The sequence below is a fragment of the Marmota marmota genome, unplaced genomic scaffold, assembly GCF_001458135.2.
Source record: "Marmota marmota marmota unplaced genomic scaffold, marMar, whole genome shotgun sequence".
Classification (NCBI taxonomy): domain Eukaryota; kingdom Metazoa; phylum Chordata; class Mammalia; order Rodentia; family Sciuridae; genus Marmota; species Marmota marmota.
Genome location: NW_026000305.1, coordinates 6,613,286 through 6,685,374, shown reverse-complemented (window position 1 = coordinate 6,685,374; position 72,089 = coordinate 6,613,286). Strand labels below are relative to the sequence as shown.

At 33.4% G+C, this 72,089-nt stretch overlaps 1 protein-coding gene across 2 annotated transcripts; it reads left to right on the top strand.

Moving 5' to 3' along the window:
* Window positions 1-41,602: 41,602 nt before the first annotated feature.
* Tbx22 (T-box transcription factor 22) lies at window positions 41,603-51,577 on the top strand. Of its 2 annotated transcripts, none has more exons than XM_048797282.1 (9): window positions 41,603-41,977; window positions 42,568-42,609; window positions 42,682-42,811; window positions 43,624-43,725; window positions 45,145-45,319; window positions 46,261-46,425; window positions 46,794-46,858; window positions 47,209-47,294; window positions 50,497-51,577. In XM_048797282.1, exons 1-9 carry the CDS (start codon window positions 41,803-41,805, stop codon window positions 51,108-51,110), a joined length of 1,554 nt encoding a protein of 517 aa, XP_048653239.1. In that variant the 5' UTR covers window positions 41,603-41,802; the 3' UTR covers window positions 51,111-51,577. The 2 variants fall into 2 exon arrangements, with proteins under 2 accessions (XP_048653239.1, XP_015357589.1); XM_015502103.2 differs by having other exon boundaries at window positions 42,568-42,623; window positions 42,687-42,811.
* The last annotated feature ends 20,512 nt before the right edge of the window (window positions 51,578-72,089 follow it).

The window sequence follows — 72,089 nt, the reverse complement described above, 5'->3', positions numbered from 1 at the left end:
ATTTTTTTTAAAGACCATGATATGCAATCAGGCAGGAAAAAAGAAGAAATCCTAATTGGAACAAAAAAAGCATAATTGTATTCATTTTCAGATAACATGATCTTTCTTATGTGTATAAATTCCAATGACTACACTTAACAAATATTTAATTAATATTTAACAAATACATGCAACAAAGTTTCAGGATACAAAACAACCACAAACAAATCAGTGTTATTTCTGTGAACCAAAACTGATCTATCAAAAAAAAATCAAGGAAATAATCCATCTATATGACAACATAAAGAATACTTGGGAAAATTGTTATTAATGAGGTGAATTACCTTCATAATAATCAAATAAATATAAAACCTATAGATGTTGAGAAACATTGAGATATTCAATGAAATCAAATGTCAATTTTTATACATTAATTAAAATTTATTAGAAGTTTATTCATTATAAGTAATTCATGGGCTGGGGTTATGGCACAGCAGGAGAGTGCTTGCCTCACATGTGTGAGACCCTGGGTTCGATCCTCAGCACCATATAAAAATAAATAAGTAAAATAAAGGTATTGGGTCCAACTATTTAAAAGAAATAAGTAATTCATATTGAAATTTCAGCTTTTTTTTCTTGACAGACAAGCTTATTTTAAACATACAGATGGTTCCTATCTTATGATGGTTCATCTATGATTTTTTGACTCTACAATTATGCAAAAGTGATAAACATTCAGTAGAAACCATATTTTAAAATTTGAAATACCATCTTTTCCAAAATTAACAATATGTAGCATGCAATGCTGAACAGCAGCTCTGAGTCACAGCTCCCAGTCAGTCATATGATCAGAAGGGTGAATAACCCATACTATACAGAGCATTGTGCAGCTAAGATATGATGTTCAGTAAGTTAGGTGTCATATACACATTTTCAATTTACAATGAGTTTATTAGGATGTAAACATGCCATAAATCGAAGCACTACTCTATATAAAATGTCATAAATGCTAGGTTCACAAAAACAACAAGGAAAAATAGAATAAATTAGGAGAGGCCCTTGACCATATATTATGGATGACTATGTAACTACAGTAATCAAGGAGTTCTGGTGGAGTGATAAATACATAGATCAATGGAACAGAATATAACCATCCAGAAATAAACTACAAAGATACACCTATTTGAATCTAACAAAAGTACAAAAGCAAGTCAATGGAGAGATGATAACCCTCTCAACAATTGACACTGGAGCGATTGGACATCCATAGTGAAGAGAAAAAAATAAATTTACACCTATACTTTACACTGTATAGAAATCAACACAAAATCAATGGTAGAATTAATTGTAAAATGTAAAACTACCAAGCTTTTAGAATAAAATAGGAAAAAAAATGTTTCAAACAAAGGCTAGGAAATAAGTTGTTAGGTTTGATACTAAAATTATTATCAATAAAAGGAATAATTGTTTAGACTGCAACAAAATTTAATTTTTTAAATATTTATTTTTTAGTTGTAGGTGGACATAATATCTTTGTTTCATTTTTATGTGGTGCTGAGGTTTGAACCCAGTGCCTCATGTGTGCTAGGCGAGCGCTCTACCACTGAGCCACAACCCGAGTCCCAAAATTTAAAATTTTGTACTCTGCAAACCTATACAAAGCAAATTGAAAATATAAGCTATAAACTATGAGAAATATTTGCAAGTTCAGAAAGGGTATACTATCTAATATATACAATAAAGATTATTACTCATCTGGCTGCTTATTTTACCACTAAAGAAATGCAAAATAAAACCATAAAATTTAAAACTTGAAATCTGTCATAATGGCTAAAATAAAAACTATTGACAACAACAAATGTGGGTGAGGATTCAGAATAACTGGAAAATTGACACACTGCTAGTGAGAATGTAAGATGGAATAGCCACTCTTTGGACAGTTTAACAGTTTTTAAGAACACTAAATATGGAATTAGCAAAAACAAAAACCCTCAGCAATTAGACTTAGATAGTTCAGAAAAATCAAACATTATTCTCATTCAAAAACTTATATATGAAAGACAGTAGACTCATTGTTTTAATTGTGGCAAAATATACATAACATAAAATTTTCCATTTAAAAAATACTTATGTTTCAATTTCTTGACACACATTACATCGACAACATTTTGCAAAAATCATCACCATTTTGAATTTTGAAATAATTAAATTGAAAATCTGTACCCATTAATCCAAAATTTCCTATTGCCCTCTCCTCTTAGTCCTTAGTAATTGCTATTCTACATTTTTTCTTTGTGAATTTAACTACTTTAAGTTCCTCGTTAAGTATGGTACTATATGTCAGAATTTCCTTCCTCTTTAATATACCAGTGTATGAGTGTGTGTGTGTGTGTGTGTGTGTGTATCTCACATTTTGCTTCTCCATGCATTTTGTGATTAACATCTTGGTTACTAATTCCTTTGTTTATTGTGACTAAAGCTGCTATGAACTTCGCCTTGGTGTACAAATATGTTTGAGACCCTGTTTTCTTTGTTTTGTGTATGTATCAAGAAGTAGATTATCTGGATAATATGCGATTTTGTTAAATTTTTTTGTGGAACTTTTATACAGTTTTCAATAGCAACTGTACCAATTCACTATCACACAAACAGTATAGAGGGCTCTAATTCCTCTATATCCTCACCAACATTGCTATGTTTTAATATTAGGTATCCCTAAGGTTGAGTGACTCTGAGCATCTTTTCCTGTACTTACTGGACATGTATATATCTTCTTTAGACAAGTGTCTATTAAAGTCCTAATCACATTTTTAAAATGAGAGCTTTTTTTTTTCATTTTTGTTGAGATGTAAGAGTTCTTTATATGATAGGTATTGAAATATGTCAGACAGTAAGATATGCAAATATTTCTATTCTGTGTGTTATCTTTTCACTAATTTTTTATTACCACCCTGAACGTGCCTGATATCATCTTTTCACTATTTTGATAGCATTGTTTGGTGAACTTTTTTAAATTTCGATATAATTTTTAAATATTTTTCTATGTTGCCTTGCATTTGGAGCCATACACACTATAATCATTGTCAAGTCCAATGTCGTGAAAATTTCCCCCCTATGTTTTTTATGTAAGAATAAGAATTAGTTCTTTTGTGATGTTTTAATTCACTTTAGTTAATTTTTGTAAGAAATCCACTTCATTATTTCCAATGTCCACATATAGTTTTTCCAATACAATTTGATTTAAATTTTCTTTTCCCCAAGAGAATGATATTGGAATCCTGGTCAAAAATTATTTGATCCTATATGATATGTGGATTTATGGTGACCACTTTGTTCCATTCCATTGCTCTATTTCTCTGTCTTTATATCAGTACCAAATATTTTTGACTATTGTAACTGTTATAGTTTGAATCTGGAGTGTCTCTCCAAGTCTCATGTGTTAAAGGTTTGATTAACAGACTGTTGTGCTTTTGGAAGAAGATAGAACTTTTAAGAGGTGGGGCCTAGTTGGAGGAAGTTAAGTCAAGATATGCCCTTGAAGGGAATTTGGGGACTTTTATGCCTTCTTTTTCTCCCCCCCCCCAACCCTGCCACCCTTCCTCTTCCCTCTCATCTCTTCTTCCCTCTTGTCTCGTCTTCTCTCTCCTCTTCCTCTCTCCCTCCCCCCACTTTTTCTTACCATCTGCCATGAAGTGAGAGAAGTTTCTTCCACTACATGTTTTCTGCTATGATATGTTACCCTGCCACAGGCCTGAGTGATGTGGTCAAAGGACCATGTCCTGAAACTTCTGAAACCATGAGCCAAAATAAATATTTCCTCCTTATGTTGATTTTCTCAGACGTGTTTTTATTTTCTACAGCAACAGAAAGCTGACTAACAAAGAAGCCTTATATAGTAAGTTTCAAAATCAGAACATCTGAAACTTTCATTTTTTTTTCTTTTTCAAGGTTGATTTTTTTTATATATAAAAAAAAACAGGGATTGAATCCGGGCGTGTTTAACCATTGAGCCACATTCATAGTGTTATTTATTTATTTATTTATAGACAGGGTGACAGGGACAGTTGCTGAGCCTAGCTTTGAAATTGTGATCCTCCTACCTAAGCCTCTCCAACTTCTGGGATTACAGTCATGTGACACCACACCTAGCTTGGTGAAGCAGCTTCTACTGCAACATTATTGAGTGCTTTTGTTATAACAGGGTCTTAGATTTTGTTAAACACTTTCACTAATTAAATGTCTTTACTAAATCAACTGAGATTATCATTTAGGTTTTTCCTCTTTGTTCTGATAATGTAGCATATTTTACTAATTTATTTTCATATATTAAAACATCTTTGCATTCTAGAAATAAATCGCTCCTTCTCATAATGTACATTACTTACAATGTGCTGTTGAATTGTGTTTGGTAGTGTTTTTTTAATATTTATTTTTTTGTTATAGGTGGATTCAATATCTTTTTTTCATTTTTTTGTGGTGCTGAGGATTGAACCCAGTGCCTCTTGCATGCTAGCCCCTGTTTGGTAATGGTTTTTGTTTTTATTTTTATTTGCATCCGTATTCAATAGGGATTTGTCTGTATATTTGTGTGTGTGTGTGTGTGTTGCTGAAGATTGAACCCAAGGCCTTGTGCACACAAGGCAAGCACTCTAACAACTGAGCCATATATCCAGCCTGTATCTGTATTTTTTTATACCTATGCTGTCTTTATCTCTCTTTGGTATCAAGATTATCCTGGCCTCCTCATACAATGAATTATTAAGACTTTTGAATGGTTGGGAGAATCTGAATAGTATTGGTGTTAATACTTTTTAAAATATTTAGTAGAATTCACTAGTGAAGTCGTGTGATCCTGTGTCTATCTGTCTTTGGAGTTTTTTGCTTACCAATCTCTTTTCTATATTCAAGTTTCTATTATTTATGTTTCTATCTTGGTGAGTTGTTTCTAGGAATTATTATATTTCATGCAGTTTATCTAATTTTCAGTGTACTATTGTTCACTGTTTCCTACTTCTATAAAATAACTTTTGTTTCTGTATTTATTACATTATAATAATGTCTGCTCTTTTGTTGTGAACTTTCATTACATGAAACTCCTATTATTTTTTTCTTTTTCAGACAATCTAGCTGATTGCTGATCTTTTCAAAGAACCATCCTATGATTCCCTATATTTTCTCTGTCATATTTCTTCTATTTTGTTCATCTCTGATGTAACATTTGTTATTTGCTTGTATGTTTGTTTGTTTGTTTTGTGGTGCTGGAATTGAACCCAGGGCATTATGTGTGCAATGAAAGCACTCTACCACTAAGCTATATCCTCAGCACCTTTATTATTTATTTTTGTCTGTAAACTTTTGGTTTAGTTTATTCTTCTTTTCTTTTTTCCTTAGCTATAAATTTAGATTATTGATTTAAGATCTTAATTCTTTCATAATGTCAGCATATACAGTTATAATTTTCCTTCTTACCACCAGTTTTGTAGCATCATGTAAGCTCTTCTATGTTGTGGTTTTATTTTCATTATTTTCAAGATGTTTTGCAATTTATCTTATGATTTATTATTTAATACATTGGTTACTTAAGAGTGTGTTATTAAATTTCCACATATTTGTGGATATTCCAGTTTTCCTTTTGTTGTGGAGTTCTACTTTCATTTCATTGGGACTGGAAATTTTATTTTATCCTATTAATTTTAATAATTTACCTCACTAATACTTGTTTTGTGGAATATCATCTTATCTATTACAGATGCTGTTGCAGGTGGACTTGAGAAAATTTTATTTCTGCTATTGTTGGTTGAGTTTTCTCTGTCTTTTTAATCTATTTGGTCTACTATATTTTTCAAATCCTCTATCTTACTATCAATCTTCTGAATGAACTTTTATCCATAATTTAAATCAATGTATTAAAGTTTCTCTGTATTATTTTTGAGCTGTTTCTCAAATCAATTCTGTAAACATTTGTTTCCAATATTTTGGAATTCTGATGATTCATCATTAATTTATAATTGTTTCATGTTGGTGAATAGACTATTTTTTCACAATATTGTAATTTTTGTCTATTGCAAAGTGTTTTTACTTAAATTCTATTGAGTCTTCTATTGGTATGGCCACATTTGCTGTCTTTTGATATTATTTACATTGAATATCTTTTTTTGATTTAATTTTAACCCTGCATTTCCTTTGATCTAAAGACAGTCTTTTGAAAACGACATGTAGTTAGATGCTGTTTATTATTCATTCAACCAATACATATCTATTGATAGTACATTTCAATCCACTTATAATTAACATAATTAAAGACAGGGAATGAGTTACAATTTCCATCTTGTTATATGCTTTATAGATGTTTTGTCCCTTATTTCCTTCCAACTATCTTATTCCCTATTTAGGTTTTCTTTCATTTGTTTGTTTCTTTCTGTGTAAATGATGACACATTTTGATATTATTTACTTTTCCTTTTGTGTATATTCTATAAATATTGTGTTTGTCTTTACCATAGGGATTATGTACTACATCTTAAAGTTGTGGAAACCTATTTTACATTGATACCAATTAAACTTAAATTGCATAAAAATCTTATTTACAGTTCTGTCTTTCCACTTTTTTATTGATATCACAAATTACATCTTTCTATATTTTACTTCTTTTTACATAGATCTGCAATTATTTTTATCTTTTTGTCTTTTGAATTCTACAGTATAATAAGTATAATAAGTGGTGTTGCAAACCAAAGTTATAATACTATTCTTTATATTTGTCCATGTATATACCATTAACAATTATATTTGTATATGAGATACAGTCTTTTCCTTTCATTTCCACTTGAAGAACTCCTGTTAGTATTTGTCTTAGGTAGATCTACTGATAATAAATAACTTGTCAGCTTTTGTGTATCAGATAATGTATTAATTTCACCCTCATTTTTGAAGGACAGTATTACCACATATCACCCCTCCCCACCTTTTCAGGAGGCATGGGTGTCTTTATCAAATGATACCATAATCTCAGACTTTGCCTGATATTCAGGGTGGGGATAGCAACATTCCCCGCCATTTTCCATATCTTCAGACTTAGAGGAGGAAGGCTTAGCTTCTCTTCTAATTATAACCAGGAAAGCTGGGCTGGTCCTGGGTAGGTTAGTGCTGGAGGAGGCAGTGGAATTCACCCTAGCCTTCCAGTCAAAGCTCCATTTCCAACCTGAGGGGAGTAGCTGAGGGAGTCTTGGTCAAAGCCTACAGTACATAGCTCTGCTCTTTTTGCACTATTAACTGCCCTGAGCTATTCATGATCTCTGTTCCTACATCATTATTTTACTCTCCAAAATCAGCTCACACTCAGCTGTACCAAGACTTTGGTGGGTATTAAGATAGAGGGTCTGCAACTGAGCAGCTTTCAGGATCCTTTGCTTAAAGTCTACTTTTGATCATTTTTTCTTCCATTTTAAAGGTATCATCCTACTTCCTTATGATTTTTAAGGTTCCTGATGAAAAATATTACTGTGTTCTTGTACTTCTGTTATTTGTTTTCAATAGTCACATTTTGAAATTATTTTTTTACATGCCTTGCGATTTTTTTTGATGAAATGAACATTGGGTAAACAGGTACATCATAATGTTTGAAGACTGGATTATTGTGAATGAAAATCTTCTCTAATAAGCCTGTCATGAGACTCAAAGTTTCCTGGGACATGTTCTCTATATGCATCATCTCAGGCTCCGTGCATGTGTTTTTTCCCAATATCTCTCTTATACAAATGCTTTTAAATATCATAGTTTCCCTAATTGTTACACTTGCTTTTTCATGGCTCCTCAAAAATTCTACTGCATCCCACTTCTCATACTTCCTTATGCTAAGCAACTGCATTTCTACAATCTCCCTGAAGTATTAAAATGTCATAACAATTGCCACTGACTTCTTCAGCTTCAAATCCAAGATTCAACCAATACTAATCTTCTTATCTAAGCTCCAAGACAGTATATAAGAGTCAGTCACTCAGGCACCCCACAGACAAAATGGAGGATCACAAATAAATTGAACTTGCTTTCTTTTATCTGATGTGGGTAAACTGGAAATTGTGCTATAAAATACCCACTATTCCCCACCAGGAAGAGGTGGGATATGAATGAACAAAAATGACCGAGAATTTTCCTATAATTTTAAGTTTGTCTTTTTCTTGATTGGAAGTTTCTTGGCCATGCCAGATCCTTGACTTGTTTCCAGAGCACTCACAAACTTATTTTAGTCAGTCTCGTTTTTAATACTTGATATATCTATGGAAAACAAGAGACTAGAACTTTCCGTTCTGTCATCTTACTATTGTAACTCTATATAAGCTTTATTATTTATACACACAAAAATGAAAATGGTCCAAATGTCCTTCAACAAGTCAACTAAAGTATGGTACATCATACCATGGGATATTACTCAGCAATAAAATGGAAGGAAAAATTGTATCACATGGACAAATAACCAATGAGCTATGGTGAGTTAAAAATATAGCCAGTCCCACAAGTTGACATAGTTTATTGTTCCATATATTAATTCGAGTTGTAGGAATTAGATGTAGTTACACAAATGCAACAGGGAAAAATCCACGTAGGGATTGAACCACTCTGTACCTGACCGTAGTGGGGATCACCTACACACATGATAAAATTGCATATAACAAAGTACACATATAACAATAACCACATTTAAAAAGGAGTGAAATTAAAAAGGTTGATAGATTGTCTCAGTGTCAGCAACCTTGGTTGGTAATATACTATAGTTTGGAAAGATTTGGTCATTAATGGAAACAGAATTTTTCTGTATTAATCCTAATGAATGCAGGTAAGTTTGCAGTTATCTGAAAATTAAATTTTCATTTAAATATCTATACAAATGTCACTTCTTCAGATAAGCCTTCACTATTTCTCAGTACTTTGTTATGTTGTATTTAGCTTCTATCATTTATTGCTCTTACATTGTAGTCTTTATTCATGTGTCTGTTTATTTAAAATTCAGTGAACTCTTTGAAGACAGAACACTTTATTTTTAAATTAATGATCTTATCAATGCTTAGAATGATGCATTTTTATAATAAAGGCTTAATAAGTATTTGTTGTAATGATTAAAAAGTTGATGAATTAATGGTAGAATGGAATTAAGCCCTCAATAGTATTCTAATTTCCTTACTTTAAAAGAGAAGAAACTGTGGTCCAAAGATAGTAAATCCTTTGGCCTTGTCACCAATCTAAAATACAAAATAGCAGCAGAAAACCAAATCTTACTGACAGCTGATTCATTATTCTTGTGAGAACATTGGAATTGCCTTCTTGAGAGGTCTGAAGGAAGTTTTGCATTAAATAAAATGTTAACACTGAGCTTGTTCAAATAGAATAAAGTCCTAATGGTAACATTGAAAACCAAAATTCTTACTATTCCCATAAATCTCGTATTGTGAGACAGAAAGGATTATCTCACTGTGAAATACATAAAGATCCTAATACATTTGGAATCATGGTGCAAAGCTTGTGAAATTTTGATACATTCATTGTAAGTGAGTTGCAAATATTGGATATTTATAAAGTATTTAAGGTGTTTAGTTGAGAGAAAATAATATGAGTACTGTATTTTGATCCAGTATATTTGTGATTTCTATTTCCAAAAGAATCCATTTGTTTAATTGTTTAAAGTCACTATTTTTGAATTCCTGTACTATTTTTACAAAATTGAATCCATAAATTTCATTACATCTAAAAACTTACTCAAAAAAAGAAACATCTTAATTTCAAAATAAATGTGTATTTTACACCCTTAGATGTCCATTAAGTAAGTCATTCTTCCTTTGGAGTCTTAGGGAATAATAACCAATATGAAAAGTGCTGAGAGTAGAAAAATGAATAGAACTTCAATCTGATATTCAAGAAGGTAGTAGCATATTGCATCATTTAAAAAATATTGAATGAATACATAAATTAATCTAATTTATTTAAATTTTCATCTTACTCATTAATTATTTTTTATTTCCATTTTATAGTTGCTTAATGCTTCAATTTTATTATACAAGCAACAACCAACTAATCTCTATAATACACATCACCTATCCATTAGAACATTGTTACTCAAAATGTGGTCTGTAAACCAGATAACCAGGTTATCTGGGTAGGATTACCAATGATTACTGGTCCATAAGGTAATATAGAAACTGAGAAAAAATTTCTGGAAACTTGTAGCAATTTTACATTAATGAAAGATCTAAATGTGAGATCCTTATTCTAAGTGATTTTTGTTGTATTTTTAAAAGTGCCATCCCAAAATTAAATCCACATTTTAAATATAAATAAGTAATTAAACTGTTTGCACACTGCCCTAGCATTAATAATAGTGCAGGTTTATATGTTCAAATTATGAATTCTGTGCCTGATGAAACTTTGCTTAGTAATATAACATTTAGTTTATTTTCTGAGTAAAGACATAGTTACCTCAGTACCAAATGTTCTGAGAAAGCAACTAGTTTGGAGGACTACTTGAATTACCTTGTGACTCCTGAATATATGTCTACTAAATTGAGGAAGAACTATATCTGTCATTTTCCATACTATATCCCCATTCTTAGCTCAGTGGTTGGTATAGAACATATTTCCAATAAATGATCACAAAACAACCCTGACACTGACATTTGACCTGAGCTTTGAAATAAATGAATGAGTAAATTATAAAAAAGGTTGTAGAAAGAGAATTTTAGAACATTACATCTAAAAGTAATGTTATAAATATCAGAAATACTGATAAATAGTGATTTAGTTAGTTAATAAATGACACTGTAATTATGTAATAGAAATAAACACTTTATTATTTGTATGCAATAATCCACCAAGACTCAGCATTGTTGTTAAGAAACAGAGGGGAAACAGATCCTATCATTAAGGAGACAGAGGGTTCAGTTATATAATAATATATGAAGTAATGCATAACTCTCCTTATAATTTATTATTGTAAACTATAAATATTATAGGTATTTTAAGAAAGAAAGGTGGCAATGTAATTAACATTTACTAAGTTTCTATAGGAGCGGGTATAATAAATTGCATTTAGAAGAAAATCTAATTTTTACTATGATTTATAAGACTCTGCCTAGTCTGAATTTGATGACTATTCCAGTGTCATATAATTCTCTGTCTCTCTACCTCATTCACTCTACTGCAGCCACAGTGATTGTCCAGATATTCTTGCAACAAACCAAATACACCTTACCTCACAGTTTCAATACTTAGATTTCCTCTGCTCTAGAAATACCCTTATTTTAAAATTCTCTTTCCACAACCTTTCTTATAATTTACTCCTTCATTTATTTCAAAGCTCAGGTCAAATGTCAGTGTCAGAGTTGTTTTGTGATCATCCTATCTTAAATAATATTACCTTCAGAAATTCTCCACTCTTCAGTTTCATGGTCTTCATAACACTTATAGTGAAATTTGTACAATTTATTTATTCATTTATTGCTTGTCGTGTGCCTTCTCCATTCAAAAATCAGTTTTATGAATGCAGGCACTTTGAATGAATGAAAGAGTCTAATTTAATCATCAAAAAAGTCCTATAACCTACATGTTATTTGCATTGTGAATCAGAGTAAATAGGTTGTCCAAGTCACTCAAATAAAATGTCGTGGAGGTAAGAATAAAACTTAAATCTATGTGACTCAAAATTCATTGTTCACTGAACCATTCTAAGGGAAATAGAGACAGAGAAAGGGAGAGGCTGCATTAACAAACATAGCCTTGTATAAATTATAGAATTTACACTAGCAAAGAGAAAGCATTTACTCAAACACAAAGTTGGAAGAAAGAATTAATCTAACAAATAGTTTTATAAAGGATGATGTGGAATAATCATATTTCAAGAAGGTTAAAATATAAGCTTTCCTGTGTGTCAAATGTATGTAATGGCAGAAAATGTTGGTGAAGGAATCTGAAGTCAGCTCATAGAGAACTATCACAAAATGAAGAATGTTAATTTAATAATATTGTGGGGAAAGATTGATTTTTTCCCATCTGGTAAGTAAGGTCAGTTTTTTAAACTTTTATTGAAGTATACTTGACATACCATGAAATTCACTCATTTTAAAGATATAAGTCAATACATTTATTTGCAGAAATGTACATTCATTACCACAATCTAGTATATTTTAGTATATTTCCATCAACTCATGCCCATTTATACTGAATCCCCATTTCTACACTAAAGATGAAGCAATTAGTTCTTTGTTTTTAGGCATACATGACAGTAGAGTATATTTCTAATTTTTTTAGTTGTAGATGGACAAAATACTTTTACTTTATTTATTTATTTTTATGTGGTGATAAGGATATAATCCAGTGCCTCACACATGCTAGGCAAGTGATATACCACTGAGCTACAACCCCAGCCCCAGTACAATGTATTTTGACATATATACATGAAATATAACATATTCTAATTAGGATTCCATCCTTGAAGTTGTACATGATTTGGAGGTTCACTGGTAATGTATTCATATATGAACTTAGGAAAGCTATGCCAATTCATTCTACAGACTTTCTTTTTCCCATTCCTATCCCTTCCTTTTGTTCCCCTTTGTCTAATCCAATGAACTTCTATTCTTCCCTTTTTCACATTATTATGTTAGAATCCACATATCAGAGAGAATATTTGGCCTTTGGTTTTGTGGGAATTGTTTATTTCACCAAACATGATAGTCTCCAGTTTCATCCATTTGCCAGCAAATGTCATACTTTCATTCTTTTTTATGGCAGAGTAATATTCCACATTTTCTTTATCCATTCATCGGTTGAAGGACACCTAGGTTAGTTTCATAGCTTAGTTATTGTGAATGGAGCTGCTATAAACATTGATAAAGCTGTGTCACTCGTGTGCTAATTTTAAGACCTTTAGATATAAACCAAAGAGTGGGATTAGTGGGTCAAGTGGTGTTTCCATTTCAAGTTTTCCAAGGAATCTCCATATTGCTTTCCAGAGTGGTTGCACCAGTTTCAGTTCCCACCAGCAGTATATGAATGTACATTTTTCCCACATTCTTACCAACATTTATTATTACTTCTATTCATCATTCTAACTGGAGTGAGATGAAATGTATTTCTCAAATTACTAGAGATGTTGAAAATTTTTTCATATATTTGTTGACCATTTGTATTTCTTCTGTGAAGTGTCTGTTCATTTTCTTTGCACATTTACTGATTGGGTGATTTGGGGGGTTTTTTGGTATTAAGTTTTTTGAGTTCTTTATATATCTTGGAGATTAGTATTCTATCTGAAGTACAGGTGAAAAAAAAAAGCTTTTCTACCATTCTGTAGGCTCTCTGTTCACATTCTTGATTCTTTCCTTTGCTGTGAAGAAGCTTTTTAGTTTGATAAAATCTGATTTATTAATTTTTTATTTTACTTGTTGTGCTTTAGGAATCTTATTCAAGAAATCAGTTTCTAAGCATATAAGATGGAGAGCTGGGCCTAATTTTTCTTCTTTTAGGCTCAGAGTATTTGATATAATGCCTATGTCTTTGATCTACTTTGAGTTGAATATTATGCAGGGTGAGAGACAGAGATTCAATTTCATTCTACTACTTGTGGATTTCCAGTTTTCCCAGCACCATATCTGGAAGAGGCTATCTTTTTTCGAATGAATGTTTATGATGACTAGTATGAGACAACTGTATTTATGTAGGTATGCCTCTGTGCCTTCTATTCTGTTTCATTGATCTTCATGTCTGTTTTTGTGCCAGCATCACACTGGGGTTATTTTTTAAATATACTTTTATAGTATAACTTAATTTCTGAAAATGTGATACCTCCTCCATCACTTTTCTCACTAAGGATTTCTTTGGCTATTCTGCGTCTCTTATTTGTCCAAATGAATTTCATGACTGCTTTTCTAATTATCTTAAGAATGTCATTGAAATTTTAATCAGAAATGCATTAAATCTGTATAGCACTTTTGGTAGTATGGCCATTTTGATAATATTAATTCTGCATATCCAAGAACATGGGAGATCTTTCCATCTTCTAAAGTCTTCTTTAATTTCATTCTTTTGTGTTCTGTAGTTTTCATTGTAGATGTCATTTACTCTTTTGATAGATTGATTCCCAAATATTTTATTTTTGTGAGGTGATTGTGAATGGGATAGTTTTCCTGATTTCTCTTTCAGCTGATTCATCAATGAAGTATGGGAACACAATTGATTTATGGGTGTTAATTTTGTTTCCTGCTACTTTGCTGGATTTGTGTATGAGTTCAAGAAGCTTTCTGGGTCTTCTAAATATAGAATCATGTCTTCAGCAAATAGAGAAAGTTCAAGTATCTCTTTTCCTATTTGTATCCCTTTAATTTCTTTCTTTTGTCTAATTTTTCTGACTAGGGTTTCAAGGACTATGTTGAATACAAGTGGTGGAAGATGGCATCCTTGTCTTCTTCCAGTTTTTAGAGGGAATGCTTTCAGTTTTTCTCCATTTAGGATGATATTGACCTTGAATTTAACATATGTATCTTTTACAATGTTGAGATATGTTTATACTATGCCTAAGTTTTCTAGTGTTTTGAGCATGAATGGATTCTAAGATTTGTCAAATTATTTCTCTGCATCAATTAAGATAATCATGTGATTCTAAGGATATTGATGAGATGAATTAGTACTCTTCTACAGGGATTATTCTGACAACACTGTGTAGAATAGATTAATTCAAGAAACAAATAGACATTAAGTAGTAAAGCTAGTTTAACTTGATAAATAATATACCCATGAGTTGATGAGGCCAAGGTGACAGTATTGGAAATGAATAGAAAGTGTGAAATTTAACCAAAATTGATAAAATTTTAACTATGCTTATAGAAATGCTTGTTTTGGTTGTTTATCCCCTCCAAAATTCATGTTGAAACTGAATCTCCATTGTAGAATTATTAAGAGATATCACATTTTAGGTGATCATTAGGTAAAGAATGTTCCTTCCTCTGGAATAGGTCTAAAGCCTTTATAAAAGAAGTTTTAGGATATATTATTTCTGTCATTCTCTCTCTTCTACTATCTGAGTACATAATGTTAATTCCATTCAGAGAATGGAGTAACAAGGTATCATTTTGTAAATAAAGACCGGACCCTTACACAGACACTGAGCATGTTGCTAACTTGCTCTTGAACTCAGCCTTCAGAATTGTGAAAAAAAAATGGTTCTTAAAAATTATTCATCCTTTAGGGTTTTTTCTTCTTTTTTAAATTGTTGTTGTCATTAGGTTTTGATTCTGAGGTTCTAATGCAAGTCTTCACATATTCTAAGCACACACTCTATCACTGTACTACACGCCCATGCCCATTGGTATTTTGCTATATCAGAACAAATTGACCAAGACAAGGAATAAACTTGGCAAGTAGGAAAACAATTATCAAATTGTTTATGCAATGGATAATGAATTTATGCAATGGAAAAGATGCTAGAATAACCAACATGATTCTAAAAATTAAAACTAAATTTGGACAAATTGTAGTATCTACTTTCAAAGCTCACTATAAAACTAGAGTCATTAAGATGGCATGTAATGGTATCAAGATAGAAAATAAAATAAATTCTAGAAATAGATTTACATATAATAGTTCAATTGATTTTCAAAATTACAAATTAATTCAGTAGAAACACCAGAGACTTTTCAAGATATTCGAACAATTTACTATCTATATGTAAAAACATTACATTAACCCTAAATTCCATCTCATTCCACAAGGAAAAGTTGATTCAAGATAGATAATCAACTTAAACATAAAACTAAAACTAGAGCTGTATTTACTAAATGAAAACACAACCCATAAGCACCAAATGTAAATGAAAATGTGATAAATAGTAATTCATCAAAACCAAAAATCTGATGATCAAATTATTCTATTTACAAAATGAAAACACAAACCATGGATTTAAAAAAGATATTTGCTATGCAAATATCAAACAGAAGACACATAGTCAGAATGTATACCTAACTTCTATCATTTGGCAATGTTACAAAAAGCAAACCAATTAAACTGGGTCAAATATTTCAATGGATACTTCAGAAAAGAAAATAGGAATGGCTGATTAACACAATGAAAGATTCTCAACATCAGAAGTCATAAAAAAGGAAATAAAACCACAGTGGAATTCAATTTCATATATTCCAGAATGGTCAAAATTAAAAAGTCTGGCTGCACAAAATCTTGGTGAGCATGTGGCAAAATCCCAACACTGATACATTGCTCATGAAAAACATTGAAAAACAGTTTGGCAGTTTCATTTATATGCTTCTTTGCCCAACAATTTACTTCAGGTAAATGAAAATGTAAGCTTACACCAGATAATTTTACTCACAGTAGCTGAAAACTGTAAACAACCAAGAGCTTCTTAAAAAAAATGAATGGACAAATAAATTGTGATATATCCATAAAATGGAATGTTACTCAGCAGTAAAAAGCACTGAACTGCCAACATGTACAATATTAAAAAAAATGTTTTAGACACAGGCATGATGGCATACGCCTATAATTCCAGCAACTTGGGAGTCTGAGGCAGGAGGACTGTGAGTTCAAAGCCAGCCTCAACAATTTAGCAAGCCCTGAGCAACTTATTGAGTCCCTGTCTCAAAAAAAAAAAAAGATGAAAAGGCCTAGGGATGTTGCTCAGTGGTTAATTGCCCCTAGGTTCAATCCCTGGTACCAAAAAAACTTTTAATATAAAACTGTTGTCATTAAAACAGTATGGTCATCAAAGTAGAAAAATAGATCAGTGGAACAAAATACAGTCCAGAAATACAGTAACATATAATCAGTCACCTGATTTTCACAACCACATACTAAGTGTAAAGGCTAAGTCACACACTTAGACAATAATAAAAATGTGAATACATTTCAGAAGCATTTTTAGTCAAAGAAGTTGGACACAAAAGATGAAATACTGTACAATTCAATCCATAAGAAATGCTAGTACAAGCTAAACTAATCTTAGTGAAAAACAAATAAAACAATAATTTATTCTATGGGGCTGATTTGTATGATCCACAGGAACATGTAATGAAATGACAAAATTGTTCTATATATTAGTTGGAATGGCTATTACAAAGGTGTAAGTACTTTTCAAAACTCATTAAATTCTACACTTAAAATATTAACAAATTAAAGGCTGAGGTTGTGGCTCAATGGTAGAACACTTGCCTAGTACATGTGAGGCACTGAGTTTGATCCTCAGCACCATATATAAATAAATAAATAAAATAAAAAAAATTAAAAAAGAATGATTTAGAACTGTTAACAAATTAAAACATATAATTTATTTTACATAAATTAAAATTTCAAAAATATTCAGAACTATGATGAATATAAAAAATAAGGGTGTACAATCTCTAACACATAAGAAAACAGTGTAAAATTGAACAATTAAATCAGTATGAGATAACACAAATAGACAAAACACTTGAACTAAACACAAAGTCCAGATATAAAATAAATATAAATAGATATATGTATGGCAACAGTGCTAATAAAAATGGGTTTTATAATACATGGTTTGGGGCAAATGGGTAGAGATTTGGAACATAAGTAAAGGTGTATTGATAACTCAAATCCTATGCCATGAAACATTCCAAAGCTGGTAAACTGGATGATATAGAAATAAAAACATCTGTTTTAAAATACACTATATAAGGTCAAAGGGCAAATGAAAATTCAGGGACACAGAAAAAGATACAAAATTTATGACAGATATAAACCTCATAGAAATTAGGAAAAAAGGAATCAACATAAATGACTGAAAATTATGCACAATATTCACAGTACTGAGATAATTCACAGCATAAGAAATAGGAATATGTAATAGAAAAATGCTCAGGCTTACTCATAAGAACAGAATTGCAAATTGAAACTACACTGAGTTACCATCTCCAATTAAATTACAATACATTCTTTCCAAAAGAGAGTGTGGAAATTTATTTTCATATAAAGATAGTGGAAAGAGCAAAATGAGGTGCTTATGGAGAAAAATTCAGTACTATTGATCAAAACTTCAAATGCCTGTGTCCTTGATCTCAGTATTGCCACTTCTGGGAATTTATTGCACAAAATACTCACACAGTGAAACACATCAAACAACACATGTGAAGAGTTATTCAATGCAACATTTTTTGTAATAGCAAAAGAATGAAAAGAACTCAGTGCCCATCTATAGTGGATTGATAAAGATAGCCATAATTCATCCAAAAAATGGAATACAGTGCTGCTGTAAATGATAAAATCAATTCCCAGATTCCTATGGACTACAAATAAAAGTGAAATATAATTTAAAAAGTGAAATAATAAAATACAATTACTGAAACCTTCATTAAGTATTCAATCATGCTTAAAACCTTTGTTAGGACTAAAAATTCCATCATAAATTTAGATATGTGAGGGGCTGGGGTGGTGGCTCAGTGGTAGAGCACTTGCCAGGCATGTGTGAGGCACTGGGTTCGATTCTCAACACCACATATAAATAAATAAAATAAAGGTCCATTGACAACTAAAAAATATTTTTAAAAATTAGATATGTGGAAAATAAGCAGTAAAATATGTATAAAAATTTTCCCGAAATAAATTCTATATTACATTTGTTTATGTGATCAGATCACTTCTGGGTAAAATATGGCTCTCAGATATATTATTTCTAGCAATTATAAAGGGCTATAATGTATATATTCTCACTTATTGATTCTTGGTTTTATCTTTTGAGCTTTCAGAGTCTTATCATGTAAGTCAATGCCTGTTCCAATATATTGGAGTGTTGACCCTATGTTTTCTTGAAGCAGTTGCAGTGTTCCTAGGTCTTTGATTCACTTTGAGCTGATTTATGAGCAGGCTGAGAAACAGAGATCTAGTTTCATTCTTCCACATATGGATATCCTGTCTTTTCAGCACTACTTGTTTAAAAGGCTATCTTTTCTCTAACACACAATATTGGTATCATTGTCAAGGGTCAGATGACTATCTATATGGATTTATCACTCTGCAGTATAATTTGAAATCAGGTATTGTGATACCTCCAGCACCACTCCTATTGCATAGGATTCTTTTGACTATTCTGAGCATTTTATTCGTCCATATGAATTTTAGGATTGTTTTTTCCTAGTTCTGTGAAGAATGCCATTGTTATTTTGATGGGGATTACAGTGATATGTTTATCACTTTTTGGTAATATGGATATTTTAATAACATCAACTCTGCCTATCAAAAAGATAGGAGGTCTTTATATCTTTCATGATTTTCTTCACTTTCTTTCTTTAGTGTTCTATAATTTTTATTATAGAGGTCTTTCAACTCCATTGCTAGATTTGTTCCCAGATATTGTTTGAGGCAATTATGAATGCAATTTTTTCATTCATTTCTTTCTCAGCAGGCTTACTGTTGGTGTATTGGGAAGTTATTGGTATTTGCATATTGATCTTTTATCCTGATACTTTGCTAAATTTGCTTATTATTCAGCACAGCAAAGAAATAAAAGCATGAAAGGAGAGACTACACAATGGGAGACAATCTTTGCCTGCTCCTTCTCTAACAGGTAATTAATACCAAAACCAAAACTTAATACAAGAAACACAAATAATCCAACCAATAAAGAGAAAAATGGTCTATTTTCAAAAGAAGAAATATCCTTTTTTTTTCAAAAGACAAAATACAAATAGAAAACAAGTATATGACAAAATGTTCAACATCTTTAGTAATCAAGGAAATGCAAATCAAAATTCCCCTGAAATTTCATCTCATTCCAGATAGAATGGCAATCATCATGTGTACAGACAGCAGTAGTCACTGGTGAGGATGTGGGGAAAGAGGCAAACTTGTACATTAGTGGGGAGACTGCAAATTATTTCAACTACTTTGGATATAAGTATGGAAATTCCTCTAAACACTAGGAATGAAATCAGCATTATGATTCAGAAATCCATTCCTTGGTATTTATTCAAAAGAACTAAAATCAGCATACTATAGTGACTCATACATACCAATGTTTATAGCAGCACAATTCACAATTACCAATTATGGAAACAGCCTAGATATCTGTCAACATATAAATGGATATATAAAATGTGGTGTATATATACACAGTGAAGTATTACTCATCCATAAAGAAGAATAGAATTACATCATTTGCTGGTAAATGAATGGAACTGAAAAACATCATGCTAAGTAAAATAAGCCAGACTCAGAAAATCAAGGGCCAAATGTTTTCTCTCATACATGGAAGATAGGAAGATAGATGAATAAAACAGAGATTGCCAAAAAAATTAAAATGAGACCCATAGAATAATGGAAGCTGTTCAAGATGAAAGGAGAGGACAGGAAATGTGGAAGTGCTGGGAACTAAATCCAAGAAATCATGCTATATCCCCTTATCTACATACCACAAATAATCCCACCATTATGTATATATATAGTGCATTAATTAAAATAATAACAATAATAATAATAAAATGGAGATTGGCAGAGTAGAAAAAACAGATCATGATGACTGAAGAGGGTAGAAAATGAAGGTACTAGGAAGTGAAATTGATCAAATTTTGTTATGTTCATGTTTAAATATGGTGTAATGAATCCAACTATTATGTGTACTTTAAACATACCAATAAAAATAAATTAAAAACAAAGGGTAATAATTGTGTGCATGACATGATCAAAACAGAAAATATTAGACATTTTTTAGTTGGCATATACATTAAAAACATAATTGAAATAATTAAACATACACAAAAATGCATGAATATATACATATATATGAATAAACACACATAAAAATATGAAGCATATGAAGCTTTGAAGCAATAGTTTTCTGTATACAGGTCTTCAGGCTACACTTGCATAGAGATGTAACAATTATACTTATTAAAATAGGTTTCATATACAAAAAAAAAAAACTTGTACACTTGATACCTGGAGCCAAAATTTTAAACATTTCTCTGAAATTAAACTAGACTCTTTCCCTACATAACCATTAAGTTTCATTATAAAAGTAATTGACTATCATAATGCACCAATAAAAATTAATAAAAAGCAGTAATTAAAATAGGTCAAAGAATACATAGAACCCACTTTACATGGTCAATGAACCACAAGAATGAGGAATCTGCAGAAAGAATACCCACTATTTATAACATTAACTTCTAAAAGCTTTTTTCCAGCTGTTTTGAATATTCCATTCTCTGATTGCAAGATTAGACATTTTTTTTTTGCTTTAGTTCAGTTTGATTTTTTTAGTAAGAGAGGAGATTTAGTTCCTTTCTTTTCACATCTTACATCAGGAATGAATTGATTAATGGAGGTATATAACAAAGTATATATTACTACAAAGATTGCAGTATAGCCCAGCTATATAACATGACCAAAAATGAGAGGAAAACTCTCAAAATAATTTATCACTAATTTTGTACTAATGTGGGGTATTTTTTGCTGGGGTACTGGGCAATGAACACTGAGGTACTTACTTAACTACTGCTCCACAAACCTAGCCTTTTTTATCATTTGTTTTGAGACAGGGTCTCACTAAATTGCTTAAGACCTTGCTAAATTACTGAAGCTGGCCTAGAATTTGTGATTCTCCTCCCTCAGCCTCTGAAAGCACTGGGATACAGGCCTGTGTCACCGCTGTCCTCCTGTGTGTCAATTTTTAGAGAAGAAAGTGTAACAAATAAGCAAGAGATTTATTTCTCAAACCTTCATCATTCATTAATTGAAAAGAAAAGAATACAAACTAGTGTTTGGAAATAACAACAGGGATAGAAAGCAAAATTCTCAAAGTTCAAAAAAAGGTAGAATTTAATGAAAGGATTTCCCCCACAACATGTCAGAGTGAGAAGATAATAACCAAAACATAAAGGAAGACTAGAAATTTTCAAAATTCTGTTTTCATTTTATGCACATTAGCACATGATTTTCCCCAGCTTTTAAGGGTAGAGTTCACTTCAGATTTAATCTCACTTTGTAGGAGCCACAGTTCTGCACTTAAGCATACATTATATATAAATAAGATACCAGAAGTTCATAAAAGTTCATTAGAGGAAAAATAAACTTAAAGATGAAATTAAAGCTGTGCTTAGCGATGTGACATTTGAGAATAGAGAGGGAAATTATCTCACAAGGATCAGAATAAGCTACTAGATATTTTGCCAATGTTTACTTAATCCTTGAAATATTTTGAAATAAAAGATTTGTCCTTAAAATGTTTTAATGATTAAATTTGATAATAGGCAGTAATTAATTTAAATGGTCAAAACTATCATTGGCGTGTTTATAAATGACGACTTTAAAACATATTAACATAAACCATTGTATTTTAGTGAATTATGATCAAATCCTTCAACATTGTATTTGTTTTTTCAATACAAGTACAAATTTTATATCACCTGTAGAGTATTTCCACCATGTTTAGTATTACAAATTCACTATGCTAAATTTTTATCTTCCTTCATTGATAATAGCATGTGTAAAAATATTCTTTTAACTTTAATTAACAGAAGAATTTCTGTTATAATAGATTTTATATCAAGAAATTAAGACAAAATATTAAATGATTTTTTTAATAAATGGAAGTTTCTTTTTAGTTTAACATTTAAGATTTTATGATAATCACAAAATACAGTACATGAACTATCACTTCAAACTTAGATGATTTGTAAATTTCAGCTTTGTATCTCATCTTATAAATTGTCAGTAATATTTATTTTAAATGTTCTAGTAGTTATCGCAGGCATTTCCAATTCAACTTTAAATATATGGAATTTATTTATTATACATTTTTATATATCTTTGAAATCATTACATTCTGAAACAAACTTTAGTATACATCTACCAGTTATTTTCGTTAATTTTCAAAACTTTTGTATTCAAATGACAGTAATCCTTTTATGAACAATGTTTTTTCAGGGTGGACTAAAATATACTTTGTACCTAAAGGAAATATGTCTTTTAAAAAAGTGTAACTAAGTATCCAGGTAAACAGTTTGAGCACAGAAGTCTAAATTACTGTATTAGGAGAGAAATTTTTTGCCGCAGTCTGGCTGGGCACAAAATCACGAGCCACCACACAGCTTGTAGATTCAAACAGCAACTCTTTATTCCCGAACTCACACCAGCCGTCTACAATCACGTTCTGGGGAAATCCACGTTCTCTGCCCAAATCCACGTTCTCTCCCAAATTCCCCTCCACTGGGCTTCTGTCTCCCAAAATATACTGTCTGAATCCCGTGAGAACTCAAGGGGAACTCAGGCAGCAGGATACGCCCTATTCCCAGCAGGAATAATCTTAAACCTTAAACCTGGAACCTAAACTGGGAACGCCCTAAACACGATTATGTTAAACCGGGAACACCCTAATCCGCCCTGGTCCTTGAGCAAGGTCACCTACATTCAATGTCACTGCAACATGGGGTACGCTGGCAAGGAAATTGTCATACCTACTTGGCTAATGGCTCCCAGCAATTTTTGACCATTGAAACTGGGCTAATTCTCCTATGCTTATATAATATTGACAAAATGCAGGACCTCAATGTTTATGAGGGCAAATGAAAAAAAACTCAAGCGGTCAAACTTCAGGGGATTTATCTACACACTACAGATGCTAAATAACTGTGATGAGTTTTTAAAATATGGAGCAAGAAATGGCTAATTTAATAAAATGTGTTATAAAAATGTTTTTAATAATTTTAATCCACTATAACAAAGATATTTTCTAAGGCCCAGATGATGTCCATAGACATAATGTTTTGTTGATCTGGTTACATGATTTGCTACTTTAACTTAAATAGTAAGATAAGTAACTATTGCCCATGTCATCATAGTCATTCACAAAACTATCCAATAACTGATTATATTATGTAGAAAATGTGCCAAAAGATATCTAAGCCTGGAGAGCCAATGATTCCATAGTAAGAAAACCATATATATATATATATATATATATATGAAAGAAAAAAGAAATACAGTAGAAGTAGATGATTCTGATAGGAAGAAAAAAAACAATCCAGGGGAAATACTTTATCCTATGTTTTTTTTTTTTTTTTTTTTCCAATTAGTAATCAGAGTAACTCTTTTCACAATAATGATCACATGAACCAGAAGTTATCCAAAAAATTTGCTGTTTCTGCCATGCCTCTAAGTTGAATGTGATAAATGATTAGTCAAGCAGTGACAAGATTGCAATTGAATCTTAACAATCCAAGAACATGGTCAAATGGATGAAATAAAGGCAATTGTCAGGTAGACAAATAATCATATTACTTGTAATCACCAGAACTGGAAATTTGTTGTCTTTCAGCAGGTGAATATTTAAATAAATTCCATAATTTTAAAAAGACAAATTTCAATGCACACAACAACTTAGATTAATCTCTAGGGAATTATGTTGAGTGAAAAAGCTCAAAACCCAAGCCCCAAAAGTATATTCCATTTATGGGAGTGGGATGGGAGAGAGAGAAGCATGTGGAATCTTTGTGTTGATTGCATTGTCCTATATATTGACTATGTCAGTGAGCATACAAAAACATGTATGATTAAATTCCTTAGAACTAAATACACATATCAGCCTACATATGATGATGAAAGTGTGTAAACCTGGTGGAAGTTGAACAAAATAATTGGTTTGTATCGGTGTCAATATCCTGATTCTGCTTTTGTACATGATTTTGCAGTATGTTACCACTGGGGGAAAACTGGGTGAAGAAGACACAGAATGTCTACTTCATCTTATCAAACTACATGTAATCTGCAATTATTTTAAAATAGAAGTTCTTAAGAAATGTATGAGAAAGGAGACTAGGGTACATTATTCATGGTTTTTAAATTATACTATTCTATACTACCTTTCATTTCTAATTACAGTGTGAATGCATCAGAAATCAAAATATTTCACTTTGATTTTTCAATCTAGGTAGGATTATACTATATAAAGTAATTATAAAACAGCCTAAACTTAAATTTGAAACAAATGAACCATTTGAAATGGTGTCATTCCAGAAATTTTTATTAAACTAGTGGACATAAATTAATGAGGATTATTATTGTTGTTGTTAATGTGTACTCCATAGAGTTTAGCTAGATGCCAGGAAGATATTGTCTTATTCTTACAGGAATTTATGAATAAGAAATACTCTTTTTTTTCATATTTTATAGCCAGGAAAATTGATGCTATGAAAAGCTGAAAAACTTGCAAGCTTATTGAGTAATAAGTGGTAGACTCAAAATTTACGTAGGTCTTACTCTTAATCCAGTTCTCTTAACCAGAATGCTTCAATGTTGAAGGTATAATTCCGTCACTGAAACACTATCTAAGGAAAACTTTTATTATTTTATATAATTATGTACAAAACTATAATAATCATAGGAACATAATAATTTTATCAGATTTTCACAAGTTTTGTGTTCTACCTTAAAATGGTTATTTAAATATGGAATGGATTATTGACAATATATGTTATAATGGGAAGCATGCTAGTATAAAATTCAAATTTATAATACTGCATATTGCTATAGTTTTAAGATAATAAAATATAAAAGACAACAATAAAGTTACAAAATTAAATACAGGGGATTTATCAAACTGAACAATTACCAGAAATCTAGACACACTTTTTTTTTGTTATTGCAAGAGTGAAGTGTTTAGTAGAAAATTCAATCACGTGCCAGCTGAGATTAGTTATGTTGCAGTACCTACTTTGTAGTTAACTTTTGAGTTTCAAAAATTAATACATGATTCAGTCATTGAACATATTCACAAATATGAAAATTAGATGTTTTCTTTGAGGGTTTATAGATCAGTTTCAAATACATTGCAGTTTATATTTTATTTCTTTTGCTTACTGAACAGAGTGTACCAAATAGCATAAAACTAATTTCTTGGAACTCAGTAAGATTACAAAATGCAGTAATGATAAGAGCCAATCCATAATGCATAAACTTTCCCCCAATTCAACAGAAAATATACTGAATAAAGTCACACTGACTTAAAATGTTCCTGATTATTTGATCCTCAATTGTCTTTTTTGGTTCTTTTCATTTTTCACCATAGAAAATTAAAATGATTTGGTTGATCTTTGTCCAGGTTTTTGAAATGTATTGTAATAAAGAAATAAAACATTATTTGACATACTTTAAAATGATGTGTCATGTGATTAGAGATAAAGGTAACTCAAGTGCCTTCTATCAATACCAATAAAATATCAATTCATGGAAATATAGAAAATTCAATAGTTCTTCTTAATATTAAATTTGTGATTAAATGCCACTCTAATGACAACCATATTTGGTATGTGCATTTTAATTACACCTTTATGGAGAAGGACCCCATAAATTTGGAAATTAAAACTGGAAATGACATTGAGATTAAATAATGAAATAGTTCCTCACTTTCTTTATTTTCTTGCTAACACAAACAAGAAGAAAATCAAGTAAACAGTAATAACATTTAATGCTAATTCATCAAATCACAGGAAACTTAGAATTAGGGAAATAACATAAAACAAAAAAAAGCAGAGTGATATTATTTAGTAACATTCTACTTAACATTATAATAAAATACCTTCTGTTATATAAAGAAAGAATTTAGAGATCATTTATGTGTGATTATAAATCTTTTGAAGTTTGACTAGTTTTGGTAAAAATAAGTATATTTTCCATTTTGAAGTTTTATTGAGTTTTGGATTCCCCACAATCCTTTTATTGTCTGCAATAAAGGTTTCTTAACTAAAGTAATAATGTCTACTTTATTTTTTTTCTTTTGGTAAGACACTTTCTGACAACTCTCCTTATGACCAACTCTCCTCAATCAATTAGATGTGCTATTTAGTCTGCTTCAGTTGTTGAGATGGCCCTAAGCAGAACAGTCAGTTTTCAATCCATGTTTTTCTTCAAATATACATGGCTTTTAAATATAAAAAAAAGTACATTAATAGAAAATACATGGACATAACTGGGTTTAAACTTGTCATTGAAAAAGAGTGATAAACTTTAACTGAAAAAATCTAGTCCAGAAGATTATACAAGAATAAAGCCTAATTTTATTAAAGCATAAATAGTTTAGCCAGCTCAATACATTTTTCTTGGGTATTGAGAAATGAATGTGTTGAAGAGAAATTGGAATATTTAAATTTTCATAAGCTTTATTTTAGAAATATTATATACTTCATATACCATAAAATCTCATATATTATAATGTCATCTTTTAAACATCACATTAAGAAGGCAATAAAACAGCTGGCAATGTCATTCAGGATCTTGGGTTGGAAAGTGTATTGTGTTTCCTCAAAATGTTGCTGCTTAACTTTTACTATAGTGAAAAAAAAAGCCACAATTGCTTTCGATTTCAAAGCTACTTTAACAAACCTTCAAAGATCTTTTCAAAATAATGTTAATTTAAAGCCTAGCATACGTGTGCAAATTAACAAAACAAAAAATGTTTTGCATCCTAATTTTCAAAGCCATTTCATTGTGTTCCCTAGCTGCTGAATGCACCTGGAACTGGCTACTTATACTATTGAAAATAAAGGTAAGTGGCCATATTAGACACAATTAAGCAGCTGTTCTAGCACATGGCTAGAAGAAAGTGAAGCTTTTGCAGAGCACTAAAGGTGCCTCTTCCGCTAACTGCTAAGACACTCAGTTTGCTCTGAGAGTGCCAAAACAGCAAAGGCCATCACCCTAAACAACATGTTTTCTGCTGGCTGCCAGAGGTGACAGCTGGGCTTTTCTCCTGGGCTCTACACAGCCCCATCTCTCCAGGATTCATCTCAGGGACCTAAATTTCAGACTGTTCAGAATTTTTTTAATTTATGACCCTTGAACAGTGATCTTGCAGAGTCACTGTAACTCTGAAATTGGCCATTCATTTCACTATTAATGTAAGCTCTTTGAGCCTTGATTATTTCATAGGGATAATGGGAGAATGAAATTATCTATATCATTTGTTTTTGTTTCTGTAGCAAGCTTCAAAAATAAATGGCAGTGGTTATGGTTAGAGGCCCCTCACCTGAGATTGGTGTCTCTCCAGAACTCTGTCATGATTCCCTGAGCTGTGGGAAATCCCACCCTTGTTCTCCTCCACTGAGCAGCATCCCCAAGTCTACTTTGACAGGAGACACCAGGAATTTATTGCATCTTTTGAGGTCAAGAGAAAATGTAAGGTCCTCTTTAAAATGTTAAAATTTTCTCTCAGCAGATGGCCACTCTGACAACTACTCCAGTATCATATACCATGCCACTACCCCAAAGGTTGGAAATGAAGGATCAACTGGCTGTCAGGGAACACTATAGTGTTCAGAGGAGGGAGGCAGAGGGATTCCAGTCTGCTGAGTTGCTAGAGTGTAACTGGTGACAACATAGACACAAACCTCTTTTGCTCCAGAAGGCTAAGACCTTGCCACCTCAGGGTGGGCCAGCACTTGCATTCAGCCCTCTTCCCACACACTCCCTACATGAAAAGACTAGCCTGCATTCTGAGAAAATGTTTTGTACTGGGAGGCTCAACCTCAGGTCTTGCTCCTCAATGCTTTCTGTTCTCCAGCACGGAAAAACAGCTTCTTTAATAAATAATTGCCTAGTGCATTACTGGGGAAGAAAAATAGTTACACATTCCTTTGTTTTGCTTGGGAAGTGATGGGATTTGGTTGATAATTGCCCGCCTGATCAAGAGCCATTTCCTTCATGGTTAACCAAACATCAACTCGACTCAGTTGGGCCGTTTTAAATATCACCAAAAGTGAATAGCCCCAATTACGACAGGAAACACATTTCCCAACATGAAACGGAGGACCAGAAACAGATTTGTCCATGTCTTAAAATGCACTTCGTCTGTCTTAAGGTTGGGCTTGCATGCTGTTCTTATTTGAAACTCCCACTCCCATCCCCCTCCCCCACCCAGACACACATTTTTCACTTAGGGGCTGTAGATGCAATGTTGGAAAATCCTTTTTCTTAGTTCTCTTCAAAAATGGCTGGGACATGTTTATTTCAGTAAAATTTTCGAGCATAAAAATTGAAATAAAATGCAAAGGAAAATCATAAATGAAATACAACTCTCCCTTTTACTTTCCTGGAGAAAAGAGGAAATATTCGCCATAAAATTAGAAAGAGTATTTAATCTCCATTACACACTTTTAACTTTCTTCGGAAATAGTCAAGAAAAACAGATTTTTGCGTGGTTGGCTGTGAATTGGAAATCTCACAAACTGAGAACTCATTTATATACCCGTCATGCATCTCAAGCTCACAATTTAGAGTCCAACTTTGGTAAACAATGGGTGGCCCTCTTTGCTCGTTTTCCATGCAGAGTCCGCGCACATGTTACCTGTTTCAGAGTTTTAGTTCAAGGGGCTTCTGGTTCTTTCTGTTGACCCACATGCCCTGGCGTGGTAGCCGATTGCAGAGTGGCCATGGTTTCGCTGCTTTCCTTGAAATGGTGCTTCCCGCAATGGAAAAAAAAAATGCTCAATTGATCATTCAGTCACACTGATCTGTAATCTATCTTCTCTGGGAGTCAGTCCACTGAGAGTAAAACCAAATATTCATTTTTCACGTTCTGATTGGTCACTCCGTGCTAGTAATCTTTTCTGGCTTAAGGCCATAGCCCTTTTGTATTCCCTCTTAGTTGCCCTGGAGAAATAAATCAACTAGGAAAAATCAAACATGTTCTAGTCTGCATCAGGATAATCTGTCAGCCAATATATTTCTGGAGAGAGAGAGAGAGAGAGAGAGAGAGAGAGAGAGAGCTAGCCTGACTTTTCCTTTGGGAGGTGTAAGGTTTGGATATCTGGCATATCTGGGGACCGGTCGCCAAGAATTACGGCGCTGCCGAGGGCAAGGAACGGGTTGGGCAGTCTGCTTGATATCTGAGGCTGAATAGGTTTCTTAGGGAGAGAGCTGTTTGTTGCACTGCAAATTGGGAGCTGAAGCCCGAGAGGGCAGAACCTGCTGAGCTGTTATTGATTGACTATTGAAAGGGTTTCCAACTGTTAGTGCTCTCCATTGGTATGGAAATAGATCCATTACACTTTAAGAGCAATTCACTCCAGGTTCTCCAAGATATTTTTTACCCCCAGGAAGTGTGTTATATTGCAGCTCAAAACAGGACACTGTACAGAATCTGCACAGGAAGCCCAGGGAGGATGCGGGTTGCTGCAGAGACAGCCTTTTAGCCTTCATGGCTGGCCTTGAGTCAAAGCAAGGAAGAAGATGTAGGAAGGGTCGGACTCAGGAAATATCCTTCCATTAGCCACTGCTGACTAAAACATCACATTTTCTTGCACCCTGGTTGGAGGCCACACTCTGACATCTGTGGAGCTAAATATCTCAGCCTGAAACTCCACTTTACCTCTACTGGGCTAACATAGCCTGGATTCTTTTTCATTTTCTTTTCTTTTTTTTTCTTGGTTCTTTTTATTTATATATGACAATATGATTCATTTTGACCTAATGATAAAAGCATGGAGTATAATTTGTTCTAATTCAGTCCCCAGTATTCCCTCTTCCCCTCCTCCCTCACCTTGATCTCTTCCCTCTACTCTACAGATCTTTCTGATATTTATTTAGTTTAGTTTTTTTTTAATAGTATCTTGTGGATGTACTTCTTGACACAGAGATGAGCATCCTTGCTTCTTGCTTCTTAGGAAAAAAACCCTGCTTACTCTCCAGGCTGTTGGTTTTCTTTGGATATCTTCTGCACAGCACAAGGATTCCCCTTAGCCTCTGTCTTTCCTGCTAGTTTTAATGAGACAAGTGCATAAAATTAGGAAAGCCTCACTAAATTCAAAATTGCTGGCTTCATCTTTGTTCATCTGGAAGCTTTGTAGCAGAGATCCTGAGATCAATTATTTTTAGCATGTGATCCTATGTGGAATATTAGTAAACCTTAAAATTAATGAAGACTAGTATCTTTACCTGTTGAGGGTACTGTTCTGATACCGGAGGAATCCCTCTTCTAGTCTGAGATGCTGCAAGAAAATCCCAGGTCATGGAAATGATGCATCCTTATAGTTGGGGTTTACAAAATACTTTTAGAGAACCAGGGAGTGAGGGGAAGACACCCATGTGCCTTCCTGGAAAGTGAGGACTATGGCTGGTATGGAAGCCACTGGGCTGAGTGTCTTGTGAGAAGATAAACCTGACCAAAGTCTCTAAGCCATAATGTTTTCTCCTCAGGCTCTTCCCTAAGGAACACTAGATCACTGATCCAGGAGGATTTTTCAGAGTCCCCTTTGCATTTGCTTAACTTTAGAGGGGACAGCAGAATGACACCTATTATTTTTTCCTGCCTTTTTCTCACCAGAACTTCTCAAGCACTGCAATTATAAGGCACATGTGTGTGCGCATGCACACACACACACACACACACACACACACCTCCAAGGTAGTGAGACTACAGAAACATCTTTTACAGAAAGGGATAAAGGGATGTCAAGGAAATTGCTATAAGGTGGTGTGGTGGGTTCTGCACATCTCAGAGAGAGGAAGAGAGATAAAGGAAACAAAATAGAAAAAATAAGAGACAAAGAGCTATAAAGATGGAAGGAAGAAAGAGTGCTAAGCAGAGAAAAACAAATTGAGAGACACAAAGAAACACACAGGAAAAAATCAAGTAGAGTAACAGAGGCAAAAATAAAAGCTAGAGAGAACATACACATAGAGAAAGAAAGAATGACAAAGGGAGAGGGAAATAGATTGTTTTATCAGTAGGTCATGCCTCTGTAACAGTTAGGCTGTCTTGTTGCTTCTAAAGAACTTGACAAAATATAGTGGGATCACTTTCAAACTGAGATTCTCAGCTCAAACTTCTGGAGTCCTATATTCTAATATAATCGTTCTAGTTTATCAATACATCATTCATAAACACAATAGATAGGGAATACATGTTATATAAACTCACTGTTAGCTAAAAAAAATTCATTTAAGACTGACTTTCACACTTTTCCAATGCCAAAATGAAATGATGGAGAAGAGAGGGTAGAACTTCTATAAAAGAGAAACTACTCTTTTGGAAAATGCCTCATAGCACTCTCTATATGAATGCTTTCATGCATATTTACTTAAAAATAGAAACCTGTAGGCACTTTCAAAATACACACAAACACACAAATAGCCATTGTGAAAACCTTTTCAAGAGAAAAGGCTTATTAAAACATCCAGAGACAATCTAGACAGAGACAAGTAGGGATGTCTATGTGGTAGCTGTTAGGAAAGGAAAAAGGATGTATTTGTGTGCCAATGTAAGTGATTAGTGGTTTAAGCCTGCCAAAATGTAAAGAAGTGACTAGATTTTAGTTTAGGCTAAGTTTTTCAAAATTCATGCACTTATAATAAAATATACCAGAACCACAATCTAAGAACAGAAATCAATTGTGACAACAGATAACAAGTACTTTAGTATATACTAAAATGCTAGGAAATCAGACTCTCTAAATCAACTATTTGCCAAAAGGTCTCTTGCAATATCATCTTGAAAAAAATCAATAATCACTTTTCATAAACAATGTGCATATACACATGATTTAAAACCTTATGGATTCACAATCATAAAATATAGAAATGGATGTATGTTCCAACTTTTCAACAACCTCTTTGGTGCTCTCATGTGAGTCAAGTTTTAGTCTGGAGTTACAAAGACTCAAGTAAGAGATATGGAAATTATTTAACTGGCTGTACTGAGATGATTTATTCAAGCCCTTTAAATGAACAGTGACTAGAGTGAGATGTTACATCATTGTTCTGAGGACCCAGTGCTAACATTCTATTTGCTAACACACTTAATCATTGATATTATTTTCTTTTCCTACTCTCCTCTCCCAGGAATTAAAACATGGTGAATTCTAATAGTGAGTTCTTTGTAGTTTTAACTTTTAACGGTTCCTCTTCTCTATCTTTCCTATTTATCTTTATTGTTCTATTATTAAAGCCACTATTTTTCATCTTGGAGTACTAGGAGTACTCAGTGTATCCTAAATCCATAAATGTTTACTTCATGCAGAAGCAGTTTTCTTCTCATAATGTTAATGTAGGAACTGTGGAGAAGTAGACGTGGTGAAAGTAGGCATAGATTGGCCATAAGCATAGCCAATGTAGATGTTTGTCTTTATTTGATGTTCTGATAGACTTAGGGAAAATACCTCTTCTTAGAAATATTTACCACTACCAGTACTTCTATGGATGTTAGGTATTGAGAAGCCTTGATCAAATAGAGATCATTATGGAAATATATAATGTGGCCTTTAATATCTTATTCACATGTTCTAGACATTACAATGTAGGTTTCTAGAGCAAAAAGAGGGAAAAGTATTGAAAATACCCAATAAGAAGTAAATTATATGGACAGGAGATTTGGTGGGCCCAATGTATGGAGTTCATGAAGATTTCCTTCTTAGTGGCAGAATTTAGTTTTTCAGCTACATGGCTGCCCAGATCAGACCAAACCAAAGGAATATGACCCATTGATTTGAAATCAAGTCTTTGACTGTGTTCATTTCATATAAAGTCTTTTGGTGAAAAGATGTTTGGGAGAGGGTATAAAGCAAGTGTTTATTTAATTTCAGAGAGATGCTACGATTCTTCAAAAACAGCATTTTTCCAATAATTAATTGGTGGAATAAACTTGGTGTTTGCTTGTTCAAAAGAAAACTGTGCTGGTGGTATTTTGTTAGATGTGTAATTCATTTAAATATTTATATATTTAATTAACTGTTTTGTCCATGTTCTTGTGCATGCTAAGAAACTGCTCTACCATTGACCCTCACACCCATTTACTTTTGATTGACATGATAGTACATATTTGGGGGGTACAATATGATGTTTTGATTCATGTATACATTGGGTGTTGATCAAACATATTCATCACCTTAAATTGTTATCAATTGTTTATGGTGAGTACATTCAATATCCTGTCTTGAATTATTTATTTTAAAATTATCAAACTGGTAAATGTGGCAATTTCTCAAATTCTAACCCAATTTCTTTGTAGCTTATACATAAACCTTACTTGAAGGTAATTTGTAATCTCATTTTTATAAGAGAAAAAGGTAGCATGAAAGAAATGATAAAAAGGAAAGATTAGAGGTAAGAGAAATATATTAGCCATAAAATGCAAATTACAAAAGCTTAACATTAAAATACATGTAATGCAAATTTGAGCCTAACAAACTATTATTTCTAGAAATGTTGATTTGGCCTTCAGTTAATATATGACTATCAAAATATCTATGGAAAACTAGAGTGATTACATAAAAATATACAAGGTTTGACTGAAGCTCAATGCTTTAATGAGAAGTGTTTGAGGATAGAAAGATGCAGAATGCATTTTCAGTTTTAAGTAATTTACACTATCACAGTCAAAGGAAACTGAGTGGTGGTTACACAATGACTATTCCGGCAATTACTCAAGTCACTATAGAGTAGGGCAACATCTGGATTTACACTTTTTATTATTTATTTTCTTTTATTCATCTACTTGGCCTAAAATTAGCCAAGGATAGGATTATTGGATTATTCTCATAATTCTGGGGGTGAAACTCCTAGATATGAAATTTTAAAGCAATCTACCAACCTCAAATTATGAAATGAGTGGAAGAAATGAAAAAATTTGTTGCATGCTATTGATATCCTTTAGTGAGAATGAGAAATATAATGAATCTAAACTTAATACTATAATCATTATAGGAAAGCCTTCATCACATGATAATAGTAGGAACACATGATTAAATTCAATTTTCTTCAGCTAATGTGTTGGACAGCTTAAGCATTCAGCTTCCAAACTACCTATGAGAAGTACAAAATGAACATAGATATAAATTTGTCTCCCTACCCTTTCTTCCGCACTCTAGGAACAAGGATGACAGAGTTTGACTTGCATAACACAACTGCTAGATACATGAAAACTCAGATTGCTTTACAGATTATATTAAATTAAGAAATGGAAAGATCCAGTGTGTGAATTTCATTAATATTACTTAGGCCAATTCACTCAAATATCTAGAGTGAGAATACAGCTTTGTTTTAGGGGCTTATAATTAACAAACATTATTTAATTATACAAGACTAACATACACTAATATTACATTGGTAAAATACTAAAATATCTTTCCAAGAATTAAGTTAATAAAATCAGATTTTATATTCTATAAGACATGTTTCCTGGGAATTTTTAAAACTCAAAGGAAATCTTTTGGTTTAATTCATTAATTTTACTTACTAAACAAGTTCTAAAATTGAGTTAAGAAAGATGAATTCTCTAAGGACTTCTGACCTTTTGAATCTGCTTTAGAATTGAACCAAAAGTTGGGAGTTCCATCCAACATTGGTCCAAATTTCTATTTCTTCTACTTTTCCTCCTCCTCCTCCTTCTTGTATCTGCCTAAAAGGAATTATGGTTATATAGTTGAAACAAAGATTAACATATTCAGGGAATGAACTTCCATCATCTCTTTAAGGTTGAAAACAACTGTAAATGCTTACTGTGTTCTAAGCATTTTGTTAAGTGTTTTGCATAAATTATTTTACTAGGCCCTTATATTGATATATACACTACAGAAACATTCTCTTTGATGAAGGTATTAGAGGTAATATCTTAGATGTTTAGAAGACAGTTATTTAATTATAAAAAAGAGACTTGTATAAGGTCACTCAGAAAGTATGAGTTAAAATCTGAATCACGTCCATCTGGATTCAAAGTCTGTTTTTCTAATGTTTAGTTTTACTTATATATTATCATTTTCCTGGTAGCTCATTTAGGAATTCAAATTTGTCATCTAGGAAGTCAAACTTGTGGTTGGGATTTACAACTCTGAGAGAATATGAATTTTATAATTTATTTTTATTTTTTGTGTTTGTTCTAATTAGTTGTACATGACAGCAGAATGCATCTAAACTCATTGTACACAAATGGAGCATAACTTCTCATTTCTCTGGTTGTATACAATGCAGAGTCATTAGTCATGTAGTCATATATGTATATAGGCTTATAATGTTAGATTCATTCTACTGTCCTTTCTACCTCTATACCCTACCCCTCCCTTCACTCCCTTTTGACCTAATCAAAGGAACTCTCTTCTTCCCTAGCCCTCCCCCCATTGTGAATTAACATCTGCATATTGAAGAAAACATTTGGTCTTTGGTTTGTTGGGATTGGCTTATTTCACTTAGCAGGATATTCTCCAACTCCATCCATTTACCTGTAAATGCCATAATTTCATTCTTCTTTAAGGCTTAGAATATTTCCTTGTGTATATATATATACCCCGTTTTCTTTATTCATCTTTTGAAGGGCATCTAGGTTGCTCCCACTGGTTGGTTATTGTGAATTGAGTTGCTACAAACATTGATGTGGCTGTGTCACTGTACTATTTTAAGTCCTTTGGGTATAAACCAAGGAGTGGGATAGCTGGGTCAAATGATGGTTCTTTTCCAATGTTTCTAAGGAAACTCCTTACTACTTTCCAGATCAGTTGCACCAGTTTGCAGTCCCACCAACAATGTATGAGTGTGCCTTTTCATGCACAACCTCACCAACACTTATTATTGTTTATATTCTTTATAAATGCCAATCTGACTGGAGTGAGATGAAATAATAGAGTAGTTTTGATTTGCATTTCTCTAATCACTAGAGATGTTGAACATTTTTAATATATTTGTTGGTTGATTGTATTTATTCTTCTGTGAAGTCTCTGTTCAGTTTCTTAGCCCATTTATTGATAGGGTTTTGTTTTCTTGGTGTTAAATTTTTTGAATTCATTATATATCCTGGCGATTAGTGCTCTATTCAATGTGTGTGTGATAAAGATTTTCTCCTTTTCTGTAGGCTCTCTCTTCACATTGTTGTTTCTTTTGCTGAGAAGAAGCTTTTTAGTTTGAATCCATCTCATTTATTGACTCTTGATTTTTTTTTCATGCGCTTGTAACTGCATGGACAGCCAACAGCTATCTTATAATTTCTCTGTTCAAAGATCTGGTAGTATTGAGAAAAGGGAAAGAAGAGGAAAGGAAGAAATACAGGAGAACATGATCTTCCAAATTTTCATCTACATGAGTTTATTTCTCAAGATTCTTTTGTCTATAAGTGATAAAAACCCAGCTTCAACTCACTTATGCAAAAAAAAAAAAAGATGAATTAGTCCTTCATATAATTTGGCTAGTTCAGGTAATGTTGAATTCAGGTACTCAAATGATTTTGAGAAGAAACTGACTCTGCATTTCTTGACTCTTCTGTCTTGAGGGTTCATTCTAGGGAGGTATATCAGACAGCTTTCATTACATGACAAAATACATGTGATAATCAACTTAAAGAAGGATTTATTTTGGCTCATGTTTTCAGAAATTTTAGTCTACAATTGTTTGGGCCCATTGTTAATGAACCTGTGGTGAGGGAGAATGTTGTGCTGGGGAGCACTTGGTGGAGTAAAGCAGCTTGGAAGGAAAAATAAATAAATAAAAGTAGGGGGTGTCTTCATGGACCTTTCAAAGTCACCTCCCAGTGATTGACTTCTTCTGACTAAAGCCCCACCTCCTAAAATTTCTTCCACCTCCAAATAGCCCATTCATCCATGAATTCCTCAATAAATTGGTCCATTCATGAAATGAGAACCTTCATGATCTTATCACCTTTTAAAGGTCACAACTGTGAACACCGCAGCATTGGGGATCAAACCTCCAACACATGATCTTTTGGACGACATTTTTAATCCAAACCATAACAGGAAGACTTTCCCAAGTAATGGAAAAAAATAAAAATGGTCATGAGCAACTTATTTCAGATTCACATTCCATAACCTTAGAATTACATCAAAATACCTTAATTGTGGGGAACAATTGGAAGAGACAATCTCCATCATGAAGTCACTTGTGCTTCTGCCATAGAGAAATTAGGTACCCAACCAGTATCAAAATACTTATTTTATTGTGGGTATGTGTATGTATGTATACATATATGCACATAAGTCCCCATATATATTTAAAATCTTTATTTATTTATTTATTTATTTTCTTCCCTTATAATTTAAGTAGGAATTGGGATCTCTCCATATATATTTGGGATGAACCCTTCAATCAGTAAGTATTGTAGAACACAGGCAATTCTTTTTTTTCTTCTTCTAGGCAGACAGACACAGTTCCGTTAAAACATAAATTTGGCCAGACACAGTGGTGCAGGTCCATAATCCCAGAAGCTCAGGAGACAGAGGCAGGAGGATCCCAAGTTCAAAGCCACCCTCAGCAACATAGTGAGGCCCTAAGCAACTTAGCAAGACGTCTCTAAATAAAAAAATAAAAAGTGCTGGCATATGACTTAGTAGTTAAGTACCCATGAGTTCAATCCCTGGTACCAAAAAAAAAAAAAAAAGAATTTTTCAATGAACCCATACTGTGTTTATAGAAACCTAGAGAGTCTCTGAATCTTTGTCCTTTATATATTATAAATTTTGGATAAATGTAACAGTGTTTACTATAATTTAATCTTGATAATATACTTCTATGTACATACAATTCACCAGAAACATTATTTTCATAGCTTCCTTTGTTTCATGAATGTGTTAATGAACATACCCATTTATATTTTTTAATAAAATGTATAGACTTTTATTAAAGATTGAATTCATTTCTATGTTTTATAAACTGGCACAGGAATCATATTCCACAAGAAGGCTAGTAAATTCAGTACACTCTGAGGCACATCTATCACCTCACTATCTTCATAGAAAATGAACAGATTTTATTTTTGTTAAACACAAATTTATTTTTTCTTCAAGTAAAGAATGTTGTGTTCATAGTAGAAGGTTTTTGGGGTAATTTAAAACCAACGATTCACTGTAAGGATTTTCCTGTTGTTAATTAAAAAAAAAAAAAAACTACTCTTCTTTATAATGTGGGCATCTGTGAATCATAGAGCCTATCTGTACATGCCATTCCATGGGTTGTAAACTCAATTATAAAGGTTCATGTGTGTTCCCAGATGAAAAATAGAGACTGCTCAAACGTGACTCCCAGACTTAGATTATGAATTTTTGGCAAAAATATGTGTTCCTTGGGTCCCTAGTACCTGACAGCATTGAGCTTCAGCAGCTAAACAGGCTGTAAAGCTGATTCTGAGATAAGCAATTATTTTCTCTCATATACGAGATAACAGGAATTAACTGTTAACAAGTTCAGCACACTGGAGAGAGTGCTGGTCCACATTTCTTCCAGTGTGATATCATTAGACACTTGCTAAAATGGGAATAAAAAAGTTTTGATTACACACATTTAAAAAAATCTTCAGGACTATACTACATGCATGTATTAAATATTAAGAAAGATATTTATTCTAAGAAAGAAAATTGTATCTCAAGATATGCTATTTCCTTGACTTAAGAAAACCACATCATGTAGTAGATAGTCTGAAATATTGTAACAAACAACATGTTAATAGAAACCTGTTTTACAAAAAATTTTACTATTGCTATACAAGATAATGTCCCATCTCTAACCAATAAAATTAACTAGGGTTCAAAAGCAAGAAAATGTCTACATTAAGAGACACTAATGAATATGCTATATAATAATTAGCCCTCTAAAATTAACAAATATACTCTTGACTTTTCTGTTTCTGCACTGTCTTTTGGCTAAGAACATGCAATGAATAAAGCAATACACATTTTAAGTAAGAAGGAATGAACAAATATATCCCTTCTTTCCTTCCTTCAATGGCTGAAGAAAGAAACAAATGCCCATAGAGATGTGGGCACAAAGATCACATCCAGACCTGGCTGTTTTCCAGTCCAAGTGCTTTGTATACTGGAATTGACTTTGCTGTGTGAGCTTCACTCTGCATTTCTGGGATAGGGAAAGTGTCTTTCCCAGTTGTACATGGTAAGCAGTGCATAATTAATCATTGAACCACACCTTTCATCAGCATTCAGACTGTAACTATCCCTATGCCATGATACTCATGGGTTACAGCACTTAAAGCTATACTCAATACCTAAAGTTGTTCTCACTTTGACTGGATACCTCAGTACTACCACTACCACAACTATCACATGGAATATCTGGGCAGGGCATACTTGCAGATAAGTGGGTGAAATTAAAAGGTTATACAAGTCTCTTATTCTCAAACTCCAGTAATAAGATACTATAAGGTATTTCTAGTTCCGTTCCATTTTGGATGGAGATAAATTGGCTCTGAATGCTCTTTGAACAAATGTGTCAAAAGATAATAGGAGGACCTTTCTAGAAATATGAAAATATCATTAGATAAAATGCAGTCTACAAGAATCCAGGAGTTCCTGATTTCTTACTTCTGATGAAAAATGGGTGAACAAATCCATGCATAAAGACAGACTTCTCACATCTGCATGTGTAAACATGTTCCTTGGAAATGATAAAGTCTCTTGTGGCACAAAGAACATCTTTATTCATATGAAGGAAAAGGAAAACCCAATCCAGTATGATATTTCAGGAGACACTGGAATCAATTATTTAATCCCAATATTTTCAGATGTATGCATTTTTTTGGAGCAAATATCCTTTTATTGCATTGTTGGTGGCCCTTGGGTTGTTATTTTGTTTTTGTTTTGTTTTCTTTTTTGGTACTGGAAATTTAACCCAGGGGTACTCAAATATTGAGACACATCTCCAGTCCTTTTCAATTGGTTTTTGTTGTTGTTGTTGTTGTTGTTGTTTAGAGACAGGGTCTCACTAAGTTGCTTAGGGCCTCACTAAATTGCTGTGGCTGGCCTTCAACTTGCGATTCTCCTGCCTTAGCTTCCCTAGCCACTGGGACTACAGGCGTGCCTTGATGTTAGTTGGTTAAATTGGGTAAGAAAAAGCTATGTATGACAGTATTCAGCTCCAGAGAAAGGACTTGAAAGCCCACATCTGCTCTGATTTTTGACAGTGGCAACTGAGATCCTCCTGTCCAACCTCACCTGAGCTTTTCTACCAAAGACTGACATAACCACCACCCAGAATGAGACTGCAACTCCACAGCAAACTCACCCAGAAAACTTATACTCCTTACTGTTTCCCCAGTGCCTCACTGCAAAGCAAAAGACCCAGATCCATTTCTCTAGATCTGGTTAAATAATATTTGCACTTTTGTTGGAAAAGTGGCCCCTCGTGGGCAATTATTTCACATGTCTTTGAGTTTTACAATTTAATGTGAAACAGTAACTTTGTGTCTCCCTTTTCTCCTCCCCCTCCCGCCTATCTGGAGCCCCTTTCCAACCAACCCCCAACTTCTCCTCCCAGTCAGACTCTGAAGTGTCACTCACAGTGTTTTTTTTTTTTTTTCTTTCCTTTTTTTTTTTCTTCCAACAGTTTCCAAAACAAACACTGGAGGCGGTGACCGATCCTGTATTCACTCTGGGATGCAACAATATCTCCCAATCCCAGCGGCCTGAGCCGCCATTGGCGGCAGGTCCATTCCCTAAAACGCCAGCGTTTGCCAATCTCTGCGCTCTGCCAGGTCCTGTAATCAGGGATTTGAGGACTGATGGTCCGCACATGTCCACAGAGAGGGAGGAGACTGCTAAAGGAAGGAGGACTAGGCTTGGGAGGTTTTAGATTCCAGTTTAATCTGCATTTCTTTTCATTTTGTCTATTTGAAGAAAAAATATATATGTATATATAAAATTACACACACACCCACACACACGCTCTCTCGCGCGTGCAGGATCAAATTGTTTTTCGGATTTGGGATATTTTCAGTTTTCCCTTCTTAGACTATCATCAGCTCCCTCCCTATTTCCCTCACCTCGCTAACCCAGCTAAGGTTGAAACTTTGCGGTGCACAGTCACTTCGTGCCCTTCAGGGATGGCTCTGAGCTCTCGGGCGCACGCCTTCTCCGTGGAAGCCTTGGTGGGGAGATCTGGGAAAAGAAAATCTCAAGACCCAAGACAGGAGCCACAGCCAGAGCTGCAGGAGAAAGAGGGCGGAGAGGAAGAGGAGAGAAGAAGCAGCGCTGCTGCTAAGAAGAGTGAGCAGCCGGGTGAGTACCCCTAAGCAACCCCATTTCACTGAGACCGCCCCCCCGGGCTCCTTGGACCAGTGTCCCTCAGCCTAGTTAGCCGCGCTGTGGGAGAGCCGCTAAACATAACCAAGGATGTCCTGGCCAGCCCTACAGCCCTGCTGTGAGCCATTGAACTCCTTGTCCAGCTGACCACAGACAAAGTTTTAGACTCCGTGATTCCCTTTTCCTTTTCAGGGAAGGGGAGGGTCCCATAGACTTGTGGAAAAGTGCGACTCGCAAACCTCTTACCAAACCCTAAGAGCCAGAGGTTGTTCCTGGCAGTAGGAAGCTCAGTGCGCTCCGAAATCCTGAGGGGATCCAGCCTCAGATATGAACTTTTCCTGGAGGGTGATGAAGTGCGAATCCAAAGGGCCGCGTCTTTTGCGGGTTGCAGCCTGGATCTCTCTCTTAATTGTGGAACTCCAAAAGTTGTTGTGTGGAGTCGAGATCTGCTACTAGGGTTCCTGGGGAAGGAACTGGGGCTGCTTTTTCCAAGATTGGCGCTTAAGAGAAGGGCATACACAACCCTCAAAGTTCTCTCAACCCCTGGGTGTCTCTGTGATCAGCAGAAAAACGACTCAAGACAGAATCTTTAACAACTGCCTTCTCGGGCTGTGGAGGTGATGTTGGTGGAGGCAGGGGCAGCCGTGGCGTTGTTGGCAGTAGCGGCGGCAGCAGGGAAGGAAAGGGCGATGGCAACAGTCCTGAAAGTCTGGAAGAAAAGGATGTTATTCAAGTGGAACTTCAAGGATCTGAGCTGTGGAAGAGATTCCATGACATCGGGACTGAGATGATCATTACCAAGGCCGGCAGGTTAGGCTTTGACCAAGCTTTTCATAATATTCATTCAGAGTAGGACTTCAATGTAACCCTCTCCTTATGTGTGGAGGCTCTGATTTTGTGCTCTGGTGCTCTTTCCTCTCCCCCTTCCTTGGCATACATCAGAAAGCAGCCACAGGCTCTTCAATCTATTGGGCTAAGACAAACCTTGCCCAACATAAATGACTCGGTTTTCCTTTCCCCTACACCTTGACTCCATGATGACAAAAATTGGATCTGAGGCAGGTGCCAGATGTCAAACCCATGTCTCAGGCTGTGGTCAAACCTCTGAATTTAAGCCTCACAGACCAGTGGAAAATATTCCATTTAATAAGCCCCCCAAGGCCACCACCCTTGGTCCAAGCCACTGTGAGGTAGATCTTTCCTATGGGCACATTTTGGTGTGGGGCAGCCCCTTATAGCAGCTGGCTGATTTTTTTTATGAGTCTCGTAAATTTTAGCTTTTCCCAAATCTGCCACGCAGAACTTACTGCTGAAAACTCAGGGGAGGAACAGAACTTTTTCTCCTTTTTCTTTCATAGATTTTTATTATGGTGTGTGTGGGGGGGAGTCATGGATAAAGACTTATGGTAAGGATATTCTGCTCTACTCAGAAATCCTAGACTTGTTAAATTAACCATATAACCAACAATCTTTTCTCGTGTAGCAAATGCCATTCCCTGAAACTGTCATGGAATGGCAAGGGTATCATGAGTCCTTTCACTTTTTAGGGACATGCATATTTGTTCATGACTTCCCCCTTTCCAAAATATTTGAAAGTAACTAGGTTTACTTATTTCTCACAGGCGGATGTTCCCTTCTGTTCGGGTCAAGGTGAAAGGGCTGGACCCAGGGAAGCAGTACTATGTTGCCATAGATGTGGTACCAGTGGATTCCAAACGCTATAGGTAACTGGCCCATATGAGGATACCTCAGGCTCAGCCTGGGGGCAGGGATTCAGATCTTCAGATCTAAACCTCACAACATTATTTTAAAAACCTTAACATATAGGGAGAGAGAATGGACCTTCCTTTGATCTCAGGAGTAGAATTTCCCTTACTTAAATGGGAATTCAGAGTAACTGAATAGCAGGGTTTTTTCTTCTCCCTTCTTTTGAAATGCAGGCAAGCCAATTTTTAATGTCCCCCAGGCCTCTATCCTACCCACTGTTCTGGCCTCAGGTACACAAACTGTGAAGGGCATGGGCTCTGTATTCCAAAAGGGAAGTAGTTTGAAGGAATTTGGAAGCCCTTTTGGCTCTAGGTGGGACCAGGCTTCTGAGGACATGCTGGACTTTGGCAAAAGGCACCCAGAATTATAACCTGATTTTCTCCAAGGCTAGATGAGGGTCATCACACCTAGGTACATCTTCATTCCCTTCTTTTGCCCTTTTCTTGAAAGGGTGGCCACATTCCAGAGGGCAAGAGAAAACTTTTTACCCTCTTTTCTTTAAGTATTCCTCTAAGAGCATGCTACAAATGGTCAAACTATTCTAAAGTCAATATGATCTTCTAAGCTAGCAGCCCAGATGCACTGGCCTATGGCTTTGACTCATGGACCCTAGCGGGGTTGGGGAGGGAACTGGGAGAGAGCAGCTGATACTGGGCTGTGAGTGTTCCACCTGGAGGTGGGTGCAGAACCCTGCCCTCCAAGGAGAACAACTACCAGGAACCCAGTGCTGTTCTTGAGAGCAAGGAGAAAGTGAAACTCTCATATGCTGGAACTGTGGCTTAGTAACAGCAGAACAAACTGCTTGCTTTTTGCATTGCAGTTGGTTTGGGAATACAGAGCATTATTGAGAGTTTGTGATTAAAAACTGGGTGAAAATCTTCCCCCAGAGGCTGCTCAGGGTGGGGATCCTAAGGGTTTCCTGGTGTGAAGCCTTATTGTCAAAGGGGGTTCCACTAAGGCTAGTAACAGTGGGCTAGACAGACACACTGCTTAATCCCCACTTCTTTCTGATACTTGTAGCCCTAAGCTTGTGGAGTTTGCTCCCCTCCCTGCACCCCCAGGCATTTCTGCATGGTAAAACTCATTTGATCAATTTCTGTTGTGTTTTCTGTGAGGAAACATAAACTAGACTGGTAAATCCCATGACATTTTACTTCCCCTGGCATTCCATCACATTTTAATAACATATGTTTATTTACTGTTTGTTTTCTGCCCTTTAACACTTTTTGGAAATCAGTGTTGATCTTCTGTTATTTGCCTATGGAGTCAGCAAATTAGCCTTTGGCCAGGCCCTTAGGACCAGAATTCATCAGCTTGCCTCCATTCAATTGGCTTTGGCAGGCTAAGCTTAATGCCAATATTCTGCGCCTTTTCAGATACGTGTATCACAGCTCTCAGTGGATGGTAGCTGGGAATACTGACCATTCGTGCATCACTCCCAGATTCTATGTCCACCCGGACTCCCCCTGCTCAGGAGAGACCTGGATGCGGCAAATCATCAGCTTTGATCGGGTGAAACTCACAAATAATGAGATGGACGACAAAGGCCATGTAAGTGAACACAATCCTATCTGCTAAAGAGGGTGGTGCCAATGCTTCCACCCATGGGTGGAACTGTCTATAAGCTCTGGACCTGTGACTTAAAGAGCCAAACTAGAGTTCAGGAAACTTTTGTTTGAAAACTGAAAGTGCTGGCCTTTGGGAATAGTGAGAGCAGGGAGTTTGAAGACCAAAAGAATTAAGAATTAATTAATTAAGCCAGAATTGCCTGGTCTGAAAGAGCAAGAGGAAAGGGGCTGTTAGACAGTTAGCCACAGGAGCAATCACTGTTGGTGCTTGCCTTCCCTGTAGTCAACAGAGTTGCTAGATGAGTACTTTCCATGTGATGTGGTGGGAGGATGCAAGCAGGGGAACTGGAATGCAGTCTGGAAATCTCACCTACAATCTGCTCCCATAGACAGTCCCTGCCTGTTTTCAGGTCCTGTGGATCTTAAGTCTTCATCTTTTCTGCCTAGCTGGCCCTATGCCAGCCACAAAAGGAGAGAAGCAAGATCCAGAATGAGAGAGAGGGGAGGGGGAGGGAGGGAGAGAGAACTATCCAGAATTACAAGGTGGTAAGTGTCAGATGTTTGCCCATCATATTCAGGCCATCAGTTACTGTACAGGGAACCTGTATCAGGTGATCAAATCCCTATGACTATATTTCTACCACACATGGTCAGCCACATTTGGAAACAGGGGCCCCAATCTGGAAAAGGAATAACAGTTGTCTCTTGTCTATGAGGTGGTTTACTCTGGAAACTCTTCAGGCAAGAGGTTATCTATAGGGGACCAAATGGCATAACAAATCTTTGTGTGTGGTTACCTGACTCTCCCAGTTTAACCTTACCTCTTTCTTTGTGTGTGACCACATTGGGGGTGGTCCTTAAAGGACAACTATGTTGCGAAGGGAAGCCAGTTTTTCTGGCAGCATTTGACCATTTCTCCCCCAGATAATTCTGCAGTCCATGCATAAATACAAGCCCCGCGTGCATGTGATGGAGCAAGACAGCAGAGTTGACCTGTCCCGGATTCAGTCCCTGCCAGCTGAAGGGGTTAAAACGTTCTCCTTTAAAGAAACTGAATTCACCACAGTGACAGCTTACCAAAATCAGCAGGTAAAGCTGGCCAGGTCCCAGGCAAGTGGGAGTGGCCTCACAGGGACTTTGGGATAGAGGCAAGCTGCACTCTATAAATTGCTTTATAAAAATTTTTAAAAATCATGGTTTTACTGTTTTGTCAGTAAGTCAAATTGATAATACATTCTGTGATTCTTACATTAGAAAGGAGAAAAGAGAAAAGGGGTGGCAGAAGATGAAGGCATAATCATTCAAAATTTGACTTAGCTATATGCTTACATTTTCTTACAGTGATATATTATAGGTTACAGTCTTGTATGGTTATTATAACCATTATAAGCAATGGTGAGAGAACTGAGGTTACTGAGAGCACTGACTTTCTCTTTCTCTTTCTTTTGAATCCATAGATTACCAAACTCAAAATAGACAGAAATCCTTTTGCTAAAGGTTTTAGAGATCCAGGAAGAAACAGGTAAGTAACAATCATACCTTATATTTATGTAGCCCTTTTCACAAGTATAAAAGATAAGGAAACTGTGGCTCAGAGAATCAGAAGCTGTATGTTTTGTAACTAGTGGGTGGGAGGAAATTAACCAGATATTTTGTCTCAAAAACTTTGCTTATTCCTACTTTCTTTTTTATTCACTTATAAGCTATTTATTATTCTAGAACTCTGGGTTTGATTGAATATTATTCAAAAGTCTACCTATAAAAGAAAAAAAAATTCAGAAAATTGCCTATAAAAGATGTAAATAGTTTGTATAAATTAGTATTTTCTAGAACTGCATTCTGAGGTCGCTAAAAGTTGAATCTCTTTTTTAGGGGTGTATTGGATGGACTTTTAGAGACCTATTCATGGAGACCTTCTCTTACTCTGGATTTTAAAAACTTTGGTGCAGACACACAAAGTAAGAAAACTCATAATATTTAGTTTTACTTTTACATGTTAATGAAATAACAAAGGCCAGAGTCCTTGTACCAAATGTTACACCGGGAATAAGTATATGCCAGAAAATATTTGTTTATAAGCATACGTGTTTATGTTTAATGTGGTGAGGAAGAAAGATGAAAAAAGGGAAGACAACTGGCATGAAGACAGGTGTTTTCTTGAGTTATTTTATACCCTTATCACCAGAGCTCACCTGGATTCTTCAGCATCTCACTGTCTCATATTTAGAATCTGCCTATGGTCCATTTGTGGCCTGATTTGTAACTATAGTAATGAATATTTTTATATTTTTTGGGAACTTTTCAGTGCATGTTAAAGTGATTTCTTTTGAATTACACCATCACTTAGCTCTAATTTTACTTTTTTAAACAGGAAAATGTTGAAACATGTTGAAAATAATACTAAGTCATCCCAAGTGGAATATTTATTTTTTACTTATTTTTTAAAAAAACTTTGGTGCAGACACACAAAGTAATTGGATAGACTTTAGATTTTTTACAGATTTTTTTTTAGTTCTCAATGGACCTTTAACTTATTTATTTATATGTGGTGCTAAGAATCGAACCCAGTGCCTCATACATGCTAGGCAAGCACTCTGCCACTGAGCTACAACCCCAGCCCCAATATATTTATTTTTATGTGAGTAAAAGTATATTTTGCCTTATTTTCAAGCTTTTTAAAAAGTTATTGAAGAATGTATGTAAGATAATAACAATGTACTGAAGGTTTTAACAGAAAATAGATTGTATAATAAACATGGTACAAAAGATGGGAAGAGAAAAATGCAAGCTACTATAACATTTTATCCTGGAAGTGATAAACTATAATTCAAAGATGAATAATATAAATATAAAACAAAAAAACTGTTACAAAAGTCATACAAAAGTAGGATAAGGGCGAATCTGTATGGTAAATTTTGCCTATTTTATTAATGTTTAATCTTTGAAAAGTTTTTAACTGATACATGAAAACAAAATTTGTATTTTTAGGAGGCACCAAACAATATTTTGATACATATATACATTTCATAATATTTAAGTCAATTTAAACATTTATGTCTGTAAACATTTATCATTTCAACATGGTGATAACATACAAAATATTTTCCTCTAGCTTTCTGAAATGCTTAGTACATTATTGCTATTTGTCATCAAACTGTGTAATAGCACAACAGAACTTCTTGGTCTTACCTAATTATAACTACCTTCCAGATAGTACATTTCTTGACTAAATAACTATAATGTTTGAAAAATGCAGGTTTTCTGGTAAAATAATGTATGCCTTCCTTTACAATGATATTTAATAATAAATGAAGAATTTTTAATTGCAAATAACATGGAATTTCCCCATTACCTTTACTCCATTGAAGCTGCTTATCTTTAAATATCAATTCAAAGTTAGACTTATGGAGCAAATTATCAACCTCATACTTAAGTTGCATTTTCCAGAACAGGATGCCATAAAAATTAATTGAAATGTGACAAATCAAGTTTAATCAATTGTTGAATCATTTCATTGGCTTGACTATACAAATGTGGATTATGAAGTTGCATAGATAAAATATAAAATATTTTTACATTATCAATTTAACTGATAACATCTAGGCAACAAGCTTTTAAAATATCTAAGTCAACACATTGTGAAATAATGAAGAAGAAAGTTTAACATGATCATTCATTTATAATTTAAGAGATAGAGGCTTCTTAATCATTCATTTCAGGTACCCAAAAGATACTCAAATTGCAAAGATAAAGAATATCACCCAGGGACATTTTATTTTATTTTATTGATTTAAAAAAATTAATGACAGCAGAATGCATTACAATTCTTATTACACATATACAGCACAATTTTTTATGTCTCTGGTTGTATATAAAGTATATTGACACCAATTCGTTTCTTCATACATGTACTTTGGATAATGATGTCTATCACATTCCATCATACTTGCTAACCCCCTGCCCCCTCCATTTCCCTCCCACCTCTCTGCCTTAGATGAACCCAGGGACATTTTATCACAGAGCCTCATTTGCAGTTTTTGTTTGTTTGTTTGTTTTTAGAGACAGGGTCTTGCCAAGTTGCTTAGGGACTTATTAAGTTGCTGAGACTGGCTTCTAAACTTGCCATTCTTCTGTCACAGCCTGATAAGTTTTAATAATTTATTTAAAATATATTTTCCAACCTGTTGATGAAAGATTAGACTATATCTACATATACAATATAGTTAAAAAAATGACAGCAACATAAAAATAACTTCCTTAAGTCTAGTGAATATCCAACTGTTAAGCTGAAATCAAATAAGATTTAGAGTCTAGATCATCCTGGACCTTTTAATTTTTCTTAAATTTAGTATATGCTAGGCAACCATAAATTTAGTATATGCTGGACATCATTTATCTGAATTATTTCATTCTCATGTTGATGTTTCTTAACTGGAAAAAATATCTTTAACCCCTGGCATAGTGAGCAATAGAAGCATTATCATCCATGATTTTCATGAGAAAAAAATACTAATGGTTTTACATATGTTGCTTTTACTTATGAAAGATTTTTTTCATATGAATTTATATTTATCAGACTGAAGATGCCTATAGAATCCCAAAGAACCAACTTTTTCAATTTACTTAACAAATTTTTAGTACATTTTTTAAATGTGAAAAATAAAAATCCAGGTTTTGTTCATATTATTGACTAGGAATTATATATTTGGCTGTATTTGTAATTCATTAGATAAATATTGTTAAAGTGTCTTGTACAGTCCTTGAGAATAGTGAATGTTCAGTACACAATACACAATAGTAGTGTTAAAAGTAATAGTGGTGGGCTGGGATTATGGCTCAGTAGTAGAGGGCTTACCTAGAATAGGTGAGGCACTGGGTTCAATCCTCAGCACCACATTAAAAAATAAATAAATAAATAAATAAATAAATAAAATAGAGGCTAAACTCTTTAAAAAAAAAAGTAATAGTGGTAGTAATAGTAGAGACACTACATTCAACTTCAGTGAGAGGAATGAGCATAACCTTTCCCAAAGAAGCTCAAAGAACTATAAACTTGCAGGAAAACTGATCTAAGAATGAAGCATGAATGGTGATGTATTTGATAAGTAATTTAGCAAGAACATGAAGTTCTTTGTTCATTGACTGAATTGTCTTTCACAGGTGGAAGCAGTGGCTCCTCTCCAGTGACCTCTAGTGGAGGGGCTCCCTCCCCTTTGAGCTCCTTACTTTCTCCACCTTGCTCTCCACCTACATTTCACTTACCTACAAGCTCCCTTGGAATGACCTGTCCAGAGGCATACCTACACAGTATCAACCTGCCCCTTTGCTATAAGATTTGCCCAACTAATTTTTGGCGACAGCAACCTCTTGTCTTACCTGCTTCTGAAAGGCTAGCAAGCAGCAACAGATCTCAATCTTTAGCCCCACTCATGATGGAAGTGCCCATGTTATCTTCTCTGGGGGTCACCAATTCAAAAGGTGGTTCCTCTGAAGACTTCAATGGGCAGTGTCTACATGCACCTCATTCTGCCAATCAAATGTTATATGGATTGCAGGCATCTGGAAATATGTTCCCACCAACCCCCATCACCCAAGAGGTACTCAGTTGCTCTTTCCGCCCTTCCTATGGCTTTTATAGGTATAACTTCTCTATGCCATCCAGACTGGTAAACACTGCCAGCCACCTCAAAGCAAGTGACAACAGTCAAGTCTCTTTCAGAGAAGGCAAATGTAATCATGCTCATTGGTATCCAACAATCAACCATTGCCTTTAATGGAACAATCATATTTTTAATACAATTTCCATGTAAGCACACATTTTCTTTATTTGTAACCAAAGAAAGGTCAACATCTGTTATGTTTTCAAAAATTTCATTACCAGACAACTTTGCTTTGTTATACATTTAAAGTGCCTTATCAAATCTTTATAAGACAATGTTTATGCAAATGTGACCTATAATAAACTCTGATTATAGAAGCCTTGGGCCTCAAAATAAGGTTCTCAGTAAATATTATTTGATAAAATATCCCATCAGTGAAAATTGTTGTCAGATGGTGTGGTCTCCAATTATACAATAGCCAGCTTACCATGCCATCTGCCATTTGCATATTGATAATGACCAATAGAAGATGGATGGAATTACTGTGAAAGTGTTGAAACAGTTATCTGTGAAGATCGGCTGCATTGTATTTATCTAGCTAGTTATTATAGAAGAAATTTTAATTGTTTGCTTTATTTTGCTCTATACCTTTATACTATGCTGTTGAAGAAAATACTAATCTCAATTTTGAAGTGCAAATAAGAACACAAACTTTCAAATGTAACTTTTATTAATCTTTGTAACTAAGCAACTATTTAATTCTGAAGGAACACAAAGATCAAATGAAAAGTAAAATATTCTAAATAAATTTGATCTTTTATTTCCTTTTAGTTTTGGATCATTTATATATGAAGTTTATTTATTAATCCATTAAAACCTGGTATTTTATACACTGTTTGCAAAGACAAATTATTTCAATTCTCCAAGAAGACTAAGATATTATTATCAAAGAGGGAAAACACAACTGAATTCATAAATATGAAAATAGAGTCATAGGTACAATTTAATTCCAATATTTGTATCAGTCATGGTAAGTTAGACTAGACAAAATGGATAGTAAGACTTTATTTTAGTTTATGAAATCAAATAGTTTCCCTTCACCAGACCCTAGATTTCTGAAAGTAATTATGAGGAATATCCTACAATAACCTGTATATCTTTATGATCAATCAGATTTTAATTTTTCACCAGTAGTTCTAGCCATTTTACAAAGCCAAGGCCATTCAAATCACAATAGCACGATTTGTCTTTTGACACACTAATCAATCTGCTAAAGTGGCTTTTACTAAGTTTTCCAAAACATATTAGTAAGAACATAATTATTATTTATTTTGTTCAAAGTGTTACTTCATCCTCAATATGCCTTATAAATTTGCCTTCCTATTAAAATTATATATGCTTCACTCCTGGAGATTTGGCTAGAAAAGCACATGATTGCATTCAAACCACATATTCTGATAAAGATGAAATATTACTTGTGGTTTAAACTAAATAGAGACCTATTACAGGACTTTGAGTCATTAAAAATATGTATTATTTCTCTTGATTAACAGGGATTAAAAGCAATGGGACACTTTAGTTTTGTCTACTACAAAATATGAAGGTTAAATGCTAACTTTAATTAGTAAAATTAATTATGACTTCAGTAGAAGCTGCCATATCAGATTATAAAATACTTATCCTAAGTTCTTACATGAGAGAACCTCAATACTGGCCAAGAGAAAGTATTTAGCTGAAAAATCCAGAAAACCTCTGGGTTACCTTGATTATTTAAGAGAACCTATTAATTTTGTGGCTGCTCCAGAGTACTTATACCCTGTGCTTTATATTTCACACAATTTTCAGACATATTCCTCACATAAAACCAGTAATATGGAATTACATTAGTAATGATGATTAATAGAAAGAAGCAAAATCTTAAATTCTAGAACCTAAGCATTTATGCTGTCATTTTACATATGGTAATAAATTATCATTTTACAATTTTAACTGAAGAAATGACCAAAGGAAAGCCTTCATAGAACACAAGAAACCTCAAGAAGTGCAATCAGTAGCCCTCTTCTGAGAAAATTTTTCATTAGCAGAAATCAGCTAACAACTCTAATTCAAGCATATAAATATTTAATGCTCTTACCATTTTCTGTAAAATAAATTCTAACTCATTGAAAGATGGTGCAAAACCCAAGTAAGTTAGTAAATTGTGGTCATGGATATGGAATAAAAACTAGAAATTCTTCCACTTTTAACTGGCTCAACCAAATTTTAAGCTTTCTTTTAAAACTTACAAAAATCAAAAGCCACTCTGGTTAGACAAAATGTGAAATTGTTGGCCAATGTAGCTGACCAAATAATACTTAATAGACTTCAATTCATTTTTTACTTTTTTAATGATGCATACATGTGTGTCCCCTTTAAAAGAGAATATATTAATTCAGCAGACTAAATTTATAAATCTGATTCTTTTATTTTTTTTTTAATTTAGAGACAGGGTCTTGTTGATTGCTAAGTGTCTCACTATTCTGCTGAGGCTGGCTTTGAACTCACTGTGCTTCTGCCTCAGCCACCCAAATTGCTGGGATTACAGGTGTGCACTACCTGACCCCGTTTATAAATCTGATACTTAATCTGACCTGGTTATAAGACTTACTCCAAAAAACTTGGAAAAAATAAATTTTTCATCAAATGAAAATTTACATGTTAATTCAGGAAATAAGTAAATGTTACTTGATACTGCATAGTTTTTAATCAAGCTCAGACCTGCTAAGATTAGGGAATCAAGAAGGTATCATTTTGTAGAACAATCAGTCATGCTGAAATCTAAGTCTTAAAGTTTGAGTCTGATTGCAGAATATGTATAAGTGGATAAATTCTCTATTCATAACATTTTAAAAGCCAATATATAACCTTAGGTAACATAACTTATAACATTGAACTTTTCAATACTATCATTTCTTGCCACCGTGCAGAGTATCTAAACCTTCTAAACATTACGTTTTAAGTCCAAAATATAACTAGGAGACACAATATTAGAAACTTCAAATTCATTAATATCATTGCTCCTTTTTACTGCACCACAAAATGAAAGAGGTTTATTTTACCCAAGCTATGATGGGAGATGTTCATAATATTTCACTGCTGTTAGACATAGGTTCTACCCATGGTCCAGGAATGGACATGGTTTCACTCTGTGTGAGTTTGAAGCATATCTGTGGCATGAAAACAAATGAACTATTAGGATCAACAAGTGATGAGTCAGTGAATAATCAGTTTTTGAACATCAGAGTTCTATGTGCTGAGAACATGACAAGGTGCCAACAAGAAGTAGAGGCAAGCATATGCATTGGGTATTTTGGAGAGTTTCCTACTCATTCTCTTTATCATTTCTATTACATGCTTTGGGGGAAATCATAGCACACATAAATCAGGTAATGTTTATCTTTTATATACCACTTTGTATATCAGTATTTCTGGCTAAGCCAGAACATGGCTGAACTAAATGTTTGTATTAATACATAAGATTTATCTTACAATAGTCCACATACATACTTGTGACAAATCTAGATGCTTTGAGATAATATGTCCATGTATACAGTAGGATAATATGCAGTGGTTGTCTCATTGCTGAATTTCACTAAGCCTTTCCCTATTTGAATATGCAATTTTATAAGTTCCAGATTCCACATTAATAATATGTGTGTATGTATGTTACTTTATCCTTGTGCGTGTGCGTACACATACACACACACACACACACACCACATATTTCCAGAGGGTTTTTAAAAAATTTGTTTTAAAATAATTTAATCTGAGTTTTTATTGTCCCTCTCTTTTCTAAAATGAGATGCCACAAAGAGCACCTACTGATTGCATACTTACACTATGAATTATACATACATTTGTGTGGGAAGGCAGATTTAAATATACTTAGAAATGTCTAGTTGCATATACTGTACTTTGTGAACTCAATTGACAGGGCGGTAGTGTAATGTTTTTACTCCAATTTAGGGATATGCTGCTTTTGTGCTGAAAAATATTCAACTAGCCAAAATAACCATAATATCCTGGTATACAGCAACAGTTTACCAGTTGATTTCACTGGAATTTAACATGTTTATTGGAACAGTTTTAAACAAACCAAATATATAGCTGAAGCATTGGTGGCAGTTGCTTTGATATAAGTGCCATGGTATACATTTAATCTTCTTAGGTTTGGTCTGCAATTAAATGATAATTTGTATTAAAACTGTGTAAATAAACATGGGTTGGATGACAACATAAAACAGAACAAATAGATGTATAGAACATTCGAAACCTATCCCCTATTAAAACTATTTACATGTGTGGTGCTGGCCAAAGTTTGGCATACTGTTTCAATAAAATATTGAAAGGAAAAGGACTAGTATCATTTCCTTTCAAAGTTTCAAATATTCATGTTTACAAATTTGTACTGCACATTAATATGTAAACATGCATTATAGTGAACAGATGTATAGAGAATAGTTGCAAGATCTATTTCATTTAAATGTATATACATATCTATTGCTTTATTTTTTAAACTGCCTAAAAGAGTTATAGCATTTAAAGTCAATTATCATAGAAAATCTTGAAATTACACTACAATAAATTGTATTATTAGACTTTTTTATTTAAATAGTCATATTTTTGTTATTCTTAAAGATGGCAGAAAATTAAAAAAAATATTTTGGATTTAAGATCACATACTAATGCATATGATAAAATATAATATCTTTGTTGTAGAAATGTTATAAATAATTCAAAAATTTTATAGAACACAAAGGTAATAAAATCATGAGTTTGTATTGGATAAAAGCTATATCTTTGAAGGCTTTTTTATTCAATACATAATTTAGTCTATCTTCCACTTTATGGTGTTTTTTTGAAAATTAATATGTTAACTTTATTGAAAATTTGGCTGAAATTGAGTTTTCTTGTTGTGAAATTATTTTATGACCTTATCAATTACACTAATGTTTAATTATACAAGTTTTCTTCCTCATTGAATTTTGTAGATTTTAGGAAGAACAGTTTCTTAGAAACACAGATAAATAGACTGCCCTGTAAAACAGGCATGGTTTCTTAGTAAGACCCATATTGAAGGAGAAAAGTTACTCATTGCAGCACCTACACATTATATTTGGCTTTATTTAGAGGAACTCATGAACAAGCCAAACAGGGTCTGTTTGATTTATGGTTATGCAAAACCTAGGTTATATCCTCTTCAAATCATGAATCTACAGAAGAGAATGAACTGTTGAACAAAAATATCATGACTTTGTAACCTATCACCATGATTCTTGTCTGTTCTTGTAACATTAGTGAAGTGGGGGTAGGGTGTCACATTACAAAAGCCTCTATGGAACCCAGCACCACACATGGGATTAGGATAAACTAATCTGGTGTTTTCACTCAAGGGTTGTAACCAAATTCAGCAGTTCCCTGTGTATGATGAATCACGGAAGTTGCCCTGAGCCCTCGGTTAGTCAAGATACAGTGCCTTCCTGTGGGTAGTGGCTGTGTCTGCTATCAAAAACGTGAAACTTCCCACACACTAATTATATTTTAGTTTAGTTCTTCATATGGATGTCTTTTCCACTAGACTATGAGTGAGGAAGAAATGGTATATTTTAAGGGTTATTTGTTTTCCAGATTTTATAAATTTATAAATGCATTACTTAAAACTAAAAAGCAAGCAGAAAAGAACACAAAATAACACAAAGAATACAAAAGAACATAAAAACTGCTTGTAATCACAAGCAGTTTACAGTTTGACTTCTAGTTACTGTGTATGTCTACACACACTGGGCATACATTTTTGTGTGGTTGAGTTCATATAGTATTATAAGGTTTCTTTTCATATAAGGTCTCAAAGAAGTATTTTGAAATCCAAGAATATACTAAACCTATCTGTAACTGTAATCATTTGATTTTTCTGGGTCTTTAATGGTTTTATATGAACTCTAGGATTTAAAAAATTCTGTAAAGAATTAAATTGGATTTTTCCATATTTTTGTTTTTCTGATTTTTAAATTTGATACATAATAGCTGTACATTCTCAGGTGATACAAAGCACTATTTTGGTACCTGTGTACATAATAATCTCATCATGATAATTAGTATATCCTATATCCATCACCTTAAACATTTGTCATTTGTGGTAAGAACTTTCAAAATTCTCTCCTCTATCTATTTTGAAATAATTGATACATTATTGTGAACTAAAGTCACTCTACTGTATAATAGAATATCAGGACTTATTTCTTCTAATTGTACCTTTTTAAACTTTGACCCAATTTCGCCCATCCTCTCAATTTCCTTGATTTTTACCAGTCACTAATAACTATTGTTTTATTCTCTATTCCTATAAGAACAACTTTTGAAAACTTGAATATGGTGAAATAATATGGTACTTATCTTTCTGTGCCTGTGTTATATCACTTAATGTAATGGTTTATTTGAATCATCAACTTGATTGGATTAAGAGATGTTAGGAGTTGAGAGGATTATGAGTGTTTCAGTGAGGGTGTGTCTAGGAATGATCAATAACTTAAATGAAGACCTTCCTTAAGCATGGGCAGCATCAACCAATAGGATGATGGCTTGGATGGAATAAAAGTTGGAAGAGCAAAGACACAGCAGCAGATGCAAGCTTGATTCTTCTCGAGCAGGTTCTTGATTGCTGCTGCAATTGTCTGATGATATCGGACGCTTTTTCACTTTTCCAAAGTGGGCTCTGACAGTGATTGTCCAGAAAGCTTAGGTCTCACACTAGGGTAACACCATAGATCCCTCTTGTTCTGGGGCTTCAGCCTCTTCGTCTGTGCAGCTAATGGTTCTTCCAGTTCTCCTGCCTGCAGACAGATATTGTGGACTATCTAGCTTCTGGTCACAATGCCAACCTAATAAATCCCCATTTTATAATTATACTTCCTATTGATTCTGTTCCTCTAGAGAACCTTGACTAATACACTATAATATAATATCTTTCAGGTTTATGTTGAAAAACATCTGTAACCCTGTGTTTATTGCAGCACTGTTTGCTAAGATATGAAAACAATGTAAGCATTTATCAGTGCATAAATGGGTAAAGAAAATGTGGTATATATACATATGGAATCCCATTTAGTTAAAAAATGGACATTGGAATTTTGATAGGGATTGTATTTAATGTGTAGATCACTTTGTATAGTATACACATTTAAAGAATATTAATTATTTCAATCTGCAAACATGGGATATCTTTAAATATATTTGTAATTTCCTCAATTTCTTTCCTCAATGTTTTATCATTCTCTATAGAGAATTTTCATCACTTTGGTTAAATTCATTGCTAAATACTTTTTGTTGCTACTTTAAATGAAAATGCTTTATTGAATTATTTTTCAGAAAGTCTCCTGTTGGCATATAAAAATGCTACTGAATATTATATGTTGATTTTGTATACTGCAATTTTATTCATTTATTGATTCTGATACTTTTTTTTTTTGGTGGAGTCTTTAGGGCTTTCTATAGGTTTGCAAACCATTCCATCTGAAAAGAGGGACAATTTAACTTATTCCTTTCGATTTTTTTTTTCTTTTGCCTAATGGCCCTGGCTGTTTTCCAGTACTATCCTGAGTACCAGTGATGAAAAGAACATCTTTGCATTGCTCCAGATCGTAGAGGAAAAGCTTTCCTTTTTTCCCTATTTAGTATTATACTGGCTAAACATGTATTTACATGACCTTTATTATGTTGAGAATTATTCTTTCTATACTTAATATGATGAGTATATTGTTGTTGATTTTTTTTTTTTTTTTTTTTGGTGTGTGTGTGTTTGATACTAAGAATTTGACTCAGGGGTGCTTTACCACTGAGCTACATCCCCAGCCCTATCTTTCTATTTATTTTAAGACAGGGTCTTGCTAAGTTGCCGAGGGACTCACTAAGTTGCTTAGGCTGTCCTCAAACTTGTGTCAGCCTCTCCAGAGGCTAGAATTACAGGTATGTGTCACCATTCCCTGTGAGGTTTTCTTTTTTCTTTTTTTTTTTAAGAGAGGTTGAATGCATCAAGTGCTTTTTCTTTTTTAAAAAAAAATTTATTCATTTATTTTTATGTGGTGCTGAGGATTGAACCCAGTGCCTCACACATGCTAGGCAAGTTCTCTACCACTAAGCCAAAATTCCAGCCCTGTCAAGTGCTTTTTCTACATCTATTGAAATGTTTGTATGCTTTTTGCTCTTTACTCTGTTAATGTGCTATATTATATCACTTGATTATGATGAAAGACATTTTTAACGTGCTGCTGAATTCTGTTTGCTAGAGTTTCATTATGGATTTTTTTTGGGGGGTGGGTACCAGAGATGGAACTCAAGGGCACTTGACCACTTAGCCACATCCCCAGCCCTATTTTGTGTATTTTATTTAGAGACAGGGTCTCACAGGGTTGCTTAGCACCTTGCTTTTGCTGAGGCTGGCTTTGAACTGGTGACCCTCCTGCCTCAGCCTCTGGAGCCACTGGAATTAGAAGCTTGTACCCCAGCACCCGGCTTGTTAAGGATTATTTTTACACATATATTAATTAGGTACATTGACCTGTAGTTTTCTTTTTGTTGGGTCCTTATCTGGTTTGGGTATTAAGGTTATGCTGGACTGTATAAAGAGTTTAAAAGAGCCCTTTCCTTTTCAATTGTTTGAAATAATTAAGGGAAATCAGAACTTGGTTTTCTTTAAGTTTTATGTAGATTTCATAAGTGAAGCTATCAAGTACTGAGTTTTCTTTAATGTTTAGATTTTCTTACTATTCTTGATTCAATCATGGTGGGTTGTATGCAGCCAGTACTTTACTTGTTTGTTGTAGGTGTTTCAATTTGTCAGGAAACAACTGTTTATAGCAGTTTTTTTATGATCCATTGTATTTCTGTGATATCAGTCACAAAGTCTCCTTTTTCATGTCTGACTGTTTCTCTTTATCTCTCTTTTTTCTTATTCTGTCTAAAGATTTATTTATTTTATCTTTTCAAATACCAACTCTTCATCTTTTTTATTTTTAGTTTTTTAAATTTATTTTTTAGTTTTAGATAAGTACAATATCTTTATTTTTAAAATTTTTTTATGTGGTACTGAAGATCAAACCCAGTGCCTCATGCGTGCTAGGTGAGCACTCTACCACTGAGTCACAACCCCAGCCCTTATTTTTAGTTATTTTTGCTCCAGTTTTGTTTATTAGCACCATGATCTTCATTTTCTTCTACTTATTTTGGATTTACTTTGCTTTCATTTTCCTTGATCCTTGAGATGTAATAATAAGTGGTTTATTTGAGGTATTTAATATTTGTCTGATGCAAGAATTTATTGCTGTAACTTCTTTCTTAGGATTGCTATTTTTATATCCTGTAAGTTTTGGTTTGTTTCCTTTTTGATTTGGGTCAATGTTTTTAAATTTATCTTTTCAATTTCTTCATTGACTTGTTCATTGCTAAGGGGCATGCTATTTAATTGTCATGTATTTGTTTTCTAAAGTCCTCCTGTCATTGATTTTTAGCTTTATTTCATTGTATTCAAAAAGACACTTGGTGTGGTTTTGATTTTTAAACATTTGTTATAACTTGTGTGGTGTATTAATGTATAATCTATCCTGGAGAATATTCTTTATGCAGTTGAGAAGAATGTTAATTTTTCAATATTGGATGTAATGCCCAGTAATTGTCTGTTAGGTCTATTTGAATTAAAGTGCAGGTTAAATCTGATATTTGCTTGTAGTATTTCTGTTTTGAATAACCATCTGTTGCAGAAAGCAGGGTGTGGAAGTTCGTAGTATTTCATTGTCAGCTGCCTCTTTTTTTAGATTAATTAATATTTGCCATACATATTTAGACTTTTTGATGTTGGGTATATATATTTGTGGTTGCTATATCTTCCTGTTATTTTGACTCTTTTGAAATTACAAAATGGCCTTTTGTCATATTTTTTTATTAGTTCCTTTACACTTCTACATAATACTGGGGTTCACTTTGACTAATCATATATGCATAGAATATAATTTGTTCCATCAATCCCCAGTACATCTTCTTTCTCTACTCTTCTTTTCACAACAACCACCCCTTCCTCTACTTTATTGGACTTCTCTCTATTTATTTATAATTTTTAATTAGTATTTTACAGATATACATAAAGATTAAATTAACTACAGTATATTCATATATGTATACAGGAGAGTTTGGTCAATTTTACTCTGCTGCTCTTTGCTTTTCCTCTCCCTTCCCTCTTCCTCTGCATCCCCTTCCTCTACTCCAATGATCTCCCTTCTGTTTTCATGGGACCCCCCTTTTTTCTTTATTGTGATCTAGCTTCTGCATATGAGAAGAAAAAAACAAAACATTCAACTCTTGACATTCTGAGTCTGGTTTATATGACAGTTCCACTCATTGACCAGAAAATAAAATGTAGTATATACACAAAATGGAGTTTTACTCAGCTACAAAGAAGAATGAAATTTTGGCACTTTTCACTTTTTTACGTTTTTTGTGTTTTTATTGGTGCAGAATATTTATATACGCATGTAATATAATTTATTCCATTTTGTTCCCAATATTTCTACTTTCACTACCATCCTTTCTTCTCTTGATCCCTTTCTTCTACTCTACTGAATATATATACACACACACACATAAATATATGTATGTGTATGTTTATACACATATACATACACATATACATAAATATAATGTACTGATTAAATAATATATGGTGCATATAATTATATACATGTAATTATGTATGTAATTATGTGTGTAGTTGGTTCATTATAATTACACATAAAAGTGTTATTCATCATGATATATTTATATATGCATAAAACATAATTTGGTCTTTTTATTTTTTTGAAAATTTGTATTACCTAAAAATAGTTACTCCTGTTTTCTTTTTCTTTTCTTTTTTTGGGTGGAGTACCAGGGATTGAACTCAGGGGCACTCAGCCACTGAGCCACATCTCCAGCTCTATTTTGTATTTTATTTAGAGGCAGGGTCTCACTGAGTTGATTACTGCCTACTTTTCTTGAGGCTGACTTTGAACTTGTGATCCTCCTGCCTCAGCCTCCGGAGTCATTGGGATTACAGGTGTACATCACTGTACTCAGCTCTGTTTTCTTTTTATTTCAATTTGCATAGAATATCTGTTTCCATCATTTAACTTTCAGTCTATGCATGTCCTTACAGGTGAAATGCATCTTTTATAACCAGCATATAATTGGGTCTTGTTTTTCTATCCATTCTGCTACTCTGTATCTTTGAACATTTTTGGTACATAATGTTTACACTTACTTACTGGGACAGTGCCATATTTTGATTCATGCATATATCATGTAATGATCCAACCAGGGTAACTAACATTTCCCTCTCCTCAAATATTATCATTTTATATGTTAGGAACCTCCAAACTCTTCTTTACTTATGTCTTTTAATTGGAGAATTTATTCTATTTATATTATAGGTAATTATTTTTATCTAGGGTGATCCAATCCATTAAAATATACATTTTAGTAAATTTATAGGTACATTATATTTAAACATGAATATGAACACATCATAATTTGGTTTTTTTGTATATGGATATAGTATAATATGTCAGATTTAATTCTCCTCTTCTCCTTCTTTCCCAATTCCCCTCCTCTAATTTAGAGCTCTTCCTTTTATATTCAGGGGCCCCCTTTTTTATGTTTTATTTTTCTCTTTAGTTTCCATATACAAGAGAAAACATTTAATCCTTGAGTTTCTGGGGTCAGGATTATTTCACAAAGCATGATGTTCTCCTGTTCCTTCCATTTGCATGAAAATGCTATAATTTTATTCTTATTTATGGCTGAGTATGGAAAACAAACATTATATATCACATATAGGTATATATCATGTAATCATATATATAATCAAAATTACATTATATATATATGTGTATATATGTGTTTGGATATATATTATATATATATATATATATATATATATATATATATCATATATATATATATCATATATATATCTCACATTTTTTTTGTCCCTTCATCTTCCCCCCAGGCAAACTCTAAGCAATTATTGATAGGTCAAAATGTGGTATTGCTACATTGTTACTTGTTTTCTGTTGTTTTATAGTTCTTTTTTTTCCCTCTCTTTTGTTCCTTTGAGAGTATTGTTTTAATTCAAAAATTGCTGTTAGATTTTTTAAAATGTTCTTTGAGTCAATTTTTAAAGATCATATGATTATTCTTCTTTAGTTTGTTTATATGGATAGTTGCACTAATTGATTTTCAAATGTTGAGTAAGCTTAGTATACATTAAATTGATCCCATTTTATCAGTTATAATTCATTTAAATATTGATGGATTTTATTTCCAATACTTTACTGAGGGTTGTAAAATATTATTTCATGAAAGACATTGGTCTGTCATATTAACAATATTAAGTTCTCCAAAGCATGAACATGTGACTTTTGATCTATTTAATTGTTCTCAAATAATTCATTTTCTCCCTATAAACTCTGGATTGCTTTTTTTTATGCCTAATACCCTGGCTAGAACTTCCAGTACAATGTCAAGTTGAATTGAAGAGAGCAGGCATCTTTTCTTTATTCTTGATCTTAAGGGTTGAGCATTTATTCTTTTACCAGTAAGTATGATGTTTGTCATCTTTCATTGAGAAAGTTCATAGCTCATTTCTTGAGTGCTTTCACGGAAATTTTTAGAGGTTTTCAAATACATTTTTCAGGTTTATTGCTATATGGCTGTTGTCTTATTATGGTATGTTCCTTGATTTATTTTCATATCTTTATTGGATCTTGCATTGCATTCCTCAGCTAAATTTCTCTTGATTATTGTGCTTAATTCCCTTTAAATATCAATGGATTTCTTTTGCTAGCATTTTCTTGAGGTAATATTTTCATCTATATTCGTAAAGGGTATTTCTTTTCTTGAAGTTTTTGTTCTGGTATTAGAATAGTACTAAAGAATCAGTTGGAAAATGTTCCCTCCTATTTCATAGATGAGTTTGTTAAGAATGTTGTTATTTCTTCCTTAAATAGTTGGTGGAAAGCACCAGGGAAGCCATTTGGTACTGAACTTTTATTTGTAGTTCATTTTTTCTTCACTATTTTAATCCCTTTGTCTCTTATAACTCTATTAGGACTTTGTATTTCCTCTTGACTTTGAACACTTCATATTTGTTGTCTCATTGGCAGGCATAAAGTTATTCACAGTATTCCCAATAATGACTTTTTTTTTTTGTAAATTTGATAGTATTGTTTTAGGTTTCATCAATGTATATATTTTCTCTTTTATCTTTGGTTAGTCTAGTTAAAATATCATCATTTTTTAAATCTTTTTTTTTCCAAGAAGTAACTTTGGTTTTACTGATTTTCACGATTTTCTTTTTCTCCATTTATTTCTGCAGTGATTTTCAGTATTTTCTTCTTTCTATTTTCTTTAGGGTTCATATATGCTTTCCATTCTTTTAAGGTGGGAAATTTACATTATTTACTTGGGTCCCCTTCCTCCTCCTCCTCCTTCTTGTTTCTTTCTTTCTTCTCCTCGTTTTGTTTTTCCACTTATTTTTTTTCTCCTCTTTCTCTTCCTTCTCTTTCTTTCCTCTTCCTCCTCTTCTTGGTATTTGGTATTGAAGGCAGAGACCTTACCCATGAGATGGCCCCTGTCAGTTCTCTCTTCATTTTTAATATATTTACAGTCATGAATTTCTAAATATTTATTTAGCTGTATTCTGTAAGTTTAATTATGCTGTTTAGTTTTCATTAAACTTGATGTATTTTTTTCAAATTTATTTTTATTGGTTCTTTTTAGTTGTACATGACAGTAGAATCCATTTTGATGGAATGACACAAGCATAGAATGGAATATTACTCAGCCATAAAGAACAATGACTTTATGACATTTGCCTGTAAATGGATGCATCTCAAGACTATCATGCTAAGTGAAATAAGTCAGTTCCAAAAATCCAAAGGTTGAATGTTTTCTCTGATATGTGGAAGTTAACCCACAATAAGTGGGGAGAGGAAGAATATTTCAATAGATTAGGCAATGAGGAATGGAGGGAAGGGAGGGGGATAGGAAAAGGAAAGACAGTGGAATGAATCCAAAATAATATACATACATGAAAACATCACAGTGAGCCCCACCATCATGTATATCTACAAGAATGGAATCCTTGGAGTATGTCCTAATTTGAATTTGTTTATTTTGATCCACTTATTTTTTAAAGAGAATGTTATTTAATTTTAATATATTCTGCTTTTTCCCAACTTTCTTTCTATTACAACTCTCTAATTTCATTTCGTCTTGATCAGAGGCCATACCTTGTGCAATTTGAATCCTTTTAAATTTATTGAGGTGCTTTCTATGATCTAGCATATGGTCTATCTTAGAACCAATTCCATGTTTACTTGAGAAAAATGTGAAAAATATGTATTAGGTTGTTGCTAAATGGATAGTTCTGTGGAAATCTGTAAGTCTATCTGGCTCATAGTGTTTTTCATGTCTTCAATTTTCTTGTTAATCTTTCATCTTGTTGTTTTGTCCATTACTGGAAAAGAAGCATAGAATTCTTCAAATAATATTGTTGAATCAACTGTTTCTCCCCTCAAATCTACCAGTTCTGACTTTTTGTGTTTTGGAACTCTGTTTTTGCTGCATTTATGATTATATTTTTTTATTTTCTTCATGGAATAGATATTTACTCATTATACAATATTTTTCTTTGACTATAGTAATACTTTTTGTCTTAAAGTATGTTTTTGCTGCTAGTGTAGACACTGCAATTTTATTTTTTCACAATTTGTATAATATTTCTTTTTCCATCCTTTTTCTTTCTATTTGGGTTTTTTATTCTCTCTCTCTCTTTCTCTCTCTCTCTCTCTCTCTCTCTCTCTCTATATATATATATATATATATATATATATATATATATGTGTGTGTGTGTGTGTGTGTGTGTGTGTGTGTTTGGTTTGGTGTTGACTTTGCAGTGCTGGGGAGCACACCCAGAGTCTGTGCATGCTAACCAAGTGCGCTACGACTGAGATGATTTTCCAGCCCAGCCCCTAAAGTATGACTTCCATAGATGGCAGATAGGTGGATTATGTTTTAAACCATTTTGTGTATCTTATTTCAATTTAAATATTTATTTATTTAAAATTAATGTAATAATTAGATATGGATATTATTTTGTTTTTTATACAGCTGACATCATTTTTATTCTTTATCACTCCATTAAAACCTTGTTTTTTGTTAATTAGATGTTTTCTACTGTCCCATTTTAATTCCCTTATATCTTTGACCAAAAATTAATTTTATAAGCAGTTTCCCTTGAAATTGAATTTAATACCTTAAAATCATCTTGTTTGAACTAATACTCACTTAATTTCAAAAGCAGGCAAAACTTTTCTCAGGTATACTTATGTGCCTTTTAAAGTCCTCAGTGGTATTATTTTCATATAATTTACATCTTTATACATTATTAGCCTGTCAACATAGTTTTGTAAATATTAGTTCATGGAGGTATCTTTTAAATCACGTAGGAAAACAAAAGTTTCAAAAAAATATGCCAGGCATGGTGATTGCACACCTCTAATCCCAGTGGCTTGGGAGGCTGAGGCAGGAGGATCAAAGCCAGGAGTTGAAAGCCAGCCTCAGCAACTTAGGGAGGCTCTAAACAACTCAGTGAAATGAAACCCTGTCTCTAAATAAAATATAGAAAAGGGCTGGGGATGTGGCTCAGTGGTTAAGCACCTCTGATTTCAATACCTGGTACCAAAAAAAAATCCACTCTTAATATTTACATATGTACTTTCCTGTACCCACACTCTTCATTTCTCTGTATAAATTTGAGTTCTTGTCTCATGACTTATTTAAGCTTGATGGACATATCTTAGTACTTATTTTTTTTAATTAAGGTAATATCATTTCTTTAATTTTTGAGGGATAATTTTAGGGAGATAGAATCATTAGTTTAAAATATTTTTATTTTAGCACTTTGGATATATCATCCTATAACCTTTTGGACTCTATGGATTCTGATGATATTTCATTTTTTTTTCTTAGTAAGAGAAAGGTTTATTTGGACTCACAGTCTCAGAGGTTTCAGTCTTTCATTATTTGACTCTGCATCTCACATGTGCATGATGGTGGAGGCTTATTTATATTGTGGAAGCAAGGAGAGTAAGATGAGCTACTGTCCCATAACACCCTTCAAGGACATACTCACAAACAAATGGGCCCGCCTGTTAAAAGTTCTACCCTATTCAATAGCCCTATGCACTGAGTACTAAATCTTTAACATATGGGTCTTTGGTGGACATTTCAGATCCAAATTTGAGCAGTATGTAAAGTGTTAAAAATTGCTAGTGCGCCTTATTGTTATTAAGCATTATCTTTGCACAGTTAATGTTGTTTGGACATACTCTACACTGCATTTTTGTTGGTTCAAAATACACAAGGATAATACTAACACACAGCAAGGGGTAGGGGAAGATTAGACAAAAGGGAAAGGTGGGGGGACAGGAATGGGAAAGAAGTGGAATAAATCTAATATAACTTTCCTATATACATATATGAATACACCACGGTGAATCTCCACATCATATACTATCACAATACTGGGATGCTAAGTATACAATAAGATATCCTCCATGTTTGTACAAATATATCAAAACATACTGTATTTTCATATATAACTAAAAAGAAAAAAAAGTTCTGCAACTGTGCTATTTCTTTTCATATTCAAACTGTTATATTATAATTTTATTTGGGTTTTACATATAGCTTAATTTTCAGTAAATATCTTGGCGTGTTTAAGTCTTATAATCTCAATCTTTTTATAGATCTTTATCAGATGGTGGAATTACAAATTATATGCAAAAATTTGATTAGTTAGATGATAATATCTGTTATCAATGAATCTTAGGGAAAAATGTGAAGAAAATCCTATAATCTTTTTAAACATGCTGATATTTCCTCTATGAGGACATCATCTTTAACTTTATTGAATAGGCCTTCTATGTAATAATTTGCTTCTTGATATTTTCAAAATATTTTCTTTTCCTTTGCCTTTCAAAAATTTGACTATGATGTGCCCACATATAGATCTACCTGCACTAATCCTTTCTGTAGTTCACTGAGTATCTTTGGACATACAGATGACATTCTTTTTTCAATCAGGAAATTTTTTTGCAATGACTTTTAAAAATATTATTTTGTTCTTACCTCTCTCTCATCTCCTTTTGGTACCTTCATTATGCATCTACTGTTATACTTGATGGTGTCCCACAGGTCTGAGTCTCTGTTCATTTCACTTTATCCTTTGGTCATTTCATTCCTCAGACCATATACTTGTTAATTGTTGTATTTTAAAATTTACTGTTCTTCTCCCATTTCAAGTACTCTGTTGAGTTTCCATAATGATTTTTTTCCATTTAATTATTGTGCTTTTCATCTTCATAATTCCTCTTTGGCTCTTTTTAATGATTATGTTAGCTTACTTAAAGACAATATCTACTAAATTCCACATGTGAGTCACCTCAGTGATGTTTTCTTTAAGTTATTATTTTCTTTAAGTAATTATTTGTGTATATACCACAATTTCGCATTTCTTTTCATTGGTTATACACTTTTGTTAATAACTGGGTATGTTTAATAATGTGGCAATTCTAATGATCAAAGTCCTTCCCTTTTCCCATGGCTTATTCGGTCTGTTGTTACTGTTACACCTGTTGGCTTAGTGCTTTAGGGACTAATTTGGTGAAGTCTCTATTTTTTTTTCTATATTGCCATTGATGTCTGCTCAGTTAGTGATTGACAGTGATTTCCTTAAATACTTTGAATCATTAACTCTCCCAGTGCGTGTGTGTGTGTGTGTGTGTAGACAGAAAATTAAAGAATAATGTTCTTCTGATTATTGAAAGCTTTTGATTATTTTTGAGAATTATGTGAAAGTTTATTTTGATAATTTTTTTCCAGGGTCCTTGTCAGTTTATGGAGGAGTGGATTTTTGGAACTCTTATTCTACCATTAAGGAAGTTCTTCTCATTAGGATCTTTTAAATTATAAATCCAGTTTCTATTATGTTTATGTAATTATTTTCACTATATACTTTATCTTGAGTTTGGTTTTCATGTTTTGTAATTTTAGAAATATTGATCCATTTATTTAAAATTGTTCAATTTATGAATACAAAATTACTTATAGTGACAAATTCTTCAGTTTGATTGGGCTATCAGTGTCTGAAAAATAGTATTAGGTGGTTTGAAGATCTTTGAGGGTCTTGTCTATTGAAACAAGGCTTAGATGTCAAGTCTAAGAACCATTGGAAGTGTGTGGGCAAGAGAAGACTGCAACAATAGCAGTATTTTATGTGGCAACTATGCAGGACATATTGAATAATAGATGGTCACTTTCACTTTACTAGGCTCATTTCTGTTTCTAGGCAGTAAACTTGTATGGTCAGAGAAAGTTCTAAGATTATTAAGCTTTATTTTTTTTTCTTTTTTAACTTTTCAACAAACTCATCCACATGCCTCATAGGCCTAATATTTATTAGCTATCTATTACACACAGGATTCTGTATATCACTTTTTTGGAGGCCACAATGCATCTGTATAAAATATTCAATATTTCCATATTCAGTGAGACATTTTATATTTCAGGCTGTCATCAAAATTTGAGAGGTAAAATGTTAGCAATTTCACAAAAGCACTCTATATTTCACTGGGTCTGCTTTATGATGCTTGAATTACTTCACACCGTAAACTTGCTTTAAAGAAAAGCTATTTAAACTGTCTTGCTATACTTGTTAATTGATGAAGTCTTTCACAGTTTTTTTTTCAAATTCAAAGAATTCAAATTCTCACAACCATTCTATTTTCCTTTATGATGCTTTCTACAAATCTTCTCCAGTAAAATTTGGGAGATGTGATCTTCTACAATTTCCTCAAAGTTTAACCTAACAGCTGTAAGCACTTAACAACTAATCAGCTCAATTCAGCTCACCTGTGTGAGTGATCCTTGACAGCACCATCTGCTTTGAGTCAGGGTTTTTTATTTTCTTTTTTTCCCCTAAAAGTCTTAAAGGTAAAAGAACTAATGAAATTGCAAGATTACTTTAAGCTATTTTGAGCGTGATTCAAGGTACAGAAGGTTTAGAAGACACATTTACTTTGATGAATATTTGTGGCATCAAATGACTATCCTATAGTTGGCAATAAATACTACAGTATAAACCAGAAAAGATGGATATAGATTCCAAAACAAATATCAAGAAAATATTAGCTAAAAATCAAAATAAAAATTCTAGGTCAAAAAATTTAAAGATAGGAAATATTTATGAAAATGTTTTAATATGGCAGTAATTATCATGTAACTAAAATAAATGCTAAATATTTTAAAAGAAAGATATGTCTTAAATATCTAAAATGAAACTAACATTGTATTAGGAATAAATAAAGAAATTGAGAAGATCACAGCAGAACAAAGTAGGGCCTTTGTCATTACTATTTTAAGAATTAGATTTTTCAAGACATTAGTCAGCTCTGGAGCTAAGATAGAAAATGCATAACTTGCTTATACTCTTATTTGCATCATTTGGTATTATTTCACATTACTTCTGTGTAGAAGTTGACATCTGATAAAAACATTTAAAACCTCACCCAACCTATAAAAGCCTTGTTATCCCACAAGAGCTATGAGGAGTTAGTAAGTATGAAATGCATTTTACATATAGCCATGCATAAATTGAAGAAGAACCTACTATTTTTAAAACACCTACACAATTGAGAACCTTCAGCCCTTACAGTCATTCATTCACTCATCCCTTTTTATAATAGCCTTATATAAGTGAGCCCAATTGTTAACTCACTAACATCAAAGAGGAAATCCTAGGGTCCCTTGCCTAGAATTAGCAAGATTCAGAGGTAGACTGCCTGGCTTGATGTAAGGTCCAGGTGCTCCCCATTAAATTTCAAGGCCAGAAATGACACAAGGTTAATTCCACCTCTGCCTAAGCCAAAGATAGCTCTGCTCTTTCACCTTTTCTAAATTTTCAAATTGAATTATGCTGGGCATAAATGCTGGGCACTTTTTATATCCAAAGAAAGAACTCTTTAGTAAGCCTGTTGCTTGAATTTCAATGAAATATAGTATATCAGAACTGGATGGCCCATTTAAATGTTATTTAGTAAATTCTATCCTTTATTTTACAGATGGGAAAACTAAGGTAAAGAGTAGTAGATAGACTGGTCCAAGGTTTTCTGCTAAATCCCACTGGAGATGTTCCAGGAAATTCACCATTATCCATAGGTCTATCACATAGTGTTTTTCCTTATGAATTATATAAGAAAGTATGACATTTATCTTACTCTTTAGCTGCAGAAATGATTTGATGATCCTGTGAAAAGTAGTTACTCTTTTTAGAAAAAGAAAAGATTCCCCAAGCAACTGTTAAATTCAGATACATCATCCCTTGGCAACAACTCAACACCCATTTAACTTTGGTGTTAATTCGAAGCATTTGATTTTCAAAACATAAATAGTGAAAGGATTCTCTTACCTTAGAAACAATATTAACCAAACAAACTTTCTCCTATAAACCCATCCCCCAAATCATTACAATATTCACTTAAATAGAAAAACAAGTATAGCTGTTTTGTGATATTTTCCATAAGACAGCTTCTTAGATTTTCTATATGAGAAAATGTTGCATGACATAATGTTTTCAGCTATTTTTAATAATACTTTAAAATATGATTGTTAACAATGGGTAGAATTAAATGGTTTACCAGAAAAGAGTGAAATATTAGAGCTAAAGCTTTGGAATTATAGGAAAACAAGTGGGGTTTGGATGTGGTTTTGCCTGAATAAGCAGTAAGACACTTAACCACTGATGTTCAGTCCTCTCAACTCTAAAAGTAGAACAGTAAGTACTTCAGAAGAAGTCAGACTTAATTGTGTGAGATAATACATAGAACTGTGATCAGTAAACTATACACAAAATTGTAGAAATGTAAGGCACTATGTTATTCAACATCTTTATTGTTGTTGTTTTTGTTTGGGGTATTATGGAATAGGCCCTAGGGTGTTTCAACACTGACTCACATTCCCAACCCTTTT

Coding starts and splice junctions, on each gene's coding strand:
- Tbx22 (XM_015502103.2), top strand. CDS start 41,803: ATGGCTCTGAGCTCTCGGGCGCACGCCTTCTCCGTGGAAGCCTTGGTG. Junction 45,320..46,260: donor AGATGGACGACAAAGGCCAT/GTAAGTGAACAC, acceptor TTTCTCCCCCAG/ATAATTCTGCAGTCCATGCA. Junction 46,426..46,793: donor CAGCTTACCAAAATCAGCAG/GTAAAGCTGGCC, acceptor TTGAATCCATAG/ATTACCAAACTCAAAATAGA.